General features: G+C 37.7%; 1 protein-coding gene across 9 annotated transcripts; it reads right to left on the bottom strand.

The window, feature by feature from the left end:
- Nucleotides 1-18,025: 18,025 nt before the first annotated feature.
- On the bottom strand, nucleotides 18,026-59,969 carry FTCDNL1 (formiminotransferase cyclodeaminase N-terminal like). Of its 9 annotated transcripts, none has more exons than XM_033112572.1 (7): nucleotides 59,548-59,675; nucleotides 57,700-57,824; nucleotides 55,009-55,104; nucleotides 53,637-53,789; nucleotides 36,406-36,591; nucleotides 34,672-34,736; nucleotides 21,703-21,843 (listed from the first exon to the last, which is right to left on the bottom strand). In XM_033112572.1, the coding sequence occupies exons 2-7, from the start codon at nucleotides 57,809-57,811 to the stop codon at nucleotides 21,832-21,834; spliced, it is 624 nt and encodes a 207-aa protein (XP_032968463.1). In that variant the 5' UTR covers nucleotides 57,812-57,824; nucleotides 59,548-59,675; the 3' UTR covers nucleotides 21,703-21,831. The 9 variants fall into 9 exon arrangements, with proteins under 9 accessions (XP_032968461.1, XP_032968463.1, XP_032968459.1 ...); XM_033112571.1 differs by lacking the exon at nucleotides 21,703-21,843 and adding an exon at nucleotides 27,464-27,639; XM_033112570.1 differs by lacking the exon at nucleotides 34,672-34,736 and having other exon boundaries at nucleotides 18,026-21,843.
- Nucleotides 59,970-72,089: the final 12,120 nt, after the last annotated feature.

Here is a 72,089-nt window from a genome sequence, read left to right as displayed (position 1 = left end):
AGGTCCCTTGGACAAAAATACAGATGAGCCATTGCCATATATACTTGCCATAGTGTTGTGGGTTCTTCCTCCGAGAGACCCAGCCTCTCCTTCCAGGTCTGAGAACCGGTAAGGGATTGTGACTTTTTAGGGGGGAATCCTGCCCTCAGCTTCCTTGATTTCTTTCCATTAAGATTGAGAGATTCCCTTGCTGAGATTGTCTTGCTGTTTCTCGTAACCATCTCCATGGCTCTAAGTGGGTGACATTCCCTGACTACTATTACAGCCTTGCGACCTGGCATCCTGAAGACCTGGGGAAAGGTGGTGCTGCAGTTCAAGTCTGATGGTGGTCTGCTGGCACAATTCCCCTTCGTCAAGAGAGGTCAGTCTTTTTCTATTAAGGCCTTCGACTGATTGGATGAAGCCCACCCAGATTACGGAAGGTAATCTGCTTTACATTACATTTACTGATTTAAATTTTAATGTAATTTTAAAAATACCTTTATAAAAACATCTAGGATAATGTTCAACAAAATATCTGGATGCCATAGAATAGCCAAGTTGACACAAAAAACTAACCATTATACTCACATAAAAGTTTCTGGGGAGAGTAGGGCAGCTCCAGAGCAGATCGAAAAATGGCTTGAGAGGGTTTGGAAAAGGGACTAATGTTTTAATGGCGGTGAGGGGGTAGAGCCAGGGTGAGGGTTCCCACACACAGGCAGGCGTTTACACGGTTTGAATCTCCCTCCAGCACAAAAGGAGCAGGTCCACACTTTGTTAGCATGGACGTCTATATGTTGGGAAAGAAAGAGAGGTGAGGCTTAAAAGATGACAGCAATTACATCATAAAACAGGGTCAGATTCTGTTACAAAAGGGAATGCAGATTTTACTTAGTTTAATGGATAAGAAAATGTAATAAGAGAGGCAGTAAACCCAGAGAAAAAAATATTAACCAATGTAGGTTTGGATCCTACTGGATGAAAACTGCAGACACGTGTCACTTACTCAGGAAGTCCATGTGAAGCTACCACCATGCGCAATGGACAGGAACCCAGGATATCACAGCCAGCAACTGGAATGTGTCCAGCCAATACACTTCTAGGTCTAGAAAGGAGCAAGGCCCGATCTCCCTACACATCAGTGATTCTTGTTCTCTCCACATTGAGAGCACATTTGAAGGAGCAACCACCTAAAAGCCCGTATGTTTTTAGGTGGGGAGGAATAAAACCTAAAAACAGTAGAAATGCAGAAAAAAAAGATCCTCTCTACCCAGTGGGATTGCTCAGAAGGCTCCCAAAGAGTCTCTAACTTTGCAGAGAACCTTTTTGTACTAGAAATTACTGAAGGTAAAAAAAAAACAAAACAAAAACAAAACAAAACAAAAAAAAACCAGTGTCAAATTTCAGGGTCCTCCATTGCTCGTGCCTAAGGGCACCTGAGAGCCTTACAGGGTTCCTTTAAGCCATTACAAAGCACGGTTCTGCCTTCCAGGGAGCCAGGAGGGTGGTGAACTCAACAAGCCTATAAATTAAGTCATGAATCTCTTATTTTCCCAGCAAAGCAAGTTCAGAATGTACCATATAATTCTCCAGGCTTGACATACCTCCATTAAAGGGGATGCCCACTGAGTGTGGGATTACAAAAAGAAATTACAGATATTCTAATAAATGCTTCAAACTGCCAAGAAAATCTGGTTCTCAGGATATTTTTTTCCTTTGTGGCTGAAAATAAACATGTTCATTGCTTTATAGTTTCCTGGAATGATGACATTCTAGTGTAATTGTAAATTCTTGTGACAGGCAAACAAATTTCTACTGACTGCAATGATCTTGGAAGCACATTTATGAGTCAGGGGAGCCTCTATCAGTGGACCTGAGTATCAAGTAATCATCACGAGGCCTTTTTTGCTAAGAAGGAGCACTGAGTACTTTTTTTTATCAGATTACAGTGGAAATCTTTGTTCAGTCTTAAAAGGTAGCTCTCCAAGTTCATGAGTTACAGACACTGACAGTAAAACAAAGACTTAACACAGCACTGCTTTCATTATTTAACTACAGCGAAAGCCAACTCAAATATGCACTACGACGGGGGATGCCAAAAAATGTATACAAGTGGACACTTTGGTCAATGTTGCTCAAGCAGTAGTTTGCCGTAAGCAGAAGTGTCTGGACGCTGATGGTAACCACTTTGAGCACCTTTTGTAATTGCAGAAGTCAAACGTGACTCGTATTCATCTTTTGTTTTCAGGATATATTGAGTATTATAATTTTAATAGTTGTTTCCTTTCTTAAAATATGTATACATTATTTTGGCACCCTCTGTATATTCAAACCATAGTTACACAGCAAATAATTGTGTGGTTTTTTTTGTAAATTGGCTAAATCATCTGATGAAAAGACATGATTAATGTTCATGCAAGTAAAGACTAGAACTCTAAAGGTGACCTATTCTAGAAGAGATACTGGTGTGCCAAGGAATCTAAACTTCCCAAATTTATTGGACAATTATGTAAGTGTTCTTGCTAATTACCTAGGCCTGGATGAATCACCTGATACAGAAGATCCATCCATCATCCATAGCGGCACTTGTAATTCCAACATATATGTCTCTCTTCACCTAACAGATGCTGGAACCCTTGGGCTCCGCTACATGTTAACAGAACTGCCCAAGCATGATACTGGGGTCCTGCAGCATCTTCAGGATACGATTCCTCTCCTCCCGTAGCAAGCCTGGCACTTCCCTGGCCAGGTTATAAGTTAGTAGTTACTGGTCTGGTAGCCTGGGGCAGGCAGGGTATATTCTGAGTACGGTGCATATTGTGCAGCAAAACATACTTTGCATCATGTTCAAGCAGGAAGGGAATGCCAGCCATGGACAGGAAGGAGTGGACCACTTCTCAGGCCCAAAGAGCTCCGAGGAATCTGGGGATCCAGGTTTTTGAGTGCATCATCCCACATTTCCCCATTCCAAGTCTCAGGGGCCCAGTCTTTCTCAATTGTGGTCATAATCTCAGTGTGGCCCACCTCTCAGAGTTGAGAATGAAATCTGTGTTGATGCTCCACTGCCTTTATAATTAAGTTCAAGATCTGATCCTTAGCCTTTTCTTCTCAATTACAGTAGATGAGAGTGTCATATGCTACCAAGTAGATCCTGTTGAGTGAGAGTGTAATTACCTTCAAACTTGTCTTGCTCCAATGTATCAATGGCTCCCAGCAACAGCAATCTGATTCCAAAACCCTTGTAATCATTACTCTCAAATGCCTGTGATACTCCTCCTCCACTAGTGCATTCTGGTCTACACGTCACTTCCCTGCTCACCACCAGGTAAAGTTTATGAATTGCACCAAAACTGTATGCCAGGGTTTATCGGTACTCCTCTAACACCAATGGCGGAGGTCCTCACTGCCAACCAGCGGCACGGGATTCGGCTCCAAAATCCTTGTTGTAGATGGTGTTCCGGGGGAAACAAACTCTGAGACTCTGGGATTGCATGCTAGAGGTTTCTGGAGGAGTATTCTCAGAAGCAATACCTGTCCGGAGTAAGGGAAACAGGAACAGGCAGAGGGAGTTTAAATGCGATGCAGTTGCAAGAGAGGCCTCAGCCGGTCCACTGGGGGCTGGCAGAGCGGGGACACTCCCTCAGAATTGCCCGATTGAGACAGGGGGCCTGGGTTTTGTATCACACATCAACTAGTTGTTGTGCAGGCTCTCTCCAGGGAGGAAGTGCGACTTGGGCAAGACATCTCGCTTTCTCTGGGGGCAATGCCTGGGGAAAAACTCACCTGTGAGCTGTCAGCAACCAATTGTCCCAGCAGCTGGGAGATGAGGGTTTCTGAAAAGAGGTATCTGAGGGTTCACCACAGTGCCCATGACACCATCAGAGTGATTTGTCACCAGAGAGTAGTTAGAACACATGGAACACATGCCGGCTCACTAGAAGTGCTGGAGAAGTTTGATATTCATTTGAACAAATAATAATAATAATAATAATAATAATAATAATAATAATAATACCTAATGCTATTTATCTTAGGATTTCCAAACTACATGACGAAGTGGCAAAGTTCATTGCTCTGTTTGTTCTTTCATCTTCCCTGACTTGAGTTATGTGTTCTGCTTCATTCATTATTTGGTTAGAGCATATTCTGGAGTATTTTCACAGATCTCAAACGTGAGTGATCTGAATTATTGTATATCATCAGATACTTTTCTTTCTATAAGGGTCTCTGAAACCTTACCAATTCTTAGGTTGTAGTACTTTCACTCATAACCTGTAGGTATTATTTCAAATTACATTTTTACAAAGTTTTAGCTATTATTGGCACCAATTCACATAATTGGATTTACTGCTGCTTAGTCATCAATAGAACAATGATATTGTCCTACACAACGTTGTATTATACCCGATTGTGAGGTTGTTTAATGAACCACAGGCATGAACCCTGTCTCAATTCTTGTCTGGGACAAGACGCTGCCTCCAGCCTTGTTTACAGTATATAATGGGGGGCTCCAGAACTTTAAAAGAGGGTGTCACTTAGCCCACATCCCAGTTGCTACATCACTTTTTTGGCTCTTAAGATATTTAACACCAGCCCTAAAGACCTTTGAACTTGATGGAATCCCACTTCCTTTCATATTTTCCTTATTTGGCAGTGAGACATTACTTCAGATATTAAAATGGTATCTAACTGGATTCTGAGAATCACAAGACCATCTGAGTCTACAGACACAATTTCTAAGATGATGCTTCCTGTGACACCTATTTCATATACATTTACCACATTATATCAATTTTAAGGTACATTTTTTTTCACACTTCAATCTCTCTGAAATCAAGGTATATCTTCAAACTACTGTCAGGCAGGCATCAGTCTTGAAATATTACCATTGCTTGAACATTGTATTAGTTTTCTATTGCTGCTGAACAAATTGCCACAAACTTAATGCCTTAAAGCAATACAAATTTATTATCTTATAATGCTGGGGTTCAGAAGTCTGAAATGGGTCTCACTGGGCTAAAAGCAAGGTGTCATCAGGGCTGCATTCCTTTATGGAGGCTCTAGGGGAGAATGCTTCTTTGCCTTTTCCAGTTTCAAAAGGCTGCCCTCAATCCTTGGCTCATGGAAAAAGTCACCAGTGCATATGTTTTTAGCCAGTCTTTAAACAATCACAGTTGCAAGCTTATCGAAAGTATTCAATGAGGTTATAGCATCTTCCACTTTCAAACCCAGCAACAGAAGGTCAAGTTCTTCTCACACTGCATCCCTCTGACCTCCTCTTCTGCCCCTCTCTTCTGCATTTAAGATCCTTGTGACTAGGTTGGGCCCACATGGATAATCAAGGATAATCTCAATATTCTTAAGGCTAGCTAATTGGCAACCTTAATTCCATCGGCAACCTTAATTCCCTTTGCCATGTAATCTATTCACAGGTTGCCAGGATTACCATGCAGATATCTTTGGGGGGTTATTATTCAGTTTATCACACACATGCATATCAAAACTGGCAGAACTGGTGTCAGAGGCTCAGGAGAAAATCTCAGAGATAATAGTGAAGGCTGCTTCTGAAATATTCTGCATCTTGCTGTCACAGAGAATATTTTATGAAATAAACCAAAAACCACTGAAACAATGATGATTCGAAAATGACTCAGAAAAGTCAAACTCTGAATGTGAAGAAGTTGGGGACTATTTCATCTTATTTATTTCATTTATCCATTCAATTTCACCTATGCAAAGGAGTGATATATGATTAAAAAGCTATATATAAAGAAATCTAAAAGCAAACTTTAATTACAAAATAAAAATTCTAAGTGTTAAGAAGCACTGAGCCATTGAGCTATGTAACTGGCAGAAATTTTTCTTTCTTAACGGTAGAAAATAATAAGGCCTAAGGGTAATGTCCACAAATTTACTTCCTGTATTTTCTCCTAGGAGTTTTATGGTTTCAATTTTTACATTTAAGTCTTTAATCTATTTTGAATTTATTCTTGTATATGGTGTAAGAAGGTGGTCCAGCTTGTTTTGCATGTGTCAGTTCAGTTTTCCCAGCACCATTTATTGAACAGACTGTCTTTACCCCAATGTATATTCTTGTTTCCACTGTCATATTTTAAGTGACCATATAAGTATGGATTTAGATCTGGGCTTTCTGTTCTGTTCCATTGATCTATGTGTCTGTTTTTATGCCAACACCATGCTGCTTTGATTACAATAGCCTTGTATTATGATTTGATGTCAGGTAGCGTGATACCTCCCACTTTGTTCTTCTTTCTCAAGATTGCCATGGCTATTTGGGGTTTTATATGGTTCCACATAAATTTTAGGATTATATGTTCTAGTTCTCTGGAAAATGTCATTGGTAATTTGATAGGGATTGCATTGAATCTATATATTGCCTTAGGTAGTATGGACATTTTAACTATATACCCCCTCAGGCAAGGGAAGCAAAAGAAAAAAATAAACATATGGGATTACATCAAACTTAAAAGTTTTTTCACAGCAAAGGAAACCATCAATAAAACAAAAAGGCATCCTACTGAATGGGAGAAGATATTTGCCAATGATACATCTGAGAAGGGGTTAATATCCAAAATTTATAAAAAACTCATACAATTCAACACTAAGAAAAACAAACAACCCAATTAAAAAATAGCCAGAGGACATGAAGAGATATTTTTCTAAAGAGGACCTAGAGATGGCCAATAGACATGAAAAAATGCTCAACATCACTAATCATTAGAGAAATGCAAATAAAAACCACAATGAGATACCACCTCATTCCTGTCAGAATGGCTATCATCAATAAATCAACAAACAAGTGCTGGCAAGGATGTGGAGAAAAGGCAACCCTTGTGCACTGTTAGTGGGATTGCAGATTGGTGCAGCCACTATGGAAAACAGTATGGAGGTATCTCAAAAAATTTAAAATGGAACTACCTTATGACCCAGCAATTCCACTCTTGGGTATCTATCCAGAGAAATCCCAAACTCTAATTCTAAAAGATATATACACCCCTATGTTTATTGCTGTGCTATTCACAATAGCCAAAATATGGAAACAGCTGAAATGTCCATCAGTAGATGACTGGATTAAGAAGCTGTGGTACAATAGAGTATTACTTGGCCATAAAGAAGAATGAAATCTTACCATTTGCAATGGTATGGATGGAGCTAGAGAATATTATGCTAAGTGAATAAGTTCAGACGGGGAAAGACGAATACCATATGATCTCACTTATATGTGGAATCTAAAGAACAGAACAAATGAGCAAACAAAACAGAAATAGAGATATAGAGAAAAAACTGATGGTTGCTAGATGGGAGTGGGGTGGGGACAGGGGAGAAGGTAAAGGGATTAGAAAGTACAAATTAGTAGCCACAATACTGCCATGGGGATATGAAAGAAAGTTTGGGGAATATAATCAATAATGTTGTAAAGATTTTGTAGGGTGTCAGATGGGCACTTGTCTTATTAGGGAGACTTCATGGATGGTGTAGATGCCTGACCACTGCAGTGTACACCTGAATCTAAAGCTGAATAACATTGTATATCAACTATAATTTAATATATATATAGTCATGGGATGTGGAGTACAGCATAAGGAATAGAGTCCATGGAGCTGTAACAGCTACATAAGATGTCAGAGGGGCAATAGATTGGGGGAGGAGGGTTATCACTTTGTGAGGGGTGTAAATGTCTAACTATTACATTGTTTTGTACACCTGAAACTAATAAAACTAATAAGGCCTAGAGTCAATGGCAGTTTAGAGTGACTAAAACAAAATACACAGTCACAAACAAATTTAATATTTAAATAAAAATATAAATTATACAAATATATATGAACGCATTTATATTTTTCCCAAAGACATAATTTTATTTTGTATCACTATGGTTATAGTGCCATTACCACTAAATACAATATTGCAATTGTAAGCTTTGCATATTTTTATTCCATGCAAGGAATTTTATTTCTGCATTAAAGAATATATAAATATATTTATATTTATAAATATAAAGGCTTATAAATATAAAGGCTAAGATGCTATAACAAGGAGAATGAAAACAATGCCTTGAAGAAGACAGAAGCTTATTTTTCTCTCACATGATTGTGAGAGGTCCTGGAAAAGGAAATGGTTTTTCCAAATATTTATTTAGGGACCAGGTTATTTCCAGTTTGTTGCTCTGCTCTCCCCAATATATCTTTGTGTTGGCATGAGGTAGAGGCTGGTATGACTGTATTCTAGCTGAAGGGAATGGAAAAAGAGGAATTCTAGGGGAAGAGATTTTTTTTTTTTTTAAAGTAGAGTCTTTGACAGGGCATAATCTATGATCACAATATAATAAAATTAAAAGTAAATAATAAAAGTATGACCAAAATCATTTTAAGAACTTGGAAATCTAAAAATACTCTTAAATAAACCCCGAAGATTATGTAAGAAGAGAAATTAGGAACTGTTTAGATAATAAAACATATGAGGTAGAACAAGATCTTTGCAAAGGAAAATTTATGGCCTTAAATTATTTGTTTTTACAGAAAAAAAAGCCTAAAAATTAAAAGAATTAAGCGACCTCTCCCAAGAATCGGGAAAATAAGCACAAAATAAATCTAAAGAAACTAGGAAGCAACAATGAATAATTACAAGAGATAAAATCAATAAAATAAAACACGGAAATGGTAAGAATATATACATCATAAAAGGTTCTTTCTTCGAAAGACCTAAAAAGTGGTTTTTAAAAAAGACTCAAAGGATAAATGAGAGATAACCAAAGTAAAACAGGATGCATTTTAACCACAGACACAAGAGATTAAAAATTGTGAGAATACTCATGTAACTTCATAGAAAATAAATTTGAAAATCCAGAGGAAATGGATGATTTCCTAACTGAATATAAATCACCAAAATCAACCTAAGAAGTGAAACTTGAATATAGTAATTACTATAGAAGAGAGCTATCATTTTGAAAAACTCACCAGGGCAATATGGGTTTATCCAATCTTTAAATAATTATAGTTGCAAACTTATTGAATTATTCCAGACTATAGCAAAGGATGGAAAGCTTTTATTTCATAAAAAGGCAAAACCTTAATATCAAAACCTATTAAAGATGGTAATACAAAGATTTTTTAAAAACTATAGATCAATTTCACTATGAATATAGGTGAAATTAAAAACATACAATATTAACAAAAATAGAATCAACATGTCAAAGGAGTAGTTAATATGACCAAGGGTGTTTATTCAAGGAATGCAAGGTGGTTTGATAGTAAGAAACCTATCAACATAATCCCTTACATTCACACATTAAAGAAGAAAAATCATTGAAAATATTAATAAATGCCAAATGCAATTTGATATGATTCAACAGTCATCTCCAATTATAAAAACTCTAAGAATAGCAATAAAAGAAACTTACAACACAGAGTATTTATTAAAAAATCAAGAGCATGTATTGTCCCAAATAGTAAAACATTGCAAGCATCTTAATTAAAATTAGGAACTTGGCAAATATGCTTAGTACCTTCATTATTATTTAATAATGTTTTGGGGATTTTTGAAGAAAATGAAACAGCTGGCATAAAATCGGAAAAGACGATACTGTATAAACCTACGTATTTCCTGTTGGCAATGTGAATGAATGACCAGGAAGCTTAGGAGAAATGCAAGTAAAAAAAAAAAAAACTTTAAAATGAACAATATTAGCAAGATGGCTGGATGTAAGATAAATATATAAATATCAACCTATTTTCTCCATTTAGGTACCTAGAAATGAAAAAAATGTTATATTTACAGTAGCAATGATAAAATACTTAAGAATCTTAGAACAAATTTTCAAAAAAAGATACAGGACGTGTCTGAAGAGGACCATAACACTATAGAAAGATACCAAATAAGGTCTGGATAGTAGAAGGACATACCAGGTTCTTGCTTAAGAACGTAACTTCATTAAAATGTCAGTTATATAATGTCATTCTGATTAGAATTTCAACAGGGTTTTATTTGGGGGAGGTAAGAAAGGGATGGGTACTTTCATCTTAAAATATTTTTGAAGGGCTTTGTAAAAAATATTTAAAACTTGTGTATAGCATAAAATACTTGAAAGGAAAGAGAGAAACAATGGGCATAGAAAAAACATATCTGCATCAGAAAAGAAGAATATTCTACAAAGAAGAGTATTTGTAATATACAAAGAGATCACACAATTTGATTTTTAAAAAGGGCAAATCTAATAAATAGGCAAGTATATGAACTGGCAATTCTTAAACAGATAAAATTTTTCAATTTTAATATCCTTTAAACTCATCCAAACTGTCAACCAACAAATTCACTAACAGTCAGGAAAATGCAAATTAAAGTAACAATGAAATTTTACTTTTTAGCAAAAACTAAAGAGAATTATAACACTTACTGATGGTAGAGACATGCATAAAAGATACTTACAAATACTACTAAGTATAAATGTAATATGTTACAATCCTTTTGGAAAGGACCATGGCAACATCTATGAAAATTTAAAATATATATTTTTTGACCCTTCTTGGAACCTATCCCATAGAAATAAAACCACCACCAGTAAGTGAAGACATACGCGTATGTATAATGATGTTTATTAAAGCAGTATTCATAATAGAAAAAATAAAAACAATGTGGTTAAATAAATTACGGCCTATTCACAACTTGGGATATTAAGTAGCCATTAAAAATACATAGGAACTGTGTTATTAATTAATTCAGAAGGATTTCCATGAAATCCTGCTTTATTCTTGTACATGCATATATAGGTCTGTACATAACTGCATGAAATGGAAGGAAAAAATGAACGTCTACATGGCATTTGTTATCATAGTTTCCTGGGACAGTGATAGAATAAGAGGAGAACAGGGATGTGGGAACCCAGCAAAAAGAGAAAAAGAAGATTTTACTTTAAGAATGTGTAACATTATTAAAATATACATTTATATAAAGTTATAAACCTATATGTGGGTATACATATTTAAACAAAATAGGAAAATTTAAACATCACCTATTGGACTGTGATTGAAAAAACATGCAACTGAATTAAGACCCAGGGGAAAGACAAAATCATAAAGCACCACAATTTTGTCACTATGGTAACTTGCAAAGTATTTTTGCAGAGCTCTTCTTACAGCTCCCACACGTACAATCAAAACAAATATGCTAAACACTAAAATTTAAAGAGAATTGGTCATTTTATGTGTTGTATTAACACATTTAATAGTGTCATTGTACATAATGTGAAATTTATGTTAAGTCTATATAATATTATATAGTCAAGGCCATCTATTTTTGTTTACTTTAATGACTATGGTTTCCAAAGGACTAATAGTATAAAGAAAAATTTTTGATGCTACAGGTGGTGAGAGAGACCACAAATATAACGTGTTCCTTTCAAACATATATGTACCTACATGAATGTATATATCCTTATTTGTATATACTATATGCTATATTATATTTGTATACACTATCAGCTTTAAAAATCGCATTACTTATGTGAGTTAATTTCTATAGTGGTACTAAAAGAATTAACTGTGTTACTCCCTTTGGAAAATAATAATATGTAGATAAATAATATGGAGTGTCTCCCATTATGAATCCTGCCTTTTTTCTCCATATAATTTTATATGTAAAAAAATACGTTGCTATGAATTTTGTTGAAAAGAAAAAAACCATACACATATTCTAAAAATGGTGGAAGATGGAATTCGGGGAAAATTATAATTTTTCTATTATACTTGATGAATTGTTACCAGTTTTCACAAATAACTTGAAACGTTAAGTCCCAAAGTAATTGTGCAACAAGGTCTTACAAAGTAGTAGGTCTTTTGGTAAATTTAGAAATAATTGATATTAGATTGTAAAGTACATTGAATATTATTTCTCAACTAGATTTCACTTCTATCCAACCAAATCTGGTGTTCCCCTTGTCTGAAAGTCCATGTTATTCTTCAACTTTTACCTCCTTCTTCGAGAAGCCTTCACCAACTCCCTCCAGCAGAGGACTTTTGGCTCTTATCATCTATGGCCACTTACCACTGGTGCTATAATAGAGATTTGCATATCCTCTCTACTTGGCAGTGAGCTCCTTAAGGGCCAAAACCAAGGGCGGTCCTTTCTGTACCTCCGATGTGGACTGCATACATGCCTACCAACAGCCCATCTAAGGATTGCTTATTTCCCATCTCTGTGCTCTGCTCGTGTTATTTCATTCTGTAATATTCTCACCCTACTCAGTCATCTGTGTTTCCTGCAAAACTGATTGCATTTGCCTCTGATAATTTCTTATCTCTACAGTCCATTTATGCGCAGCATAGAGATTTATCTCCTTCTTGGGCCCACACACTGCCTCAAATTGCTCTCTAATTACTCCATATGTGCATGCTTCGTATTCAAAGCAAGATCCTCAACAGAAACCATGGGGACTATTTTCCAACTTTTCAAATATTCTAGTACCAAGCATAAGTAATTTAATCATCAGTTCTGGTTATATTAAGGAACATGTCTTGTTTCTCTCTGGATTCTCATTATACTCTCAAATATGTTACTAATTTTAGAACTTTCTGATTTGTATTTAATGGATGAATTAGGGAGCACACCCATAAAGACAGACTTCAAAATGTTTCTGGAATAACACACTGGCTAGAGCAGACCCTGGGAAAGTGATGAGAGGAGTCTTTCTTTACCTGCCTACAAGAGGATCCAAGCTCCTTCCTCCTACTGGAGACAGCCCTGGAACCTAATTGCCACACTTGCACATATGGAATTAACACCTCCAACTGCCTGCAAATATCTCTATGTTCAAAGTTCCCTTAGAAAAATAATGAGACTGTTGGAAAGGATATACTATATGACGTTGGAAAAAAAAATAAATTAGGTGAAATATGAATAAAGGACAAATAATTCAAGGTGTAATTCTTGTCTAGTCTTCCACAGAACCCCTCTGAGAGTTAGTGTCAGTTGCCTGAGAATAGAAGGGAGAGGGGGTTATGTACTTGAGAAGCAACTGATAGAAACATAAAACATGTATGAATATTCATCATCAATACAAAAAAATAAGAAAATTACCAAAAACAAACTAGAGAACAGAGGGAATAAAAGCATTTGGAAGTTTGGTTCAGTGCATTTATTCAGACACTTTGCCCTAAATCTTTACCACAAAATTTTATCCATTCTTCCAAAATAATCAAGATTTGATTACAAAGACAATTAAAACTCAAAGCCATTTTTTGATACATTTTCACTTTAAAAGAGTAGAGGCCAGTGTTGAAATAAATGTGCAGCACCCATGAATGAAAAGAGGGTCTAAATGGCTATTGGATTGATATTCCCTCCTAAACAGATGGCATTGACATCAGGAACTCACACCAACTCGGCCTAAGACCTAAAACCAGCTGTAATATGAATCTGCTAAAGAAGCAGAGAAAATTCCTGGGTTGCATTAAACTTCAATTTTTTTCCCAGAGCTATTGTTTTAACAGATAGTCATTATATGTGCACTTCACTTCGTTATCATTTTTTTCTCTGCAAGGTTAGCCCAAAGGGTAGGACCAAAACCTTACAGAAAGGAGCAACATAAAGAGTAAGATCTGCATCTCTAGTTATCCCAGTGGAAGATGACTTTTCCATACATTGATGTTCAAATGAATCAGTACCCCGCTGATGTGCCTTAGATGGACAGAAATCTCTAAATCTCATCACTGAAAATACAGATGCCCTAAAAAATGTGTAATTCCAGATGAATAGTAATGGATATTAATCTTGTTAATATTATCTATTTGAGTACGAACTGGTAGAAAAATTGGAAACTGGCAACTTTTTAATATATTTCCAAGGCTGCCTAAAGGAACTGGGTGGTTTTTACTCGTAATGGTGGGCTGGTTATATTTGCATAGAGGAACCAACATTCCTAATAAAGTCCATGAAAGTTTAAACAAGCATTGTGGTTAAAGCAAATATTTCTCATTTGAGAGGAGAAAGGAGTCATAGATGATGTGGATCAGTGGCCCAAAGAGTCCAGCCTTACGTGATAAAAGCTATTGTTCTACTTCTCTGCGGTGGAAAATCTTGCTGCCTTTAATGAAGCCAACCAGAGCTTGGTAGCCATTTGCAATTCTGACTGTCGCAGTAGATAAGAATGTTAACATTTGTCACAATTTTGAAGCTATTTTAGTGATCCATTCATGTTGCCATTTTCCCAGGCATTTTATCCTCTTGGAAAGACAACAGCAATCAAGGAGGGACTTTGGGGTCAGACTGACCTGAGGTCACATACTGGCTTCACCATATGTGGGCCTGAGAAAATCATTTAACTTGTCAGGCATAAGTTTGCTTATTAGAGAAAAGAACATCATAAACATTTCAACTTGAACTGATGCAATATGCCCACCCAATGCCGGCCATACAAGGCACTCCATTAAGGGAAGATGATAAAATTATTTTTCCAGGATGATGGAAAATAAGGGACCCTTTGACCTGAACTCTGTTGTCTCTTCCTCACTTGTATGCTATGTGAAACATAATCGCTGAATTGGAGGTAGGTAGACAGGAGGGTGTGCCTGGTTTATTCCAGCTGTCCTACTGCCTTGCCTTTCTTCCCATACAAGCACATTCTGTTCTTTCCACCCTATCTCTGCTCAAACGTCATCTTATCAATGAGGCCTTCTTGGAACCCCTTACACAAATCCAAACATGCCCTACCACCCCTTACTCTGCTTTATGTTGCTCTGTGGAATCTGGCATCATCTGACAACAATTTTTCCACTTGTTTATTTGCAGATGACCACTAGAAAGCAAGCCCTGTGGGGGCAGGGACCTTGTCTCATTCACAGCTCCATCACTTAGAACACCACCTGACATACAGTAGGTCCTCAAGAAATCGTAATTGAATAAATACTTTTCTGAGGAGAATAGCTGCTTCCTGCCAGGTAATGATCTGGAAACCACAGAGACTATCACCTCTTCCCAATCCCGTGTTGGATCTCCTTCAAGGAGACCTCTGTGCTCACCCTCAGGCTGAAAATGACAACATGAAGTTTGAGAAATGTTTGTCCCTTTGATCTCTCAGTGGACCGTCTATATCGCATTGTCATTCATCCTTCTCTCACTTGTTTGGGTAAGTGCCATTTCTCTTAATTTCAAGTTTTTAGGAAAAAGTATCACGTCTATATAGTTTCCTATCACCATTAACTTTCAGGCGATGATTTTTGCTTTGTGGAAAACATGTAGCTTTTTAATTTTGGTCTTGAAGACAATCTTTACATTCTAGAAATGGTACACAAACAACATGTTGGGAGATATTTATTTCTTCTAGAGATTTATGTTATGAAACAGATACAACAGAATATGGGGAGGTGACTGTAATTTTAAATTTTTAAACAGGATCAAATATAATTTTTTACTTTTTTATTACTGTCATTTAAAAATATTGTGCAAGTTTGTCACGGTGACACTAAAAGAATGAACATACCAGGATAATTCAGGAAAAGCAGAATTTTACCTGAATTACTTAGAACAGTTGCTCCAAGTTGCTACCTTCCTATGTATCATATTAAGTAAGGAACTTAAAAATGTCAATAGTAATCAAAACATACTGATTCAATGGATTTATCCTCAACTGAAGCATATTTATCTAGTAAATAGGACCATCATTGGATTTAAAATATGTGAACTGTACTCATAACACTCGCAAATTGCATACTACTTAAAACTGACTTCATTGAATTACAATTAAGAGGCTATTGACCTTCTGGATGCTGAGTGTACTTGGTTTTAACTTTAAACAATCAACTCTAGGTCAGTCATTTCTTCAGGTCGATGTCTAGATTTTAATGGATAATTGAAGACTGCAGATCACATACTCCTAAGCTGATTAATTATGATCGACACAATCCCTGCTGCGAAAGTCTGAATCAATGGCAAATTTACTCATACTACAAAATTTGTTCATGCAACGGTTTCCTTTTGTTAAGTATTGTCCTTAAAAAAAAAAACAAAAAAAAAACGCACACACAAAAAACCTCAGCTTACACCAAAATGCTTTTTCTGGCTCAGAAAACAAGCAGTAAATATTTAAGAGTCTTTTAAATGTCTAATACTTTACAAAGTAAACTGTATTAAATGGCAGGACTATATGCTTTACGGCCTCATTTACCAACTCTACACTGGGAGATCTAAACGTTGGCAGTAACACTTTCTCCGTTGTACCTTCTCAAAACACTGACCATTAAATGGTCCAGTAAAAAAAGGAAAACATAAGCAGATCCTCTATTTTATTTCATTAAATATTAGAATCACAACCACAACTACAGCAATAGAGCATTGTTGATATGTCGGATGTATACTCATAAACTACAGCAATCATTTCTAATGAGAAATACAATATTGAACAGTTATAAAACATATACTTTTAATTTCCTTTTCAATCTATGTTCATTAGCAAGAGCAGAGGCTAAATCTTGTTTAAGTAGAAATGAATTTCAATATGCAGAATGAATGAATCAATACTACAGGTGAAATACCACAAGATAAACATATTTACTCTAACTAAATATAAAGCTCCATATTTCACCGTCTCAGTAGGAATACCTAAAATTTCATGCTTTTGAGTGCCTTAATTCTTTTTTTATTTACAAAAAGTCCCACACCCAAAATGCTATTTTAAAATCAAAGAAATCTGTTCTGAATCTCATTTTACTATTTAATAGAGCAGCTGAAAAATGACTTAAAGATGTGGCCATATGGTGTGAAAATCCAGAATCAAGGAAAGAATGAGGTACTGTAAACATGCAAAAAGCAATAAAAGGAGGCAACTCTGAGCTTAGTTAATGAAAAGCTGATGATGGAGACTGTCTTTTATTGATGACATTTGAGGACACTGACTCACTGGTGTTTTCCAAAATAGAAATTCTGCATTTCAAGTGTTTGAGAGATTCAGCTAAGTCTCTCTCCCTCAGCCTGGGATTGTTTGTACAGAAAGACTCCATAGAATAAATTACTGAACCTTCCAGTACAGCTCAATTAACTGAGTGAAGCAGGGGGAGAAAAGCTCTAAGGTGGTAGCTACAGAACGGCACCTGGCATCATTTTTGCTTAAAGAGTTTACAAGTGGCTCATGGGACATTTAAAAGGCATCCTGAATTTAAGAATAAAGACAATAGGAAGAGGTGTTAGGCACTCAAACTAACACTTTGCCCTCTGTTGACATTTCCATGGGAAGTTAGAATCCAGTATTTGTATTCTGGAGTCATTTTACTGACTGCCTTTATGAAGAATTTTGGTGTCTCCACTCCATTTCCCTAGCTTCACACATAAGCGGAGCCAAACTTCCTGTTCCCTACAAGTTCCAAAGAGTTCCTCCCTTTCAATGTACCTTCTCAATGTAACTCAACTTCATGCAATTAAACCTCAAGTAAGTTGATAAATGATTACCAAACTATATCTACCTAGAGAGTTGTCTTGTCCTGACCCGACACCAGGGCTCTGAATACACTTATTTGTACATTAATTTATTCAACAAAGATTTTCTGGCTCCAGGCACTGGAATTACCAAGGTTGAGTAAAACAGTCTTTGTTCTCAAAGAGCTCACAGTCTAGAGGGGAGAACGCCACTGCAAACAAAATTTATAATAAATGAGTTAAATACTCCAGTCAAGGTATGTAAAGTTTTCAGAGGGGACTTCCAGATTGGAAAAATGCTACAGGTTCTGCTGAGTTACAGTTTCCCCATGTCCACAGAGAAGTTTTAGATTTAACCTCTTAGGAAACCTGTGGATGCATTAAAGGCATCTGAGATATTTCCTTCACTTCCTTGAAAGTGAAGTGTGACCTTTTCCACACACCCCTTCCTCTTAATTTCAGTATAAGGCTGGGAGAGAGGGAGAGAGGGGAGGGAGGGAGGGGGAGAGAGAGAGAGAGAGAGAGAGAGAGAGAGAGACACACGGAGAGGAGTAGAAGGATAGAGGAGTAGAGGGGGAGAGGAGGAGAAAGGGGGAGGGGGGAGAGGGGGAAAGAGAGGGAGGGAGGGGGAGAGGGAGAAAGGGACAGAGGGACAGAAGGAGAGGGGGAGAGAGCTCGAGAGCAGAAGGGGACTACTCTGAGGTTCACTTACAGAACAAAGAACTTGGACTCTGCCCCTTGGCTCTCCCAAACCACTTGGTGACAAGACAACAATAAAGGAGGAAGAATGCTAACAATCCCAGGGTTTGCTTACACATTAACAACTCACTGTTGCCCTCAACCATACATGATCCCACAGTCAAATAAAGTCAGTAGCTGTGGAAGTTGGGAAAACCACAACTTAAAGGCCTGAAAGCCCCACCCGGTACCAATGGCATTTTCTTACAAATAGATGACATCCTCATAAGTAGCAAGTGCTGAAAACACAACGAATGACTGAAAGATAGGAGGGATGGGCAGGCGAGAAAGGAGAGATGTTTGCGACTGAGAGGAAATCCTGACACACCAACCTGACACCCTCCCCACAAAATCCCCAGGCCTCTTCTCAGCCCAGTGCTCCCTCCTGCCTGGGGAATTTGGCCTCATTCCAGTGGCACTGCCCTCATGTGCTACATTGAAAATAAAACAAAGGATACCATTCATCATATTTTCAACAACTGTTTTTTTTTTCCTTAGTTTGGAAGAAAAACTTGGCAATCATAAAGCTAAGTTTTTTATTTTTATATATTTTCTTCTTAGTGTCAAAATAAACTGAAAAAGAAAAAAAAATGCCCAATGGTAAGAAAAGAAAAATACACAAAACCCTTCAGAGCTCAGTTGGCCACACACTGCCATTCGACTGACACCAAATTGGGGAATGCAACACTCTCAAGTCCTCCCAACCCAAAGAGCCGACTGCCTTCTGCTTCTGTAAGATGTGGCTACTTAAGGAAATTCAAATAGGCTCCCAGTGTTAACTATGCTGCATATTTACTTTAATCAAAGTGACATTTCCCAGATGGTGTCATCCAGAAAACCTCATCTGAAATGAGGAGTTTAAGAGAACTCAGTTGTACATTCCAGGGAAAATTGGATACAGGTGTTTCCCCATTTTAAGATGACTCAGTTTACGAAAATACAAAGCTAGGAAACAGATACATTTATGCCATGAATGGCCATCCCGCCACACTCCTTGGATATGGATTCTCGGGACCTAGACTAGGTACCAAGCTTCCACGTGAGGATGTGAATGAATAAACAAGCACATCTCTCCGTTATCAACTGCAGAACCCCAACACTCTCAGGTGTTAATTCTGAGCCTAATGTTTCATGGCTCCCGGACCCTTCCTCCGTCTGGGGCAGGAAAGGTGAGAAAGAGTTTGAAAGCCCAAAGTTGCTCGAAGATGTCTCTGAAAATTAGTAGACCTAGAGAAACGAATTCACTGACTGTACACACTAACCTCTATGCTGTATGTAGTTAAAAAGACACACAGCTTCCTTCGTGGAGGTGGAAGCATAATGACAACATTTGCTTTAGTAATTGAATAGCGATATGAGTTATGAAAAAAAGGACAGGCCTTACGGAGCATAGAAGCTAAATGGTGATCTTAAAAGACTTTTCTGAGGAAATGATGCGTTGCTCTAGAAACAAGAGAGCAATAGGTAAAAGCATGAACTTCAGAAAGGACAGACCTAAACAGAAACCTGGACCTGCAGGTTATCAGCTGAATGACCTCAAGGAAGTTACTTAACCTCTCTGAGCCCCAGTATCTGCACCTGTAAAGTGGGAATATATCAATCTCGGATGGATGTTGTAAGGATTAAATAAGATAATGTCTGAGTCAAGTGATTACATGTATTCAGTACACAGGTTTTGTGAGCTTATACAATTTTGAGTACCATCTTTAAGAAAAATAATCATATGGTAATGGATGTTAACGACTTACTGTGGTGACCATTTTGCGATACGTACAAATATCAAATCATTATGTTGTATATCTGAAACTAATATACTGTTATGGCAATCACACCTCAATTAAAAATAAATAGAAAAATAATCAAAAAATAATCGCATAAGTAAATTTAGAATGAGAAAATAAATCACAACAAATTATACATTTTTTTTTAAGTGGAGATATACTCTCGCTATTGTAAATTGCTAAAAAATAATGACATTTTTATTATCTCTATAATACTTTTCTAGATGTTTTCCACATTTTTATGGCTTCATGCTCTTTGATTACCTATTCAAATGACAAGACAATATAAAGCTAATGCATTCTTCTTTCTAGAATGGTTCATAAAAATCTGTTTTTAATTATTAATGTTTGGTATGCTACTTCCCAATATACAACTTCCCACACAGACATACATGCCCTTTATAGCTCTACCAGAGATTTATTCTCCAATAGGACTTTTGATCAATTCTGTTTCATATGATTATCACGGGGGGAAAAAAAGAAATACGCTGGTGTGTTTGTAATTGTACACACTATGTCAACACATACATTCCTGCAGGACAAGAGTTTTTGTTCTGCATGAACACTATTAAGAGCCACATCTCTTGCTTACAGTTTTATGCGACTAATAATTGGAAAGATTTTCCAAAGACTAGTTTCTGGCTCCATACCTCATGACCCTTGTTTGACCTCCACACTTACATATTTCTGGTGCTGGACACCAGAGGACACATGCGTCGTGATAATCGGCTGACCGGGCTTCGTGTGTCACAATACAGAGGGTGAGAGGAATATACCTGGAAGCCATTCTTGCACTTAACGACACATGGAAGCGACTATGAACCACATAAATATAGCCCACTAAATCCTAATTATCCCCAATTTTCCCTTAAACTGCATCCAAAAATGCCCATGGCCGTTCTCAGAACCAGCTACATAATTTACGGGGCCCAGTGGAAATGAAAATGAGAATCCTCTTCTTGAAAAGTATTCAGAATTTCAGTGACAGCAGGGCACTGAACCATTTAAATACAAGATCCTGTGCTACCGCACAGGTTGTGAGCCCGTGAGGCAAAATCTGGACACCCCAATATCACTGGTCATGAAGGGAAGTATAATGAAGAAGTCTAAGTGGGAAGAGACAGCAGTTTTGATAAATTGTGGCTGAAATGTCTTATATTTGCAAGTCTTACAAATCATACAACCATATGAGCTTATTTCAAGGGTCTGTCCCAGGCCTTACAAGGGTTTCATGCAAGTGAGGGCACCTGCAGCTTAAGTTTCATTAACATCATGGTAAATCTGTCCCACTGAAATACAGTAGGTGCTCAATAAATACTTGTGAATGAAGCTTTATCCTCAGGGACTTTACAGTCAAGCCAGCAAGTAAGAAATCAATAAAACCTTGTCACAACTCAATGTGTCACGTCCAAACAACATACTTGCATAAAATGTAGGGATGTGAATTCAAAAGGAAAGAAATAACCCAAATGACTCCACAGTCAGCCAGCCAGAAGTTCTGGGGTATTGATTGCACCATCCAAATCCATCCTGGTGCTGGCTGCAGTTTTGGCACCATCTGGTGGCAATTTTCCTTCCTGACTCAAATACTGATGGGGACCCTTCTAGGTCCTATGGCTGACTTGGCTCTTTCAGGACAGTGGGAGTGATTCCAGGAACCTCCCAATTAGTTGCAGCAAGTTTTGTGGCTCAATTCAGGAAACTTCATCTGGCAGAAATCTGGGGACGGGGGATTCATCCTCCACTTCCTCACTTGATGAAGCAGGATTGTGTCTAGCTGCACAGAATGTACCATCGTACAGAGGAGGTGCTGATAGTCGAACGGATGATGCTATGAAACCAGAAGCTGATGGGTCTTCCAGGTACAGGAGAGAATAAATGGGCAAGAACTCAGCAGATGATAATTGCATCAGAGACAGATCTGGAAGACATTTTAAGTGAGAAAAGATTACACAAGTATTGTAGAGGCTGAAGGTCTGGAAGAAGTTGCAGGATTCTGCGGTGGGCCATCCTCACTAGGAAGGGAGGGTCAACCAACTGGCTGTACAATTTCTTACCAGATCACAAGAAACTAGAGACAAAAGCTTACCAGGCCTAGGAGGAGAGGCCTGGAATCCTGAGGATGTGGGCCCAAAGGCACTGTTAGGGTTAAGGCAGTGGCAGAAATCCACAGTATATGCTCCATGGTAGTAGGAAGAGCTCTTGGTTGACCCAGTGGGTGGAAAGAACCTGGGGAATTTTATTACTTTACAGTCGCCTACTCCAGAGGATTGTTGTGAAAATCATATAATAGTACCTGATGCTTAGTTGGAATTCAAAGGTAGCTACAATTAATGATGCTAAAAGGATTCGCAGAAGACTTTTCTTGTATTTTGCTATTTTACCTTCCTTTTCTCTTTGTGAAATATTGGAGTATCACAAAGGAATACGAATCACTAAACATAATTTTGGGGTAGACAGAGAGCAATGCTTATCAATTGCCAAAAATTCTTTACACTCATTAGAAACGATATAGTTTTATAACAATGGGTGATTGCTAGACTCCCATCAATAACAATGATTACTTTTTCCACAGCAGTTGGTCGTCATGAAGATACAAGTACCTAAGAAGTTAGGAAACCATGACTAGCTTCAGATGGGGTTTCCTAAGAAAACGTTAACAGGATGACACACAGAAGGTTTGGGAAAGGTTTGGTAGGCACCAGCTAAAAAGCATCATCTACCTGGCAAGTGAAGATGGAAAGACAAATAACTATTATAAGACTGAAAAGACTGTAATTCTTTTGCTTACACAACTATATCAGTCTGCATTTTAAATGGTGAAAGAAACTATCACATGAAAGACAATCATTGGAAAAACTCTACCCAATGGTTTACCATACTTCCCAACCTTACCCTAAGTCAACACCCAGACTCCCTGTTAGCTGAAAGAACAGCAAGACCATCATAGAGAACATAGAATAGAACTTGACAATAAGAAAACACTGAAATTAACAGGACAAAATGCTAATGAGAAGAAAAGGTGAGTAAATCATCAATGGGTTGTTTCCATTAGGAACTATGTCCTCACCAAGAATTTTCTGCCTTATTCTCAATTCCTTCAGTTTGTTCTGCTGATAGGTTTGTTACCTATCCAGTAAGGAAAATAGAAACCACAAACTATTTCAACAGAATAACATAAAAAAATTGGTCAACAGTTGTTGGAAAATCAAAAAAGCAAGGAGAGAAGATGGACCCCAAAAATATAACTGCAGGAAGCACCGTGCCCTAAGGCTGAAGGAACAAAGGGAGGGGCCTGGGGTCTGAACCTAGACGCTTAGAGAGCTCTTGCAGAGCTGGGGCTCAAACGGCCGAGGAAGTGGCACTGCCAGGGCTGGTGCTTCTCAGGGGTACAATGAGGCTAGTTCTCCAAGTGTCAAAAAAAAAAAAGGTGGAGCCTGAAACCAAGAGACACCATCAGGTCAAGTGCCACTGCTGAGGTGAGGCTGCCAGAAACAGGAAGCGAACAGGAAGAAACAAGCCCCTCTCCTCTCTCCAGCCCTGCAGCCTCCCCATCCAGCACCCTATACTGGCAGAACCTGAAGGGGAACCAGCTGGCACAGAAGAAATGTAGTTTACAGAGTCCCAAAGGCATACAGCAGCGTATAGAAGGGTGGATGTACGGCTGAGAGACAATAGCTGGATAATACACACACTACACATTTACAAAGACAAACTCATCCCATGTTTAGAGCTCTGACTCACATCTTAATTCACAACAAACTAAATTGCCTCAAAATACTTCAAATAGGGACAAAAGTGGCAGAGTGATCCAACATCAGGCTGAGCTGACCAGAGCCCCGCTCAGCAGGATCCTTTCTGGCAGCTTGGAAGAGCATTCTAACAGACTGTTGTTGGTGTCCGAATTGTTCTTCCATATGAAAAATGGGCTCCTTCAAAGCCATGTGCAGGCCTGCTAAAAACAATAAGCTTTTCTAACCCCCGAGCACGACATACTCCGGGAGCATGGTCTGGATGCTTATCAAACAAGTTCCTGGGCCGTCCTCTGAAGTTTCTGGGTAAGTACAAACAGCAGAGTCAAATAAATGCCTTTTAAAAGCAAGGCAGTGGAGCACGTACCCTGTCACTGAGATCCTCATATCCCCACAGAGTAAACAGTAACATGAGAATATTTATACTAAACAAAACTGTATATCAAGCCTGCGTTGGCTCAGCCAGAGGGAATGATAAATTCCTTGCAGATCTCTCATAGAGTGGTCCTTTGTGGACCACGGACGCCACTTCCAAGACAGTACAAACCAATTACAGAGCAAGGCTTTTCATTATGTTGGAGAATGAAAATATTATCCCCCATTTTGTTTTATTTTGCAGTTATATTTTACTTAGCCTATCCCTCCCCCTTAGGTTGTTTTAATTTATGGTTGAGTCAAGACCAAATTCAGGTTGCAAACAAATGACAACCACCCTCCCCAAAACAAAAAACGGTAACAAAAGCCCTTATCACCCTCATAGCCTGGCTTTTTGCTTTCCTTGTCCCTCTTCTAAGAAACTAAAAGTTGAAAGTTTAAAGTTGGGTAGAGCAGAAACATTAAAGAGCTGATAAAATGTAAACTCTATTTGTCCACATCAATTTTGCCCTATTCACAACTGGCACAAATCATAGGCAAAGTCATCTGGCAGGAGATGGAGGTTAAACGAGCTATGAAGCCACACTCCATACAATGTCCACTTTGTGGTTTGATGGGGGAAAAAAATACTGCAGCAATATTTGCACAAACTGTCGGTTTGTTTCTAAGAGGCCAACATGAGAACAGGTTAATATGAGTTAGGGTATTTCTTAGTTCATTTTGTCAGGTTTTCTCAACCCAATTTGATAAACCTTAGTTGTCATAGATGCATCCCACCTTCTTCTGCCAGCTCTGGCATAGGCAGAGCTGATGATATGGTATCTGTCCACAGGCTAACCCTTTAGCAACTTACAGCTGTTGCAGATTTTCGGAAGAACCATGGTAGAGCAAGAGAGAAGGGGAAGAAAGAGACAAGAGAAAGAACAGGGGAATTAGAATGTGAACAAGAGGTAAGAAGTGTGATTGTGCTGGTTTTAAAAATTATTTATAACAAAAATAGTAAATCACTGTTTTTATATAGTTGGATGAAAGGCCAAACTTAATCACCTCTATTTTAAACCATTAACTAAACCTCATATGTAGTTATGTAGTGTCAAGAGTCCATTATAATAGATTAAAAAGGGAAAAATAAGTCTTGTATATTGCTATGCTTTAATGGATATTAGAAATTTGCCAAAATTTTATTTACAAAGTATGGGCTTAGTGAAATTATCTGAATCTGATGTTTTTTTCTTTTCTCTTTTTTTGCTTTTCAAACTTTCATGGACTTAATATATACGTTTAAATTAGTTGTGGTAAAATACACAAACACGAAATTTACCATTTTAAGTATACCATTTAAGTATATAGTCAGGGGCATTAAGTATACCCACTGTTGTACAACCGTCATCACCACCGTCTATCTCCACAATATTTTTCATCTTCCAAAACTGAAACTCTATACCCATTAAAAAGATGTTTGATTTTAAAGAGGCCTTGCTCAAACCAGCAGTCTGGAACGCCGTGATAGGAACCTGGAGAGGTTAATTTAGGTAATTGGCAACTGAATCAACTCCTCTTAAAACCCCAAATGACTCAGTGGCACCATGTGCTTTTACCCGCTCTCATCTGTTGAATACTGATGCCCACAACTGAAGCAAAGCTCTAGACTAGATCGGGAAAGACTATTAATGATACGTTCTGTTTTTATGCTGCAGCTTACGAAGTCCTTCCATTTAGTTCCCCAGAATACAGCCCTTGTTCACGGTAAGAACGCGTTCCCCTGTTTTCTAGGTAATGGAACTATGGCTACGTGGAACTATGGCTACAGGGAACTACGGCTATGTGGAAGTCAGAGCAAAAGCAGGAGCCCGAGCCCTCCAATGTACTGTCCAGTGCTAGTCTCCCAGGCTACAGGGCCTCTGCCAGAGGGACACGAGAACGAGGCACCACCCCCGCTCGGCAATCACAGACTACAACACTGACCCAGCATTTGCTCTCTTCGCCACAGCAACTGAACTTCCTTATGCCTGAAAACCAAACCGAGTCTACTGTTTCTCCATCTTTTTGTGTATTTATATTGACAGTGAAAAGAAAACACCCAAAGAAGCATAATTCTGGAATCAAAGTAAAAAAAAAAAAAATCAGGACAGATTACTGAAGCCTATGAAAAGATTGAATTCAACCTCTTTTTTTATTTTTAATTCCTTAAAACAAATTCACATTATGTGCTCTTTTTCTACAAGGCCATAGTCTTTTTTTGCTCAACAAAATCTGTGGAAAAATACATTTCTTTGTGCTGTATGGATAGAAAGTACCTTGTACTAAAGCAACATAAATACTAAAGATTTACATAAAATTGCCAGTCAACAAGTGTTTCTTTTAGTTCACAAAGAAGCTACATATTTTGATTTCTTTCAATTAAAATTCTTCCACTGATATTCTTCTCTTTGCTCAAAAGCAATATATTCCCTAAACCTTCAGACTTTCCATTTAAATTCCAGGAAGGATAAACACAATTCCTTGAAGTCATGCCCAACACCACCATTCCATCTTCCTATATAAACATAAAAAAAATTAGACAAATCAAGTTTTTGGAGTTTTCTCTAGAATGAACAACAGATCATCGTAAAAGTGAGAAGACAAGAAAGAACAATAATGCTTTGAAAAAGTAACTTTATTTTATAATTCTCTCCACTTTTCAGTCACTTAGTACTTGATTTTTTAAAGTGTACATTTAAAAAAATGATTACTCAAAAAATGAAAGTTTTTTTAAGTGTACATTAAAAGAATGATTACTCAAAAAATGAAAATTGAATACAGAACTTGGAGATAAAGAATTTGGGAAATCCAAGTAAATTGAGTCCATTTTTAGTTTTGTTCACAATAATTAAAAGTGGTTCAGCAAGACGGCCATTTTACCCAGTTGATTCAAGATTTCTAATGCACAGACGTGCATAAACTTGATAAAGAGTAGGCTCTCATGAAGATTTAATGATGAGTAGAATATCATAGGGCAATTATGGTCAATCTATGAAGACAGAATGTCCCCAATTTCCCAATACACAGCTGCAACCAATCTATTTGTATCTTCCCCTCATCTTCAATGACCAAAAGAAAACTTTGCAATGATTGATATTTTTCCTTAAAATTTCAATAAAGCCTTAAACTGGATCACATGAAAATACCTCCCCGTATCTTCCAGAATTCCCCAATACTGTTCTTTATAGCATATTCGGCACAGTTCTTGCACTCTTGAGGTGTAAATCCAATTAATGCTCTTCCTATAGTACCAATTCCCTGATCACTTGCCAACTTTTTAATTCGAGCTTCTATGTAATGAGGAGATACATAAGAAAAATGGTCCCCAAGGACACTGTAAGCCACGTATTGAGAGTCGTCTGAGGTTTCTGTAGCTTCTTGGTCTTGAAAACTCTCTACGTTGCAAGCTATCTCAATTTTCCCCTCATGGGGAAAAGCCATTGCTTGGACACCCTTCAGCCCATTGACATTTGAGCCCCGAATGGCACTTGCAATCTCCTTTCCCAAAGTCAAATCTTGAGAGTCTATGGTAACATTGCAGTTCATCACATACGGGCTGGCACCGATGCCTAAATCGTTAGAAAAGGATGTTACTAAAACAAAAATCAAAAGCCTCGCTTTAAAGATTCTATTCTTTAGCCAATTTTAACCCAAGGAGCTTCCTTTACTTGGTTTTATTTAAAAGTAATACAAATATTTCTCATTCTCAACTCCAGAGTTTTCTAAAGGTCAGGGGTTGCCAGAAAAATGTATACCGGTGGACACTGGTCAACGTTGCTCAAGCAGTAGTTTGCCGTAATCAGAAGTGTCTGGACTCTGATGGTAACCACTTTGAGCACCTCTTGTAATTGCAGAAGTCAAACGTGACTTGTATTCATCTTTTGCTATTGGTATATATTGAGTGTTACAATTAATACAGTTTTTTTCTTCTTTTCTTAAAATGTGTATACAGTTTTTGGCACCGTGTGTGTGTGTGTGTGTGTGTGTGTGTGTGTGTCAGCAATATGAGCTACAAGCAGATACTTTCATTTACTCTAAATGTATCTGAAGGGTCTTTTTTCCTAGAATAACTAAGGAGAGTCTAGACCTTCCAAAATATCAGCAGAAAAAGGAAAGCACACTTTAGAATTAAATATCAACAGCAGCAAAGAGCCTTGGCCTTTCAGTCATTTCCAAGGCCATCTCCACAGGGGTTGGAATTCAGTTGCAGGCCTATGGGCCTGGGAGACAGGAGTAAATCATACTCTGTACCCATCCTTTCCTCTCCAAACATACACCTGTCATCGTTGAATTAGGTTAACATCCAATTCAAGTGAAGCTCAACAACAGTCTTCATTATAGCAGGAGGTCACTAAAAAGTGACAGCTTTGGAATTGGGAAGGGCAAAGATACTTGTGTGTCATGACAATGTGGGTTTGGCAGGGTTTAGAGCAGTGTGTACACCTTCTTTCATATAACCTGTTGGAGGCACCTCTTTCTTCCACCCCCAGCTTCCCAAGGGACTGGGACTGCCCTTGCCACTCCGGAGTTCTGTTACTTCAGAGACCAGGGGCAAACGTCCTGCTTTGCCCTGCCTCAGGGATAGTGCAGCTCATGTTACATAAATAGCCCTGCTCTAATTATAGTTTACATTATAAGATGGACAACTTGGTTAAATTAGCATTGGTATAAAAAGCTTCGGTTTGCAGTTTCTTCATTTTGGGGAAACCTTACATTTCTAAAAGCAAAGCTGATTAGGGATTGATGGGGGAATAAAAGGCTGACCTCATCTGCAGTATATGACGATTCCTTAGCTACTATTTCAACATTATTTTATTGTCACTGCTTTTTTTTTGCTACTTTCAAACTTATTACTCATAATGTCAGTAGCCATCAGAAATATCCTTCTGGGTTTATTTTCCTCTAGACAGCCGTGGTTTGGGGACTTTGCTGCCCAGCCTGGGCACTCTCATGCTAATAGATGCTTTACAGAAAATCGGCACACGGAAACCACATTTCATCCTTTTCCCACACATGTACATAATGAAACATTTCAACTGCCGAGGTTAGGCCTCTTCCTCCTGGGAATTCTGCAGGAATGAATCAGATTACAGTATTTCTCCATAATGCTGATTTCATAAAAATTAAATTTCCTAACAGTCAATACATCTCTCTCTCTCATAATCTCATACACCAACCACTTACTCTAAATATCTTTGAGAAGTATATCAGTTTTAACATTTCACAGAGTATACTGGCATTTTTTTTCCGTCAGTACTAATGTCGTTCATTAATGAAAAACACCCAAGCTTTCCTCCACCCCTCAACAGGTAGTGTGACAAATAGTCCCATTTCCTCAAATCTGATATGCACACCCTATTCTGACTCAACAAGTCGCCTTATCTTTCGCTCCAACAATCTCACTCAGATTTTGCTGAAGAGCATATATACACTGGGTTACAGTAAGTACAACTATTCAAAATTTATATTAGGCCTACTGTGCTTTGCTATTCCAGAACTTTGATAGGCCCGATCAACAGTCAGATATTCATATGTAATTGATCAGCTTGGGGGAGCAAGTCACTTTCAACGGAAGTTCCTTCATATGGACCCAGGGTTCTTCATCCTTACACTGGGATGACAGGGGCCATTCCATCCCTACAGTCACAGGACTTTTCCTGAATTCCCCACCCAGCAAATTGTAAGGCACTTTTTATCACCAGCTACCCAATGACTGTCAAGAATTTCCAAAGTTGATCATTCTTGCTAATAAATTAATTCATTGCCTAAGATAAATTATTAAAGATAGAAAATGTTTAGACCTTGAGCCCAGAGCACAAGTTTGATAAACAATACACTTGTCCCAACATTGATTTACTTAATTAAATACAAATACCTCATTTTTTAAATGCTTTCGAAACCATACTTAAAAGTTAATTGTTTCTTAGAAAAAATAAAAGTAAACATCAGAAGTAACTTTTACATTCTCTTTTAAATAAAATAAAAGGTAACTACTTAACATAGGATGATCACTTTTCATGTATACCATTGATGGGTGTATTTTAAATTCTTCTATTAAACTTTAGTTACAATAATTTACTTTGTTTTATTGCTAGAGACAGTCAATGAATCTGAGAAGTTTCTGACCTAATCAGGTAGTAGTTTTCTTCCTCAGGGGTATGAGACCATGACCATTTCCACGAAGAATGAAAAAAAAAGGGAGGGAGGGAAAGAAGGAGGGAGAGAGAGAGAGAGAACCGTTTTCTGCCCAAATGCATGCTTTTCCAATTTCCTCCCTTTAATCCTTCCCAAATCCAACACCAATATGGTGATCTAATTCTAATGAATCAAATTCTGCTTTTAAATCCAGCAGTTCCATTGACATTATTCAAATGCTGAATTTGACTTTTTATGCTAATTTAAACTTAGTAAGAATTTTTAAATAAGGGAGATAATTAATCCCAGCAAATCGTATTTCTAGTTAAATGTCATATAATTAAAGTAACTCCACTTTTTACTCTAAAATTAGAAACCTGATGTGAAAGTTTGTTTCTCAGTTTGCGGTTTCGCTCCGCTCCTGTTTCCCGCAGATTGGCACTCGCTGCTCTGGTGGCAGCAGAATCTCCTTACTGCAAAGCTCAAATACCAATTTTATTCCAACGCAACTGTCACAACGCCCTGAAGCAAGCTAAAAACAAGGAAGAACGCTTTGGTATGATTTCACTTTCCATGTGTTCTTTAATGAAAAAGTTATCATTCTAAATATTGGTGTTTACTCCCAGTTAAATACGTTTTATTTTTTTATAAAAAAGAAAAAGAAACTGAGATTCAGTTGCTATTATTTCACGGGGAAATATAACAGGCCTGATGTTTTCCTGACAATTCTGTTATTTTCTGGTGTGGAAACACTGTATTTATCATATACTGTACGGCTGGTGATTCAGATATTGTAGAGACCTTATGGTGAACTGATATAGATGTAAACTCTTTATGCCAGATTGTTTAAGCAGAAAAAAACCAAATGCACTTAATTAACATCTGATGTGTAGCTTTTGCAAACACAAATGCAATATTTGTGTTTGAGCACTGGCAGTAATGACTGTGAACTATGCTATTAATGTCTGGTTTAAAGATGCTTGTGGTAGGACCACGTCTGGAATAACACAAATAAAAAACTGCGATTCAGACAAAACAATAGTGAAGAGCCCATTAGAACAATGAAAAAGCACGCAGAAGAAACACATGTCCTTTCTTCCCCTATTCTTCAAAACAGTTCCAGGCACCATCATCTGCAACGAATTCAAGGTGAAAAGAGTCTATATGTTTTCCTCCATTGAAAGAATTTCATCTTAGAAGTTCAGAAGTTGCTTTGGGATGTCGTTAGAAGTTCTGTTTATTATTTATAGTAAGCTCCTCTTTGGTGAAGAGTATTGAAGCATGTGTGAGGAGAGAGCTAAGGTGATGTTTTGGGATATTTGGCATTTTTATATCTGAAGAGAGAACTTCAAATTTGTGGATTACATTATAGATAAGATTCTCGTGGACCAATGTGCAACTCCCTCAGTAAATATGTTTTCATTGAAAACCTGCTGAGTGCCAGGAACAAGGCAGGTTGCTGGGCATGAAAACATGATGAAGGTTAAAATAAGATAAAACTTAACCTAAAAGAGGTCTTCGCTTCAGAGAAACAAACTGAGAAAGGCAGCAGACTTGTAACTCAGGTTCAAATATATAAACAGTTATACACCAAAAGCAATTAGTCATCATTAAATATTGGTATTTTACATTTTTTAGAACATGTACTAAAGAGAAACCACAGCTGAAACAGGACATTTGATGACTAAAGCTGTAAAACTCAAGCCTAATTGCTAAGTCCGATGCTCCCATGGCAGGAAGAAGACAGGAGTCTTATGCATGTGGCCCAATCCAAAAAAAAAAAGGCTAAAGGAGAACCACGTGGCACAGGCTGGCAATGGCTCCCCAGGGATCTGAATTCAAGTTCTACCTCTTCAGGACATGGCCTTTTGTTCAGTTGCTTTTCTGCAAAACGGCTATGTTTTCCCTCTCTGCAAGGTACTGTGTCTCAATTTCTCTACTTTAAGTCTTTCAGGGTAGCAATAATTCAAAGAGGAAATTACAGAGGCAGGTACACATTAACATCGTCCTGGAATGAAGCCAACCCAGGTGAGGGGGACCTCAGATGACCGACCTGCTCCCAAATTTTCCATAGTAGCACAGTGCCCTCCACCAGTTACACAGAGACGACACCTAAGTCCTTCACGTTTCCACCACAGGTTACATATTTAATTATACATTGAAACTTTCATCTTCCATCATCCCAACTAGATTTACAAGCAAACACAGAAAATTACGAAAATAATTTCTTTTAAGTTCCCTAAAACTTAAAAGACTCATTCTAAAACAGGAAATTAGCTTTCAAAGACTAAGTAAAATTTTTGGTGTGGAGTAGATTGCGTTATTCATTGTCAAGAAAAATGCCTGATGCTGCACTTCTTATTTACAGAGAGTGAAGTAGCAGGGGCAGCTCTCTCAGTAACCCATTTAAATAACTAAACAGAAGTCCCTGATTCCAAGATGTACCAATTACCTCCATCTATGATTCCTAAAGCATCATATGAAACTATAGTTCAAAGAATTGTCCTGTATTTTTAAACAATGATGCACACAGTATATGCAGGCCATTCATATAACATATCAGCCAGCAGTGTTTAAATTATCCCATAAATGTTTAGAGTTTTTTAAATATATATGTATAAAAGATCTAAAAGTATCAACTATTACTGCTTTGCCCTTATTTACGTTCCCCACGAGCTGGCCAACTACAAACTTTTAAAAGGAATTTGGTTTAAAAGATTTTGTGTGTTTGGCACTGACCGAGAGTGTTAATCATTTCTGAGATCACTTTTTTTCTCTTCTGTTTATAATATTCTTAGGGAACTTCAAAACAGAAACCTGTTCCCTTATAGATTCTGCTTCCTTTCGGGTACTGCGTAGATTAATTTGTCACTGAAAAGTTAACTGTAAGTGTTCAGTTGATAGCACCAATCATTTCTATTTAATTTTTTTAGGAAAAGAAATAAACAGCAACAATGTGTTGAGGCTTTTCTGTTTTGATGGGACAAGTGGAAAAATATGTTGAGAAACTGATATAACTAAAAAAAAATGTTAGAAAAATATATAAAGCCATTAAATTTAAAAATAAGAAGGGAAACCACCATCGTTGGGAACTAAATTCATTGAAAAATTAGATGAATAACATTTACACCCTAATGACAGAGGTGTTATAAATTCTACTTCAATAGATATTACTTTAAAAAAACGAAAGGATTTTACTCCGTATTACATAAATGTTTTTTCAAGGAAGAATTTTTGCAAATAAGGTAACCTAAGATTTGGGCTAATCATGTGTCTTAAATTTGAATTCCAATGTGGTTTGTGAAATATTAGAAACTAATTGTTTATCCACATCCCTTATTCACTGTTGCTCCTTGAAACATTTTATTTTTCTGTTATCGGCACCTGCTTTGAGACTATTAAATGAGGGGCCTCTGGATGAACAATGGTTGTCTAACCTTGACAACTCGTTTTCATGTTTTTGCACAAACTAAGGCTTTTACCGCTTATCAGGAGATATTAGCAAAAAAGACATGTGGGGAAAATGTGCTATTTTTCCCTTCTTCTCTTGACTCGTCCACTGAATCCAATCTGAATGAATACATTGAAACCCAGCTTTTATAAAACTGACCACTGATAAATCTTAATAATTGTCGTTCATGAAAGATGATGGAAAATAATCGCAAGATTGATTTAGAGAAATTATGAAAGTAAGTTAGAAGTATTACAAACTTAAAAAGGTTTTTCTTATAAATATGTGACATAAATAAATTGATGCAGATATATTTTACAATATTGAAATCATACTGTTTATACTGCTTTATATGCTTTGGCCTTGACACTAGTTATTCCCTCTATTTGAGACGTGTCCGTATTTCCACTGGCTAACGGCCTCACTCCTTCCAGTCTTTGTTCCAATGCTGCCTTCAAAATGACGCCTACTTCGGATTATTTAAAATCGCAATTCACCCCAATCCCCGAACTCATGATATTTTTTGGGGGAGGTGGAGGGGCTGTCGCACTTGTCCTTTCCTAAAATGCTATATAACTCATTATTGATTAAGCTTCTTACTTGTCTGTCCCCGCACCCCCTGCCCACTAGAATTATAAGCTCTGTAGGGGCATATGAATTCTATTTTGCCCACTGATGGCAGTGCCTGGCATATACTAGGTACTTAATACTTGTATTAATTAACTAATTACAAATTCTCTCTCCAGTGTATTGTATATTCCATGTCTCTAAACATTCTTCCAAAACATCATGCTTCATTGCTTCCATAACAATCTTTCACTTAGGTACACTACAGTTTATTTAATCAATCTCAAATATTGAAGATCTACAGTATTTCCAGTATTTGCTATTATAAATAGTGCTCTGATAAACATACTTGTACATAAGTACACTTATGATTTCCTTAGGATTTATCACCAGAACTAGAATTCCTGCAAGGCAGCGACATACATTTTTCAGACTCCTTGATACTTACCACCAACTCATTTCCAAAAAGTTTAAACCCATTGGTAGCACCACTCGCAGTCTGAGTGCCTGTAACTACAGATTTACCCGTGTCAAATGTTGCCTTGAAAATACCATCTTTAAACACTTTAGTGCTAGTTTTGAACATTTGGTCTTTAACTCAGATATGCTTTTTATATCAGGTTAAAGTTCTTCCCAAATCCTGACCTGTTCATTCTCACAGCACTGCAAAAATGCGAATTAGATTTGTCAAGGGTTTGCCTAAGCAACGCTAAAGCCGGCTCTTCCGTATGCTAACACTAGGATCCCTGCTTCTATTTCCCACCCACTGAGTAATCCTGGCACTGCACTGCTTAGGTCTGTGGTATAATCCCTTCAGTCTTTAGTGAGGCTCAAATTAGAAACCAGGAAATGGATTTCTGAGAATTTAGTCACAAAACTTACACTTCTACATTTGTGAGACAAATCGTGGGAAAATATGTGAGGTTCAAATGATCAGGGAGCCATCAGCTTCTTCCTTTTCTTCATAACTAAATACTGAAACACATTTATAATCACTCTTTTATACACCTCCTGTCTACAGGGAAGAGAGGAGGTACTGTGTTTGGCACTTAGACATTATTTCAACTTCACAGTCTTATGAGGGAGACACAATTATTATGCCCATTTCATAGATACGGGAACTGAGGCCTGATGAGTTCAAGAACTCTCTGAGGTCCCACAGCCCATAAACAGCAAGGCCAGGATTGGAGGACAGCCCCAACGCTTGTGCTTTTTTTACTACACTATTCTGCTTGATTATAGACACCATCTGTTTGAGAGTAGAATTCTACACTAGGGGACGAGTAACCGAAGGCCTTTGTGTGACTGCGGCAGAGCTGTGCCATGAGGAAATATGTTTCTTATGCCTGCCCACCTCTCGCTCCTTGGGGATCCAGTATTTTCATAACTGCTGAGGTATTAATTGTTACATAACATGGTTTAATTTGTGACCCCTACAAAATGTTACCTAACATGGTTTAATTTGTGATCCCTACAGAAGATATCTGAGAATGAAAGAATTAAGACTCAAATAAATGGCACCAGGATGGTGAAGTGCAAGAAATGGGGATGGAGTTTTGGAGAGGGACCGTACTACCTTTTTCTAAGGTAAACCCTATGTTCAAAGGGGTGAGGGAAAGGCTAGAATAGCAGAGAGAGGCAAAAGTTGGTGAGATCAAGGGGAAGGGAGAATACCATTTCCAGTATCTATTCTCCCTGTTCCAGAAGCATGTTGTCTAGAGAGCTTTTGCCCAGGTGCCTCTAGAACTGATTTCCAGCTGTATGCATCAACTTGGTCACACTGGATGATCAAGCTCTGAAAGACCAGCTGAAAGTAACCTCTACCCAAGTCCTTACCCCCCAAGTGTCTCCATCACACCCCAGGATACAGCCTCACACCTGGCACAGGAGCAGGCCTCCACGATCCTAGCCCCACATCAGGAGTAACAAACATTCTCATCCTCAGTGGCCAGGCTGCAGGGATCATTATATCTCTTGAATATCACTGGAGGGGACTTTCATCGAATATCTGACGAGGACTTCTAGCCTCTCTGCTCAGCTTACGAAGACATGGATGAGAGTAAGAGCCAAGAAGGGACCCTCACCCAATTCAATGAGCCCCAATTGTAACTTATAATGCAGGAGGGACGAAACTAAGGGTATCTCAGGATTCTATTATCAAGTTTAAAAACAGAAACAGAACCTGTTAAACCACATCTTCGGGTAGGTGCAGCTCCCAGGTCAGGTTCAAGAGCACTGAAATCCCTCCTAGTGAACCAGCCCAGTTGCTTCCTTCTCTGGACAAGAGGGCGCTTCTCAGGCAGGTCGGCCTCACCAAAGAGAAAAACGCTGCAGCCAGGAATGTGCAGGACCAGATTCTCAGCAAGGCCTATGGGTAGTGGGAGATGTTAACAACATTAAATTAAAATCAGGCCCAATGAAAGAAAATAAAGCATACAATTTTTTATTGTGGTAAAATATATTTAACACAAAATTTGCCATTTTAACCATTTCTAAGTGTATAATTCAGTGGCATTAAGTACATTCCTATCATGTAACCATCGCCACTAAAGCATATAATTCGTACTCGTTTTAAAAATCAAAGTTTGAGCATAATTTATTTTCCCATGAAGTTAGTCACATAATACAAGTTTGTCTTTGCACAAAGAGGCTTGAATTTCTAAGCCATTACAAATCTAATTTCACAAGGGACATTCATCACAAAGGTTAATGAATTGGTGTCTTCCATTTTTGAACAATTTTGTAACAGCTCCAAATTGTGTATATTGTTAGCAGAAGTTCAAAAAAAAAAGTATAAGGGCCAGATCTGCACTGTCCAGTACACGTACACGTGCGATTAAATTTTAATTTTAATTAACTAAAATGAAATATAACTAAAAATTCAGTTTTCCAGTTGCACTAGCCACATTTCAAGGGCTCAGTAACCACACATGGCTGGTGGTCTCCCTATTGGGCAGCAAAGGTATAGAACATTTCCTTCATCACTAAAAGGTCTATTGGACAACACTGGAGCAGATGTCCTATAAAGAAGCCTAATATTTAAACATAATTTTATGAAGACTACGCTGAAGGGCAACATTTTTTTATCCTCTTCTTTCATTCTTTCTACCTATCTCCTGTCTCTGACCTTATCTTCTCAAGGCAGATTACAGAATTGCTATCTCGTTTTTTTCTAGAGGTTCAGAGAACCTCTCCAGCTGATAGCATGTTTTCATGGGGGCAAATCACAATCCCCTGTAAGCAAGGATAAAGACAGCATACATTTTTATCTGATGTATAAAATGTAGGTATTTAGGGAATTTTGGTACTGGCCTGGGGCAGCAGAAACATGGGCCTTCTTTATTGGAGGTATATCATGGAACGTGAGAGCCTGAGAGAGGGCCTCTAGCCACAAAACGCACAGGAAACCTCTCCAACTGCAATTTTAGGATCTGTTACTTCGCCATGTTGATGGGAGGGGCAAAACGTGGAGGATACTAAAGAAAATTTTATACTTCTGGGTTGTATGAAGTCTTGGAAAATGTTCTTTTTCTGAGTCAGGTAGGGGCTCCGGCACCAGAAGCCAGGAAGCCAAGTGATCGCTGTCTCCTCACACGACTCTAAGACACTCACGGGCCACTGCTCCTAAGGGCTGAGCGGGGCCAGATGTCAGGACACATCCAGGCAACTGTTTCAGAATTGTAAAGGAATGTTTAGGCAGTTAGCTACATTTTCCCCTCACATCTAGAATGGCAGAGGGTGAGGGTGGCAGAAGAAAGGGGAGAACATTTAGGAGAGTTAGGATGTTAAGACATCTGATAACTCTCCCAATTGTTCGTGTCACTGATATCTGCTCCAGCCGTAATTTAGTGACTCATACTCTGGCTGCTGCAGCAGCCTAAAACACAAACTGCAATGCCTAAAACCTCTCCTACTAGACAGTGTAACATGTTTCCTGGCTCTGCGCAGTTCTTTGCCTGCCCAGGCCAGCGCTTCCAATTGGAGCTGTAGTTCTGGAGGATTGCGTAAGTTTATAAAGCCCAGAATGCTGTAAAGGAGGATTCTTGGGGCCTTGTTCCGAAAGGGCAAAGCAGTGGAAAACATCTGCAGTAGCAATCTCCAGCTGTCAGCAATTGGGGGTGGAGGACACGGGTGCATTCTGGTTTAGTAGAAATAGCATATGTTTTTGAGGCCAGAAGATACGGGTTTGAATACCATTTCTGCACCTTAATAACTAATTGGGATCTTAAACAATTTGCTTAACATCTCTGAATATCAACCTCTCTATCTGTAAAATGAAAAAGAAAAAACATCTTCCACTAAAGCTCTAATCCCTTATCTAGAAATTTGACAATTAAAAAGAAAAAAAAAAAGCATTTATGTGGGCTTTCCTGTATAAACTGTATTTCAGGGTAGTCAGATAGCCTGAACTGATGAAGGAAAGAATTTTTTAATAGGAAAGAACCCAACTAATAAATGTAGAATTGTATAATTAGAAAATCACAATTTTGCAGCCCTTAAGAAAATAACTGTTTCAGACAAAGATTATCAGTGCGTGACACCGTCATGAAAAGGCAATTAGGAACAAAGGCAATTCATATTTGCATCACCAGAAGTTAGATAACCAGACATTGTGGCCTCCTGTTATGACGAAATATGAAGCACACAGTCCACCTTGGAAGAATTTTTGCTAAAAAAAATTGGGCTTCAAACCAATCAAGTCTCTAGTGCTAACTTAAAATTTGTAGAAAAGGTGAGCTATAAAGATACAAATTAAATGACACCACAAGGGGGCAAACAGACCTACCAAGACATGGGAATTCTAGGGGACAACTGACCCAGTTTCCACAACCAACGAGTGAATGGGAAGGATAGGGTGGGGGATGCAGGAGAACCGGTCTAGGTCAACAATCAATGTGATATGTGAACCATGTATAGATGCAGCTTTGAATATTCAAGTAAGTCCATCAAAAAGGACATCTGCCTGGATTACACACTGGGAGTTAGATGGTACCAAAGAATTATCATCTTGTGTGTGATGATGGCACTGTGGTTAGTAGAAAAATGTCCCTATTGCTCAAACATATTAACTATGTGTGGGTAAAATAATATGCTCTTTGGAACTTGATTTAAAGTACTTTAGTAAAACCAAAGGAAAAAAGAGGGAGATGAGAGGAATGGAGAAAAAAATAAAGTAAGCAAAGAAAAAAAATAAAAAGAAAGACAAGCACCTTATAGAATAGATGGTGAGATTAAGATTAAATAAACTAAGAAAGTATTTAGCACAATGTCTGGTACACAGTAACAGCTAGCTTTCTTTCTCCTTCGCAAGCCTACACCACTATTCTGAACTCTGAAAATTCTGAATACCTTCCTGGATTGGTACATCCCCGCTTACTAGAAATTCCTGTATATTTTAACAACACTCCTTTTCCATTATGTCTTTTACACAAATTTGTTGTGGAAGGAATCAAACTTAATTTTTGTTCTCTAATGAAGCAAGAAAATAAAATATTTCATTATTCTCATACAGTGAAAAGGCAACCAAAACCAAAATGATGTTTAGTAATAGAGACAGTACAGTACACTCTTCATACTGAAGGATATATCATTTATGCTTCTAATGACTGCAACCCAAAGGCCCATGGCAGGTAGGTATTTATAACTCTGCTGAAAAGTAAATGTGGATTGCCTGCATGTCAAAGAAATGTCCCTCAAATTTAGTCAGAAAAATACTTACTAGCAAGTATTTTATTTGCTATATAAATTTCATATTCAAAAGAGCTAGTTTTAATTTTATCATTTTATTTTCATAATTAATCTATATAACAATCACTCTATATAATTTCAAATTATACAAACAAATAGGTCTCTTAAAGAAGATAAAAATTCTGAATACTTGAAGCTCAAGCATGTGGGAAACTAAGTTTCATCAGTTTTCAGGTAAGTGGCATTATTATTATTTAAAGCAAGAGTTCTGTGTACAGTTTTTGTAAAACCATTTTCCTCTCTCCAGTGGAGTCAAGCATTTCCAGAGCAGGGACTTTTAGCATTTTCAATGATTACCAAGAAATCAGAACTACTGAACTAATTCCTGCATTATAATTGTGCTCTCCCTCCACTGAAATTCATTTCTCTCTCTCTTGTGTTCATGTAGTGTTTTATAGCTTTTATTGGCTGGAACGTCAAATCTAATCGAGATAATCTACTTGTATTTCTACTTGTATTTCATAGTCAACCGTGAACTTTTGTTTCTCTCCATTTAAGTTTCAAACTCCCGGAACAATTAAGGTTTGCTTTTTGTTTATTTGTTTGTTTTCCCCCTCCCCCCTTTTTCTCCCTCCTCCCCTTTTTCTCCCTCTCCCCCTTTTTGCCCTCCCCCCCCCCCCCCCCCCCCCCCCCCCCCCCCGGCTCTCCCCAACTCTGATTCAAGCCATTGTTCAGTCTAGTTGTGGAGGACGCCCCCTGGCCCATAGTTGGTATTACGAGCCTTGCTCTCTACCTGGCAGCCCATGGCAGCCCAGCTCCACGTCCAGCCATTGTTCACAATCTTAGCTGTGGAGGGCACAGCTCACTGACCCATGAGGGAATTGAACCGGCGACCTTGGTGTTAGGAGCACAGCACTCCAACCACCTGAGCCACCCGGCTGCCCCAGGGTTTGTTAAGTTGAATAAATTGAATTGGTTTCCTATGCACTTTGAAAATGTCACTGTAAACTAGGAAGAGCAGTGTCTATCCCAAACCTACTCGTACGCCACCATCACTGTGCTAACAAAATACAAGCTGGGTTTAACACAAGCAGGAGTACAATAAATCTGTAGTGAGAAACCATGAGATCAATCTTCCATCGTTGTCATCGTATTTTATGAGCTGTCCTCAGAAGTTCCATCCACAACCGTCAAAGCCACCTGTACCAGTGACAAGACCTGATAAACATCTGAATCACCTTGCTGAAACAGTATGATGCCAACATGCCGTCTTGAAACAGGCAAAGCAAAACTCTGCAGCTTCCTAAATTGCTCTTTATTAAAAGAACAATATTTTTTGTTTTCTTCCGTTTTTGACAGGTTTTTCCCAAAACTATTATTGACAGTTCTTTCCGTTTTCATTAGTTATATTCTATAAAGGCTGATTTGATGACAATATTTTTAAAAATATATTTAAACCTTCATGAATAGCTGATCTTATTTACTCAAAAATGATTTTTAGCCATTTCTATACAGGTATATTTATCATTTCCTCTCTTAACTTTAGAGACTTCTATGAATTTGGTTATTTTTCTTTGCAAAAGAAGGGTCAATACAATGAGATGTTTCTCTGTGCAATGAGAACTTAAGCTTCATATTCTTACCAAAATGTTTTTCTCTGAGCCTGTAACAGATATAAGTGTGACCGAAAGATGGTGTTTATTAAGAATATACAATAGTTAAAGTAGGACAGGAGGACAGTATTTAAGAATCTGCTTAATTAAATGTATATGCCTACGTGATAGTAACACACTTCACGTCTTTGGTTCTCTTTTTAATAAGTTCTCTTCCCTTCGCTTTTGTTTCTTTCAGGAGTAATTTAGGACTACTCATATAAACGGAGTTGTAATTTAACTGTTAAACAGAACTGCACCTCAGCAGCTCAAGGAACATAACTGATAAGCTCACTTTTGTTACATTTTCCATAGCAGCCAAAATGAATGTACAACCAGAGAAAAAAACTTAAAGTCTGTCATTTCTTTTCCTCTGGGATTAGATAAATTCTCTTTCCTCTAGCCCATGTATAGTATAACTGCATGGCTTATTTTAAACCAGAACGCTAATGATACTCAAAAGAGTATCAAATCTTGGCAATCAAAAAAGAGTATTTTCAACCCCATAACCTCATACACAATAACAAGTAGAGGTAAAAAAGCACAGAATCTAAAAATTAATATGGGTGCTAGACTTGAAATCTTATAAGCATCCTCTAGTTTTAGTATAGCTCTCTTAATATAGCCAAGTTTTTTGTTTAGTTGAGTTTTTTATTTGGTATTTTTTAATGAGAAGGAAAAAAAAAAAGATTCTCTACCAGAAGCCATAAAAATCTCTCAGATGGTAAAACAGATAGCCCTAAAAGTTTGTGCCTAAATTCATACACATACCTAAAATAAAACTGGCCGATTAATCTTGCTACAGTACTTTGAAAATGAAGACACTTGAAAATACATGTACTAGTGTGATGCTGCACTGCCGCTAATTAAGTGCAGACTAGGAAAAATTATTCTTAGTTTAGTCTATGGAAGCGGGTGGTGGAAATTTCTCTCTTTGCAATTCAAAATTATTTTAAAGATAGAGCATTTCTTTTCCAATGTCTTCATTAAACAGAGCTGTTAAGAATTGTCTCCCAACCATCCCCAAAGAGCACAAAGCTACCCAGTATTCACCCCATATGCTCGGCTTTGAAGTGTGAAGCTGTGACCATCCCACTAGACTCTTACGCCACCATCAAAGCCATCTCATTATGCCCAGTGCTGAGAGTTAAAGCACGAGGCCCTAACCGCTCCAACACAAACACTGCATTAACAAAGCAACCGCAATATTCCTCCCCCACATGGCTAGAACTTGAAGAAATTTTTACCATATGTACACATGCACGAGATACGAAAATTTATTGTGCTAGAACATCGAGAAGTACATTAAACATGATGACTAGAACTGGATGTTATTCTAAGGGACTGGAAAAAAATAAAATGCAGCTGATCTTTATGATGAAAGAACAGAAACATTAGGCTGAAAAACGAGATGAAGTGCAATTCCTAAATTGCATTTCTACTGACACATGCTGCTGCCTGTTCTTTCTTGAGATAGCAGAAAACGATTTAAGGGGGAAAACAAAACTCTACAGCGATAGCTGGATGCTACTGTTTGTCATGCTTCATTTCTAAAGGACAAATAAGCTTACAAATAATGATATGCTGATAACAGTATCTATGATTCAAAATACACAGGACTTGCTAAAAAAAAATAATTTTCACTTTTGTCACTGAGATGCCAATTTATCGTTGGCATGGTGATGAAAAATAAAATGCAATGAAAAAACTTGTTACATATTATGAAAATGAGGTCATGAGGAAATGAGGATCAGCGCTTGATTAATTGTCATGCAATAATTAGTTTTAAATACTTGTACTTAATAATTCTATTCCTTTCTTTTGGCTCTAGAGAAATTCTTGCATTTGTGCACAAGAAAGACATTCTATTATAGAATGTTCACTGCTACATTATTCGTAGTAGGAAAAAGGAGAAATAATCTGAATGTCCACAAATAGGGAACTAGATAAAATGTGATATATACATACTGTGGTAACTATACAGCAGTTTAAAAGTAATGAAATAGAACTATACATAATACCAAGGATAGATTTCCAAGATATCTTGCTGAATAAAAAAGCTACAGTATGATAGCATTTATGTTACAAACACATACAAGCAATACTATTGGATTTCTGAATATATATATATGAAATATATATATATGAAATATATATATATGAAATATATGAAATATATATATATGAAATATATATATGAAATATATATATGAAATATATATATATGAAATATATATATATATCATATATATATATATATGAAAAATTCTATATTCAGTGAGTATACTCTACTGATACCATAACTTGGCAGGGGATCAGGGACCAGGGAATCAGGAATGGGGGTGATGGTCGGAGGTGAACTTTAACCTTACCTATAATGCTTGAAATTTTATAAAAGAGAAAAGAATGTTCCAGGCAAGGTCTAATAAATAAGCAGTTGTCAGGCTTTGTTCTGCTGCTGTCTTGATGAAAAACTATGAGTAAGTTTCTTAATGTTTCTAGGTCTATTTTCCAGCTACGGAATGAAAAAATTCATGTATCCTCTACACTCATCGTAAGTATAAGAATTATGTGTCCCCAAATTCCTAATATACAATATACTTTCATGGCCAATGTATCAGCAATGTATAGACAGTCTTCAATATAAAGCCCACTCCCCACAGTAACAAAGATTTCACTTAGTCTCCACCCAACCCGTGCTCCCCAAATGGCAAATAGATAGTTTGCATGAGTTAATTTGGTTTCCATGTATGTATTTGCAACCACATATCTTCCTGTCCACTGGCCACTGACAACACTGAGCCTCTCAGTAGTCTCAAGCCCACCCCAAACTCTTGCCATCTCCCCTCACCAACAAGTCAAGTCCTCCCATCTCCCTTCCCACAGTCCCTCTCCTCTTTGCTACCTCTCAGGGGATGTCCATTTCCACATATCCCATGCCCACTTCTTTAAATCTCCGTTTGGAGAAAATCGCTTCTTGCCCAGTATTGATATTCCTTCCACATGGAGAGAGTTCTGCTGGTCTTGCTAGCTCTTATGGGTTAAATTGTCCCCTCCCCAAATGCGTATGTTGAAGTCGTAGCCCCCAGGACCTCATAATGTGGCTTTATTTGGGAATAGGGTCATTGCAGACATAATTAGGTAAGATGAGGTCATATACTGGAGTAGGGTGGGACTCTAATCCAATATGACTGGTGTCCTCATAAAAAGGGGAACTTTGGACACAGATAATATACAAGGGGAATGTCCTGTGAACATGAACGCCACCTACAAGCCAAAATGGAACAGATCTTCCCTCACAGCCCTCAGAGGGAACCATGCTGACTTCCAGCCTCCAGAACTGTGTTTATCTATAAATTTCTCTTGTTTAAACTGCCCAGGCTGTGGCACTCTGTTACTGCAGCCCGCAGGAAATTAAAACACTGCCTTTGCTCCCTCCCAACATTTATTCCCTGATGGGGAGTTGGGGAGAGAAGCTGGGTTTGTGTAGGCCTACGCTTTCCACCCTTTTCCTTCCTGAGAGCTAGCTGCCAGCAGGACACACGCTCTGCTCCGTTCCGTGCTTGCCACAAGCGTTCCAAGGGCAGCCCTATGCTGTCCAGGGCCACCCGACTGGCTGCGTGAACCTGTCTAATTCTCCAGTTGGATAAACTCAGCTGTCAAGGTTAGTTTCACCAGGAATGAAGTTAGTATTTCCACTTCTCATCTGCCTTTCTCTATTGTCGAATCGGTTAAAAATTTCGGAAAGGAAGAAGTGTACTATTTATAATGCCCTCCTCTCGAAACTTGCTCCAGTTCTCATCTTCCTCAGAGCAGGAAGTGAGGTGGCCACCTTCTTTCTCTATTCTATTGCTACAGAATAAATTTAGTGCCCTGCTTTTCCAAGGCCTCTCCTTGTGGGTGTCAAAAATTCAAAAATGAACACTGACTGTTACACCCTCATTCACACTATAACAATTCTATACCCCTCAAGGTAGCAGATAAGTCAGACTCTCAATGAAACAGTCACACATAGGCTATAGGGGAAAGAAACACACTATAATTACTATCTCAAGAAATTATCTTACTATATATTTTTGGTTCAATAAAATTGAAGAACGAGTTATTTAACATACACAAATTTAATAGTCAAGCAATACATGATAATTAACCTAATTAATAATGATGTTATAACCACAGCTGTCACTATTATCATATATTCTGGGTCTCATGAAGAAGCACTCCCCCACTTGACCAATGGTGACCAGATAGGTAACTAGTGGGTACCTGAGGGTGCGGAGAGATGTGGGCTGACGCACTTAATCTTACCAGCCCACGAATGCCACTAGCATCACTAGGCCATTTCTTCAGAATTGTCTAATCCTAGTGGCCTTGACACAGGAAGTCACAACAAAAGCAAGGAATCAGAGATAAAAAGGAAAAGGAATTCAGGAAAAGCATCTCCAAGGTCAAGGGGCCTGGGCTCAAAAAGTTAGCATGGTATCAATCACCTGTTATAAATCCCCTATTAAGTCCATCTCCTCTAAAACACCATCAGTAATCATTAAAAAATCAGTCTCTGGGGATGTAGATAACTAACTACTCAAAACCAGAAAATCTAGAGCCCCTAGATTTTGAGTGCCCCTGGGGCTGCTTTGGCTAGTATGGGGTATTATTAATGGCTCCAACAACAACCCCTGGCTTAATCCTGAGTATCCTAAGAGACCCTTTCCCTGGCTGAAGTGGCAGTGGGGAGGTGGGTCTCCCAGTTTTTAACTCTAAACCTTACAAGTGACTTCTAGACTAGCAAAGAATTACAAGAAGTGTACAGCCAGGCAGCAAGATTTCATCCACTTCACCTATTCAATCCAATTAGAAGATTTTTATAGTACATTTATTCAATATTTTCACTAAACCCTATTCAATAAACATCAAGAGTGAAATAGGGAAGGAGGGAAAGCCAATACCAGGGTATGTTATCAAGCTAGTCATTGCTGTGAGCAGCTGGGGCTTGATCATGCTGGAATGGGCCTCAGAATTGTCTATCTCAGGGACAAAAGACAAGACCATTTCTCTACCAGCTGGGGTCATGGGTTGCTCCGCGGGGTTTTTAACTTGCTTGAACTTCAGGTTATCGCAGAGCCAAAGTAAGAGAAAGGACTGGAGCATTTTCAAGTATGGTTGGGTTCACCTATAATTGTCAGTCATGGAAGAATAAGTTAGTTTATCTCAGTTATCCCATTTGGCCATTTCCTTCCTCATTAGTACCTCTGTGCTACAGTGGGAGATATAATCCCGTTGCATTTATTAAGCCTGCAGCAATAAGCATTTATGAACACACTGGTAACTCTCCTTCGTAGTTAAAATGTACTAAAGTCACCGGAAATCAATCTTAATATTTTAAGTCTTCTCCCAATGCACCACTCTTTTTTCCCCCAGCTTTTTTATATGGTGGCAGTATTGTATAATTCTCAAACTAAATTCTATGTCCTGAAACTATGTATGTATGTACGCTTGTAAAATCAACTACTGTTTTTACACTATGGCAATGAGGGCAGTGTTGATGGTGGAGAGAACTATATCAGAACCCAGCCTCTAAATCGACAAATCTCAACCAAATACAAAGCTGTTTTATGAGACAATCTCCATAGCAACTGGAGAATCAGAGTAGAAAATTCTTGAAGTGAAAAGTTGTTCCTGATTTGCCAGATCAGCCCATGTTTTGACAATCTGTAATAAAGTAATCAAAGGGTCTCAAGACTATCACACAAGTGTTGACATCGTGTGAATTTGCCATGGCACATGTCCTCCAAGTCATATAAATACTCGAAAAAACATCAAACGAGGCTGATAAGTCTAATCAAATTCATTAATGTTTTCTATATTTTAAGATAAATAAAAAAAAGAAATCAATCATGTAAGAGCTATTTCTTTCTATATATAGCTTACTTAGCTAACACTTTATCTTTCCAGGCGTCTCAATAACGTCAATTTATATGGCATTGTACAAGCATGATTTCATTTGATTAATGACATGAAACAAAAAGCAAGTTTCCAAATCCTTAAAATTCCTAGCTATGGTCCAGAATTTGAAAGCTGAGTGTTATGAACTTAAATGTTATGTAAGCCCAATTTCACTGGTAAATCATGAGGATAATTTCTGGGCACCTTCTGCCCTGACCCCTTCACTCCATTTTCACGCAATCCTTCTCATGAAGGTTTGTATGTGAAGGCAAAACAGGGTCATGTTTCAGGGACACTGGCTCCTGCACGTGAAAACACTGACTAAGGAAGAAGTGGAAAACACACAGGAAGCACTATGACCCACAGGAGTCCTTCACAGACATTGTCTACAAAAAATTTAAATAAGTCCAAAAAATAACAACAAAAATCTTCAGAAGAATAATGTTCCTGGAAATTTACCATTGATTCCAAATTAGGTGAATTCATTGTTCTTTTAGGATCTGAGATAATTAAAAACCATCAAGGAGAATTAGAGAAGTAGGGTCTTCCAAGTAAAAGCAGGAGTGTGGATCCCTATCTTTACTTTCATGTCTTCCAAAAACCCCAGGAAAAAGATGGTAACGATATATTTTTTAAAAGCACTGACTCACTCAAACAAACAGAAGAGGAGGCAACAGTATTGGAACTTGAAGACTAGATATGAGAGTAGTAGGTGATTTAACAGACCCAAGGCAGCAAGAGGGACAGCAGCCACCTGACTTACCACAGGTACCTGAAAATGGTCAGAACCAGCAGCCTCACTTTAGGAGGGAAGATAAAGGCAAAGATCAAAGCAGGGAGACTGGTGGGAAGTCTGTTTAAGCAGTAGTTGGATCCCACCATCCTCCACACTGCCCTGCCCCCATCGTGGCAGAAAACACAAGAGGTAAAACCCAAAGGGTCTGGGCTGGGGGATACCAGGCACAGGTGAGGGCATGAGTGATTAATGAAAAGAGGGGAATTAAGAGAATATTTACAAACTAAATGCTGAGACTTTTCCAGCCGTCTTCCACAACTCAGCTCCTAAAACACAGACAGCTATGTATAGACTTCAGGCTGAAGACTGGAAGATCCTTCGCTCGGGAACTTGAACTGACAAAGAGGAAAGACCAAAAAAATACTGAAATGAGGGGTTCCCAAAGAAACGACCCAGCCAGATAAGCCTACAGCTGAAAAACGCCACTTATGCTCAGAGTATCCATTAAATCTTTTAGTGTCTACTCTTAGAGCAAGCAGCCAACCATGGACCATCAGACATCTGAGGAAAGCCTTTAAAACCAATAAGGAAAAACAACCTGGGGGTGAGGGTGGGGGTGGGGGTTTTGACAATCTGTAATAAAGTAGTCAGAGGGTGTCAAGTCTATCACACTAGTGTTGACGTCGTATGAATTCGCCATGGCACATGTCCTCCAAGTCATATAAATACTCGAAAAAACATCTAACGAGGCTGATAAGTCTAATCAAATTCATTAATGTTTTATATATTTTAAGATAAATTAAAAAAACCAATCATGTACAGAACATACACTATGCAGGAAGAAGAAAATGTCAATTATCCATTGATACTGCATTCATGGACAACATCAGGATGTTATTTTAAATAATAAAATAAAAGGAATATTTAGAGAGTAAACTGAAAGCACTTGGAAACAAATATAGAAGAAATGAAAAACTTATGTAAGGCTTGGGATATAAAGTAGAGGAAATTTGCCAGAAAGTATTACCACGTTTCCCCGAAAATAAGGCCTAGCCGGACCATCAGCTCTAATGCATCTTTTGGAGCAAAAATTAATATAAGACCAGGACTTATTTTACTACAATATAAGACTGGGCCTAATATAATATAATATAATATAATATAATATAATATAATATAATATAATATAATAAATACCAGATCTTATTTTACTATAAGATTGGATCTAACATAATATAATATAATACAATATAATATAAGACGGAATCTTATATTAATTTTTGCTCCAAAAGACACATTAGAGCTGATGGTCTGGCTAGGTCTTATTTTTGGGGAAACATGGTATAAAAATACAGTGATGGAAAAAAAGAGAGAAAATAAATATAGAAGACCAGTACAAGAGTTCTAATATTCAAGTAATGGGACTTCCAGAAAAAAAAAAAAATCTGAGAAAATGAAAGAAATCATCAATGGAGTAATTCAAGAGAATTGTCCAGCACTGAAGGACAAGAATTTCAAGGATTCAAAGGGCTTACTAAGTCTCCAGCACAATGAATGAAAACGGACCCAGACAAAGAAACATCACAGAAATTTCAGAACTGGGAACAAAGTGAAGATCTTACAAGCTTCCAGGGAGAAATGACAGATCACATACAGAGATCAGGAATTATAAAGGCTTCAGAAGTTTCAATAACAACATGAAAATAATAATTTAATGACACAGTGTCTTCAAATATTCCAACCTGGAATTCTATACCTAGCCAAGCTAACAATTATTTCCAACCTGGAATTCTATACCTAGCCAAGCTAACAAATGTGAAGCCAGAATAGTGGCATTTTTAGACATGCAAGATCTGAAAAATGTATTTCTTGCATGCCCTTCCCCCACCTATTTTAAAGCTACTAGAAGATGTGTTCCACCAAAACAAGGACACAAATTTGAGAGAGAGAACACATGGGATGCAGGAACCAGGGAATCCAACACAGAGAAAAAATAAACGGAACACCCAGGAGATCCCAGAATGAGTTATTCTCAACAAACTGAGAGCAAACAGTTCTAATTAGAACGGGTCAGAGTTCTAGAACATATTTCTTTAAGAAGATGAAATTGATAGAACATGCAACACTGTTTTATCTGAATGCATGGAGAAATGTTATTGACAGAGAATAAGGGATTAAAACAGTGATAAGTATATAAAAAACTAAGTAAACAATAAAAAGATAATGATCAACTCCAGCAAAATGAAAAAGCTGTGCAGAAAAACTAAAATAATAATAACATTTTAAAGGATTCATTGTGAATAATGTTTATATAGTCATGATAATGTAATCACTAAGTATTGATCCAAATTTTGTATAACTATATTGAGCAGAGGAAGGATTAGGAAGTAACAGTGTGTGCATGTGCGCATGTGTGTGTGTGTGTGTGTGTGTGTGTGTTGGGTGAGGTGAGAGAAAGTTAAATTTTCATCTTCTGCAGTAAAAAGTCAATAAGCAATGCATAAAACTGAAAAACCAAGAAGTACCAATATAAGTGTGATATTTAGTTATCCAGAGTTGAATCCTAAATGATAAAAGAGTTGAAGAGAAGGAAATTGAAGTTTCTGCACGGTGAGGAGGAAAGGTGGGTTATGTAGGTACTTACAGTTTTTAAAACAAACCTGGTACAACATTGGATGTTTACCCACATGCATGTATCATTTTGATAACAAAAAGAAGGAAAGGAAGGATGAAAGAAGGAATAGAGGGAAGGACAGAAGGAAGAAGGGAAAAAGGGAGGGGAGAAAAATTTTTAGAGACATAATAGAGATAAAAATGAGATGTAGTCTAACAGATCAAATGTGGTTTTTATAGAAAATAAAAATCAAGTTCAAAATATTAAAAAACTAAACTGTAAGCCTTATATAAATATAGACTAGATTTAAATATAAATAAATACAGATTTATGTGCCTCCTAGCTCTCAACTGTATATCCAACTGCCAAATGACAGCATGTAAAAAATATATTCATGCTCTTTCCCCCTCAAATCTCCTTTCTTCCATCATTTGTAAGTGATGACACTTTCATACCACTGTTTTGTTTCCCACCCCCCAACATCCTATGGAGTCTCTCCATTCTCTATTTCTTAGGCCACCATCAACTTTCCAAACTGCTCTGCCTGCTTCCTGTCCATCCTTTACCATGCAGCCAGAGTGATCTTTCTAAAATTCAAATCCAATCATACCACTTTCTAGCTTAAAACTCTTCACCAGTTCCCACTGCTTTTAGGATAAAGTTTGAACTCCTTCACCTGGCATATAAGGCTTCATGATCAGACCTCTAATTACCTCTTGAGCTTCATTACTTAACATTCCCAGGAATGTCTTCCTCATCTGGTCAGCCACACTGAAGGCCTTTGCAGGTCCTGAAGCCCAGGCTGCTCTCATCTCTGAGCCTCTGCATTGCTGGGCTCTTTATTCTAGAAGTTCTTAGACTAAAATTATACGCAAAATTATGTGTGAGTGTGTTTCTATGTATGTATACAAGAAAGCACACGCATAAAAACTTGCAAATGATTTTGACAGTATTTATAAGTCCCCTGAAGACCAATTTTGAACCCCATTTTAAGAACCCCTTCCTTAAGGTATGAGAAAGCTTATAGCTGATATCAAAAATTTCTGAAATACATTATTCAGAGTTTTTACATACAAAGTATATATAAATTATATATATATATATATATATATATATATATATATATATATCAACTATGCTTTTTTTCACTAGAAGGTTCTCCATTGCCCTTCTTCCCAAAGATAAATTATTATTTTAAACTTGGTTTCCCCTAACAAGGGGTTACTCTAGTGAAAAACATCCCTTCACTATTCTGAGAATAGTGAGATCCTAAAATTTGAATACTTTTGTCTTATAAGAATGCCTGAGCATGCTGTTATTAAAAATAAATAAATAAATAAAATAAAAACCCTTAAAAAAAATTGGATGGTATTAGATGAACAGCTGTGTAGAAAGGGGAGTGCAAAAATAAAAACTGCATGTTGGAGCATCAAAATAGTAACCATGTACAGTATATGACTGTTTTTAATCAGATGAAGATTGAAGCTATTACATTTCAAATCAAATGTTATAAATTAGTTCAAGAATGCAGCTGAGCTCTCATTTAATTAGAAATGTCCATGTTTAAATCATGAGGTACAGTAGCTGCCAATGAAGCAAAAGGGCAAGGGAAGGGAGAAATACTGTGTCCAGAGCCTCTGATTGTCAACTGTCTCCTACGCAGGATGAACATCTGGGGTGGACTGGTCGTGATGTAATGAAGAACTTCATGTACTAGCTAATTTGAGATTTAATGTAATTGAACATAATTGTTTTGAAGACAATTAAAATCATTACTCTGGTCTGGACAATTCTGAACTCTTCATTTTTGTGTGAAGCGTATTTTCCCCCATGTTGAATTTTAACTCTTTCTTGGATAAAAAGGAAAGCAAATTTTGGGCCAAGGTTTCCCTGGGAAGTAATCCTTAGATTGTCAGATCATATTAAAATGCAGCACAAGCAGTGAGGTTCTCCTTCGGAAACAAGTCTCATTTCCTATTTCTAGTGCTTGATGTAGCTCAGAGTCCAAGTCTACATCCAAAATGTTAGACAATTCACTATTAAATAAAAAGGAGGCAACATCATAGAGGGATTTCTGAGGTCATACAGAGAAAAATGCAATTATCCTAAAGCAGACTTTTCCCCAAAGGTTATGAGCCTCTACATGTCGTAATTAACCATGGTGCAGCTGGACAGTCCAGGCAAAAGGTTTTTTCTTTTCTCCCAATTTGCCTAACTCAAAAACACCTCAAGTGACATAGCTCAAATTTTCCAAATTAAACTTAACCCTCGGGCTGAAATCAAGCCTGTGACAGTTCAGTTCTAAAGAAAATCTTAAAGAGAGTTGTGCATAGGGAAAAAAGAAAAGAAAAAAAAAAGTCAGAGGAAAAGGGGTAGGAATTAACATTTAAGTGGTTTTTCAACCTCATCATTACCCCTGCTCAAGAAAATAAGACACAGATGGGCAAAACACACCATCGTTCTGCCCCGAAGAGTCTAAGGAACTCATTATAAACTACTGTTGTTTCCTCGTGATCTATCATGAATTTGTAAGGGACAAAACGACTGATTTGCTGCATCTCACAGCAGTTAGTGTTCCATGGTGTCACGGCGTGGAAAGAGGAAAGATGAGTCACAAAGACACAGTGTGCCACGGAAAGCCAAGAAAGCTTACTGTTGATATAAGTCTTAAGTCAATTTTTCCAAGAGAGTTGAGGAGCGACTATATTGTCACAACCTGTTGTGATTTGTCAAAATCATTTTCATTAAGACATAACACACTACCCCAAATGTTCTCTTACTTCTGGCCACAGCTCCACACTCTTCCACTCCAACATCAGTGAGAGGATAAATGGGAATCAGGTCCACTGCTCCCAGGCAAGGATGGATTCCCTCTTGAACCTGCATATCGATAGACTGGAAGGCTTCCAAGCAGGCAGCCAGAACAGAATTGCCTTAAAAAGGTACAATTATAAATAGAAAATCACTAAACTTTCAAACAGAGGTAAGAAATAGCTATATTTTATTGCCCCATTAGTTGTTTTTCTTCTGTAATCTGTATAGAAGATTTTTTTTTTCATCCAAAGTAAAGAAAAAGATCCAACATTTTCTCCTGCCCCACCTCCCAACTGTCATAGTTTCACATTTCTTCCAGCTTTTTATTCCCCACAGTGGAGGAATTATGCAATGTTTATCAGTCTTTAACAACTTTGTGTTTTTTTACAATTGATTCCTTTAGCTTTTTCAATTTTATCAAATTAATCTGATAAAATTGCTTGCTATTTTCAGAATGTTTTATGAACTTACATTAAAAGATACACACAAACATAAATTTTTAAAAGCATAAGTATTCATTTTAGTTTTGCTTTTTCCAATAATTAGATTTTTTCATTAAACTGTTATAGCTACCTACATAGTATAGACACCTAAGAGTTTATTGTTATTATTCTGAGTTTTCATTAGCAGTACAGTATGACCATTTTAGCAAGACAGATAAACAACAAAGAAGCAGTTTTTACATCTTAATGATAAACATTCAAGATAATTTGTCCTGTGTTTACTGGGAGTTATCAGCTCTTTGCTCTCCAAACAAACATACTTTTGAAAATAGAATATCTGCTAAGTTGAAATAAAGTTTATTTCAAAATACTTAAGCAATATTAAAGGTTCTAAGCAATATTAAAATAATACAGGTTTTCGTTTAAACAATTATGATTCTTCAAATTCAAGTTGTCCCACCAAACCTTACAGGAGACATGGAGCCCCTTTCATTTCAACCCATGAACCAACTCAAGATTTCAGACTCCCAACCCAAAATACAACTGCTTAGCATGTTTCAGTCTATGCCAACTTATCAGTGAAATCAAGGCTGACTTCAAAATTATACTTCACAGGTTAAAACTTGAAGATGTTCTTCTTAATCACCAAGCATATGTGATCATCTTCAGGGAAAGACTGTTATTAAATCCTGGACCTCAAGGTTCATTTTAATGAAGAGGAAATGGGATATGTTTGAGATGTGCATGTTCAGAAAAATGATGAAGTTTTGAGGGAGACTGTGTAATGGAATACTCAGATTTACCAGGAAATCAATGATTAAAGAGCATGCAGGTCTACCTGAAGCCCACCCTTCATCAAAAGACATATATGTAAAGAAAGAAACTTAAATCTTACCTAACTCATCAACAGAAGCTACTATTGTAATGACTGATCTGTTGTAGTCTTGATCAGAAAATATATTGAGCACTGATACTTCTGGATGTTTCTGCCCTGTAAAGAAAGCAAACATAAATGCAAGCACTGTTTTTCTGTGATGAAATCTTAATACTTTATTTCTTCTGATACAATTAAATTTAGTTTAACAGAAAAATTTTGGGGTGTGATCTTTGAAGCGACATCAGCTAATCATAAAATGTGTGCAGAGTAATGTCCACTTCTTACAGCATCTTCCTATGTAACCAGATGGCTCAGCTCAGACGCTAGGCTTTTGGAGTCTTAGGCTACCAACTCAGCCTAAGTTGGTAGCTTCTTCTTTCAATTGCCAAATCGTATCACTCTAAATTCTGTTCCTTATCAATCTCATCTTCTAGGCTTTATCAATTTTTCCTTCCCAAGCCCAGAAATCAAACTCTCTGGATCAAAATCTGACATCTGGAAAAACTAGGATAGGCCAATTAGTGCCTGAAGCAGAGGTTTCTGGGATGCATGCACCTGTCCACTAGAAACCGTTCTGATTCCACCATCTCTGTTTCAGAGGCCACCAACAGCCTTCAGATGTTAACGACTTCCAGCTTTTGGTGGCCTGTGACTCACTTGAATGTGTAACCTAAAGGAGAAATCTACCATACCCTGTATGGCAGCCACACATAACCCCTAAGTTATTTTTGAAGTTTACAAGCCTGGTTCAGGCCCCTTAAAAGTCCCCCTAAAGCCTACAAAAGGAAATTCAAAGTGAAGGACAAAAGTTTTCAGGCGGTAATTAAAGCTTTCGCTATGCCATTATACCTTTGTCGCTCTGTCCCCTGGCAGCTTAACAATTAATCTTTTCAGAAGAGAAGAAAAATAAGTTCCATGCAGGAACTACAGAGCTTACAGCAGCCCTATGTTATTAATTTTAACAATGTGAAAAGATAAACTTATATCACTCACTCACAACCAAATGAGCACCTATACAGCCCTGCCCTGGTGTAGGTCTAAAATTTATAACTCAGAGTTTCTTACAGAAGACATTTTAAGCCACTTAAATGTTTTTATATTACATAATTAGAAAAAAATATAGGTGGTACAGTTTTACTTCACTGACTTAAAAATAAATGCCTTTAAAGTATCTGTAAAACAATAGGTCATTTTCTTAACTAGTGCTACCTTCCCTGCATTTTCATAACTATAAAAGATGAAGCAAGAACAAGATCATACAATCTCCTTTTTGATGTATTTCTTCTAGCTCCTCAAAGAAAAGAGATGATTTTATTTTTTCATCCTAAATCTTCTTCTAAAAAGCTTTTATTCTCAATTTCATGATTCAATTAAATCAAATGCTGAAAGAATGAAACACTTTCTCCTGCAATTTCTTAGGCATGCATATAGAAAAAAAAATTACTGCTGGCAGGAGGAGCTGTCAGTCTGAATCTCAGCAGAAGTAAATTGGTATTTGTAATGGAGTATAATAGCTATAATTCCATTTGAGCTGCTGCCACTAATAAGCTGATAAAAACTGTGAGTTGAGACCCAGGCATCCATCAGTGTGGCTTCCACAAATGTCTCTGCACATTCACTTAATCACAGAGACAGGTAACCCAATCCCATTAGATGTACTGTGTCTGACAACGAGAGGCCCAAGCGCACTCTTCCCACCAAGACTGCAAAAGCACAGCTGTATACTGATTCCAGAGGAGTTTCCTTATCAGCAATTATCAAGAATTTCCATAGACATTTCCAGCGCCTGCAAAGGTGCAAGATGGTAACTTAAATGTGCTCATTGTTAGAAATGGGCTAGGGAAAACACTTCTTTCTCACGAAAAGCAGTAACCAAACCAAAAATGACAATCAGAAATTAAAATATACTGTCTGAAATGCTTTAAGGCTACGGTCCTAATGCTCGCCTGTTGCCAAAAAACTTGATTTAATAACAAAGCTTTTCTATTTAAACCACTGTAAGTCTGTAAATACTTTGTGTGTGTGTAAACACAAATGATACGTAGAACTGTGTGTCATCACATGAACATTTTAACTAGGGTTAAAAAAAAAAACAAAGAGTAGTTATCTCTCATAATAAATACTGGCCCAAAGAGTAAGAAGGCTTGAGTACCAGTCTTCTGAATTGTTAAGTGATCTTAAGCACATCACTTAACTGCAATTGCCTGAGTCTTTACATGGAGAAAGTGGAGTAGAAATAATAATACTCTAATAATAGCATGGGCTTTGCTGGCAGGAGTGCTTTGAAAAGTAGTGGGTATTTGGCAAGTTTATTTTTTATGTAACCTGCCTAATAAAAAGCATAATGTACAATTATGTTCATCCTATTAATGATCAAATGAACAGCCCATAAGGGGAACGTTAAACCTTTATGTAACTATATCCTCCTCAGGAGCCTGTAAATATCCTGAACAGTGGGCATTCCAGACACTCCCTCTCCAATGTGAAAAACTGTGTTGCTAAGCGTACGCCTGCGTTTGGAGAAGAACATATGTGCACATCTGAGTAACTGATCTATCTCAGGATCTGGAATCCTGCAGGAGCTGTAACAGCCCAAGAACTAGGGGGGAAATCTAGGAAGAAGAGTGTCCTGTAGATACCGTCTGCAGAGTACAGATCACTACATTATCAAAACACTACATATCCACTTCAATTATCTGTAGTTCCTACCATTTCTTCCAAGAGCTGCGTTTGCTATGTTCTCAACAATGTGTTTTGTTCTGGCTTCTGAAATGTTTAGTAAACAGGCAGCCAAACGGAGCCCCAGTCTGGAGGAAGACATGCTGATTTTTTTCCTAGAATAGGAGAAAAACAAGTCTTCATTTCGGTCTCTACCGTTCATTCATATTTTTGTGCTCATTAACCACACACACACAAAAAAAATCATAGATCTTTGGAAACCAGGCACTCAAAATATTAACACTTCACTATTTTCTTCCTAGAGAACATCTAAATGACAAATCCTCAGACTGACTCAACCAGATAACCATGTATATGTGGTCATGCACAAATGAACATGGTAACAATACTAGAAAATATCCCTCAAGTTATTCAGCCTGAATTCTGTCATGTAAGTAAAACTTTTTTATGAAAGTGTGTTATTCCCTTTTAAACATCTCTTCCTTAGCTTATCAGTTTTCCAGGACTGCACTATTTAACAAATAAGCATGATCCTTTTGTTAAATAAGACTTACTGGGGAAATACAGAAAAGAATGAGGGAGATTCTTTAATATGCTCGTTCTTTTAAAAAGTATTCCTCTGGCAAAAAAAAAAAAAAAAAAAAAAAAAAAGGTATCTCTGGACCACACCATGGGAGCATATGAACAAATAGAAGGGCTCATTTCAGGGCTTTAAGTGACAACTATTTGACTAAGCTCCTCTTGTACTTTGATCTCCAAAGTTTCTAAAGCAGCTTGAAATCTTTTCACAGGACTCTGTACCTTGAAGTGAAAGTTGACATGTACTCTGGTATGTTACTCAATAATGCCAAAAATGTGACTGAGTCGTTGAAAACGGATTAATTGCACACGTTTTGGAGGTTGCTTTGATTCTCTTCATGGCATTTTTGAACTCATCAGCCTCCCGTATCTCAAGTGACATTATGAACTGAAGAAATTTAAATATCTCAAAATAATAAGAATTCCACTTTTCAAGATCAGGCCATTATATTTTGGCCTCTTTTACATATATCTAAACATAAATGTGGTTCTCATGAATTCACTCAACAAATATTTGATGAGGGTCATTTTGTATCAGGTAATGTTCTCCGTGTGGGGAACACAGCAGTAAATGACGTTCAACATTAAGCTTATGAGTTTAAGCTAAACGTGCTGTGGTGCAAATAATAGCGTTCCATGAAGGAGTAAATCCAGGGCTTCTGGTCACTCGGATTGTTCGTTGGCCTAATCATCTTAACCTAAAAGGCATACAGAGGGGGCTTCATGGTTAGTTCAGGTTTTCATATTGTGACCATCATCTCATCAAAAATTCATAAAAATACGGTCATTAAGTTTTTCTAGCATTAATAACGTTGTAATAAGCAGCTCAGAACTCTGGTTTTCATGTAAACAAAAAATTGCTTTACACAGGGGTGTGGGCGTCTTCTGGCTTTCATTTGTTTTCCGTGTTTATGTAGCTTAATTGTCTCATCAGGCACTTTCCCAACATAATTATGCTTTTTAACAAATGGTGTTTATGGCAACCCCTAACAGTGCAAAAGAAAGGATTAGTTTCATCTTCTCGTTTCGCATTTTGATTCCCTGTGGACAGCTAAATCACACAAAGATGGTGTTAGGAAAATCTACCTTCACAGCAAAAGCTGAAGTCAGCGGCAGTACCAGGCTTTTGGAAAGCAGTCGGGCTAGTTAGCAAAAAGGGTAAGAATTTCTCTCCCTCCTTCTGTAAGAAAGTGACCCAGAGCAAGCCCTCCAAACACTTTTGGGAGAGCGGAACCTAGTGCGCCCGCCCGTTCCTTCAACCCCCGTTCGGTTACTTCCGGAGAGAGACCAAAAACCTGCCTCGCCCCAGGAGGAACCAGCAGGGCCGCCGCGGAGTGCAGTTCGCGACGGTTCTGCCAGATCACCTGCCTCCTGCGCACGCACCACCGTCAGCACTTTTCAGGTCGCAAAGAGACTCTCCGACGAGACCGAAGCGTGTGCTCCGGGCTGGAACCCGGGGCTGGGACCCCTTCGCGGCCCCGCCCTGGTGTGGGGGTAGAGTGTTTCAGGGCCGCGTGGGCCAAGAGTAACCCCAGGGCCTCCCCACGAGGCCCGCAGGAAGTAGAATCTGCGGGCAGCGGGGCCCAGGAGTAAGGGGTGGCCGGCGGTGGCACTGCCCCGGGCTCGCTTCGAACCTGCGGCTGCTCTGCGGTTTGCACAGGAACAGCCCTGCGTGCGCGGAGGGGCGGCGGGCTAGGACGGCAACCAGGAAGGGCCGCGCGTGACGGGCACGCAGCTCCCGTCGCCGGCCCCGCCTCCCGGCGCCCTGGGCGCGCTCCAGCCGGGCGGAGCGCCTCCAGAGCCGGCTCTGCCATTCTCCCCCTGCCCCTGGCCCGCGCGTCGCCCCGTGCCTGCGTCTGGGAAAGCTGAACGTTCCTGTTAGAATTGCCTCCTCGCCTGCTCTGCTTCGTCGTCGGACTCCCCACAATTCTCTCGTAAATGAATGACTTTCTAAAAGGGCATTAGAATCTAATGATGAGGTCATTACCCATTGATTATACTCCAGCAGGGGGCTCTTTTCTTTGGTTTACACACACAGGCTCACGCTCACGCACACGCACACGCACCCCTGTGGTAAATTCTCCTGAGAAATACTGCCCGCGAGTGCTTGTAAATGTGAATTGGACCCACCCCGGGACAAAGCAGTACTTGCACATGCCCACTTAGTCAAAGTACAACCAATATGAACCAGGCATGAAACATTCCCCTTTTTTCTAGGCCAGTGAACTTTGAGAACACATGTCTCTTCCAAAAAATCAGGACCTACTTTTTTATGTAGCAATGATTAAATGTCACCATTTTGATCCAATTTCGTTCCTAAACTGAAATAATCACTAAATAACTACTTTGACGGAATAAATTAATTTTTAAATCTATTTTTTATTTTCTAATTATACTTTTTAAACACAGATTTGACAAAATTAACATTTATGTGGACATTTGGTTTCTAGCCTAATGTGGCATAAAAATAAGTAACATAATGAGTGTTAAAAAAAAATCAGGTTCATGATGCTTCTCACATCATCATCATTGTACTTAGATGTCACAACAGTATTATGTGCGATTGTGTCAGATCCAGCCTTCCCCATCTCGGAGTGTTGGCAGGTAGGAGGGTTGTTGGCAAGAGGAGGGGTGTTAACCTCAGGATCCTGGATCCAATCCAAGGCTGGTAATTACATTCTGCCAGCCAAAATTCATCCCATAATTTTAATTGGATAAATCCTTTCTGGCCTAAGCTACTGCTATGCCTGTCAAACTGTTGCCACATTTCACCCCAGAGGTGTCTGTGTTTTAGTTACAAGAATCAGTCCCTTTGAGGTTGGCTTATCAGTTTAAATCCTCAAAGTGCTTTGGGATCCTATGAAGTTAAATATATATTTAGGTATTTTTTTCTACTGAATCTGCATAAAAATGAATAAAATAGATATACATCCATGGTAATGCCTAAAAATCAATACCCATGTAAATGCAGCAGATAATTCTGAGAGCTTTTTAATCAGAATAATGTCCCTAACTTTCTCTTCTTTTCAGAGCTTTTATTGCATGTAGCTTAGTTTCCAATTTCCAAAAGTACTGCAGAGCCCAAAGTTGACTTTCATAGAGACAATGGAACTGAAGCCCCTGTATTTCACCTTTCCAAACAATTCTGTGATGAAACTACTTGCTAAAACAAAAGACAGAGTAGTAACATTACTTATCATATCCCGCCAAAGAAAAGTTTGGCAACGAGGGGCTTCATGGTTCTAGCTGCAGCAACTGCCAGAACTAAAGCTTCCGCCCCACATCTCCTAATCCTCTCTGTGAGAATCTCTCTCCCTTACAGGGCTGCCCAGGCGTCAGGTAAGATAACGTTTCAGAAAGCATCAACGCCCAAGAGTTACTCAGTAAACCTTAATCCCTTTCTCCACTCTACTCATGTGAAACACAAATAGAGAGAAAGCAGGGCTTCAGCGTCCTTTATGGAGGCGGGCAGCGTCTGACGCTGCCTATGGACTGTAAGCTTGTGTTTTGGGAAAAGACAAGGATACAGATATCAGCAAGTCTGATGAGAAGTTTAGCAATAAGATTGAAAGCATTATTCAAGAATGGAAATGTACCCTTTGTGTTAGTTTAGCTTTACCACATGTAATCCTGCCCATTTCATGATTTAAAAGAGCTTTCTGTCACATTTACAATGTATGTACATCCAACCTCCCATTTTTATTTAACTTAGCATGCTTTGGAGGGATTTTTCATACTTTTGGGTGAATGTGTTACTCTGGCTCCTTGTTTCTCCTGCTGAATTCATGTTCAGAAGATTAGTTTCTTTGCTCATTACAGTTCCTGTCCCAATGCAAAGAAGTATTGAAAGACAGATAAACATCCCAGGGTGAGTTCTATCATTGACAACTGTTTCCTGGCACTCCCACTGGTTCTCTGTGAGACAAAGAGGACACTTTTCTGAACCTTTCATTTCATTTTTGCAAGCAGAGAGAACGCAGTTCTTGTAGGAGTCTTCCCTGGTCCATCAGAGCTGAGGCAGTAAAAGGGGAAGTTTGCGCTCCAGTGTGGCTCCACAGAGCTCCTGGAATCCAGAGCCCGGTGCTGCTTAAGCGGGGCCAGGCCTCGAGTGAGTGCCTCCCAAAGGGAGGCACTCCCCTTGGGAGCAACATTTAAGTGGATGCCAAAAAACTAGGTAATGCAATATCTTAAAAAATCAAAATTAATGCAAAATTAGAAATCCGTGGTGAACAAAATACAAGATTTTAAGAAAAGACAGGATCCTACCCTGCACTTGCTGGACTCAGCCTCACTTGCCTCACCCTGATCCCTGCCCTGTGGTTGTGGTCCCTTTTGTGCCAGCCTGTTTCTGATTGTAGGGTGGAGAGGAAACTGCACCACTCAGCCCTGCCTGCATCCTCTCTTCGGGCCCCCCAAATGGGCAACAAAACCAGAAATGTCAAGGATAGAAATTCCAGGATAGTGGATACATATAAATTATAGTCTGTGCAAGAGTTTCCTAACTTCCATATATAGGATATTTGGCCATCTTATCTTACAAGAAGGCTAACCCTTATTAAAATAAGCAAAAGAGTCAACTTTACTAATCTAATACATTCTATTACCTATTTACCTATACATTTCAGAATACAGTAATTAGAAAGTTTCCTATTTTGCTATGAAATTTTGAAATAATGTTTTAAAGAGCATTTTAATTAATGCTATGGCTGTTTTCTAGTTTCATATTGTAGCATTTACCTGTGGACTGGGAAATATGAGTAGAGAATTTCCCTTAGAAAGACAGAAGTCTAATTCTTAATGCAATTTTTTTCTTTGAAGATTTTACTTTCACCATATTGTGACACTATGTCAGATTTAATTCTACCTTCTTCCCTCCTTGTGGAACTTGAAAAGATTTTATTTCTTTCATGTAAATGTGGTCTGATAAATGAAAGATTTTAAAGGTGACTTTAATTGTCATTTTAGGACAAGTTAAGTACAGAAGTGGTTTTAATTACTTGTATTAAGTTATTTGAATCACGTGATATTATGAAATATGTGTTCTATTAGTCATTTTCTAAAATAGCAAATGGGTTTCTTGCTCCCATTTTTAGTTTGGAGTGAAGGAAGCTATGCTATTCATTTATTTTAAATGAAGAAAAGGAGTTTGATGTCCAGAAAGAAGTTACAGCAACTAACAGAAATACCTCTGTTGCCCATACATTTCTGCCTTAACTGTGGGAAATGATCTCTAGCCATTTTTGTCTTAAGAAGGAAAAAAAAAAAAACCCATAAAATTTCTAGAATTCACCTTTATCCACCTTAATATATAGGAAATGTCTTTCCCTTTATACAACATGGATTGGGTTCTTTCCCCTGTAGTCGGCTCACATCTTTATCCATGAAAGACCAGTAGACTAGAATGTAAGCATAGTTATTAGCTTAAACTGGAATCGCTTGTTATGCATTCTATTCATTCTCACTCAAAATATCTCATGTAACTAGCCAAAAGCTGAAAGCCTATGATCTAGTCACCCCTTAATTCATTCCCTGCCTTTTTAGACCTTCCATGTGGTCATTCAGTGTGCATTCCTTTATTATGGGACCTAGGCACCTAATAAAATAAAGTGTCTCCTAGTGCCTTGCTCCGAAGTTGTAATTTTATAGCTATTAGTTACATTACAGATGAAGAGTAATTCCTAAAATAGACTTGGAATTTTTGCTGAAAATTTGTTTCAACTTATGGGACTATATTAAGATTATTTCTGAAACTATTTTAATTCATCAAATGTATCTTATTATATCCGCAAAAATGCTGGGCATGTTTAGAAATATTTTTCCCTAAGTAACATGAGTTTTTGTTGTTATGAGGTTTTAATCAATAAATATTTACTTGAAAACTTCAACCAGTGGGTGATAACTGCCAACTTTAATTAAGAAAAATGACACATCTTGTGACAGTCCAATAAGTGTCCAGTCATGCTGTGTGCACTTAGAGGCACATCTGTATTGTTGTTGTTATTTAATGATTTATGTATATGCCAGTGAATGTCAACTCTTACTGACACCAAGAGGATAACCCCCTGGATGCACAGGAATCAGCGACCCTGACCACAGGTATTCATGTGATGTCAGCATGTCCTAATTCACTTGTGTGTTCAGAGCTGGCTCTTGTTTTGAAAAGGAGCCCTTCTGAGGAGAACCACTTCTGCCCTTGAGCAGATCTCCAAGCTCTGTCTCTGTAGAACTTTTAAATTGAAGGTCTGAGTGAATGTTTTTCTGCTTATTTGTTTGTCTTTTACTGTATATCTCAGTGTTTGAAGGGATTTAGCTTTTTAAATGTATTTTTTATATACATTTAAATAGAAAATGTCTAATTTCTAAGAAGGGGTGGGAAAGATTAACTTTTTTGTGCTGTTGTTTTTAATGTTTCCTTTACCCTACCTTGAGCCTCTCATCAGTTATTATGCAATCCTTTTAGCTTGAAGTTCTATGCTTTTGGAAAGACTTTGAAAATAAAAATGTATAGAAGCTCAGGTCCGGAGGGACTTCAGATAATCTGGCACCTCCTTGGAACCTTTACTCAAATAATGTTTGATCTGGAATGAACAGGCAATAGAGGTAGAAGGAGAGTTTGTGATGAAGTGGGGTCGGGGTGGATGGTGGTGCCCTGCATCCCGCACTTTGCCCCCACTACTGTTTCTCCATGGCGCCTCTGTGAACCCTAAGATGCCCCTGCAAACCACTCACGAGTTCAACCACTCTTCTAGGGCTTGAAAGCCTTTTTATAACATCACACAAGGTTATTATCTTTTGAAGATTAACCCTCTATCTTGAAACTAGTCCATGGTACTGTCTCAAAATGCAAGCCCTGTGGAAAATCCACACTACTATTTAAATTATTAGATGGGTTTTAATAATAATTTTTGTGGAGGAAAATAAATATGAATAGATATTCATATCTGAAACGATCCATCAAAGGCTTTAATTAATACTTGAGGAAATGTGGTACAGAAACCAGAAGGATAAAGATTTTGGGGAAGGAGAAAAAAATGATTCAAAAAGATGCAATGCTACCATCAGAAAGCACAGAGCACAAAGGGGAGTGCATAAATGGGTCATAAAGAAAGACGAAGTGATTCAGGGAGAGGGGTAGCTTCGATGGGCTTGTCTTGAGTAGGCTCCTATCATAGATAGCCTCCCATTTAATTGGACGGGTGGTGTATCCCCATAACAAATAAAGTCCTTGTTGCCTGGCTTTTGTTTTTAGCACACTGGAGAGTCCAGTCTTTGCATTTTCTTTTAATTTTTTGTCCTGACTACAAGCAGTTGTTTTCTTAATTGACTACTCTTAGGTCATGTGCACTGATTCAGACAACAATATCCAATGAGCACCTATAATATAGCGGACACTGTCTTAGATTCTGGGAATATGCCAATAAGCAAAATAATGTCCTCCTCTTATTTTCAGGTGGTTGGGACAGAAAATACATACTATGTATATAACACAATGTCACGTAGTGATATGTGCTTTGAAGAAAGCTAAAGCAGGATTGGGACACAGAGTAGCAAAGATGGGCTAAATTAGGGAAGGCCTCCCTCTGAGTCTCTGATTTTTACCAGAAATCTGAATGAAGTAAATTAAGGCACGTGAATATTAGTGAGGGGAGAGAGGGACATTATGGGCCTTGATACAGGCCACACTTGACGTATTGGCTGGCTGGAGTGGGGTTAGTGGAAGGGAGAGTGGTAGGAAATGAGGAAGACCTTATTGGCCTTATAGGCTGTGGTAAGGTATTTGGGATTGATCTGTGTGTGTTTAAAAGACTGAGAGCAAATATTTGACATGATCAGATTTCTAAAACTACCAGTCTAGTTACAATGTGGGTAATAATCTCTAAGCATATAAAAACGGAAATAGTTTTTCCAACATTCCCAATATTATGTGGAAAGAAATACCATCTGAAACTATGCGTGTGATATTATTAAAGATTACAATTGTAAACAAAACAAAAACAAAACAAAACAAAAAAAGATGCAATCCAATAGACAATCATAGACAACAGGCAAGGATGAAAATGGCTTAGTTACTATATCACTAACCAATTCAGAAGGTTGTAATACAGCCCTGCCCTACCCAATGTCTCTCTTACTTTTAACATCAATATTTTCATTTCCCTATTTGGGGCTAAAGGATAGAAGTTTTCCTCATAGGAGGTTTCTGGGGGTTTTGGGGTTGTTGTTTTTTAAATTTAGATATGAGGCCCATTTTTCTTTTATGAACCCCCCCATGCAGTATTTTTCTTTTATCTCATGCCATTTGATCTCTGGGCTTAAATTCTGAATGTCAACAGAACTGGTCTGTAGCAGTGGTTTCAACTACCCATATTTTAAAGCTAATTTTAAAACACAAGTATAAAAATACTAAATGAAAAATATACACTAAGAATATATTTTGTAAATCACAATCAAATTGTATCAAAATTCACTTGATAGCTACTAATGTTACTCAAGTAAAATCCTAAGAATTGTTCATCTTTAGGTTTTCTTCACTTGTTAAGGTAAGACCTAAAAGACTTCATTGTTTCAGTTCCCTTAAACACTAATATTTTTGAAGTAATCATTCAAATTATGAAACACATGTTAAACTACTCAGATTTAATTAGATTGTCCAAAACTTATTGATAAAATTACAAATAGTAGAGAAGGTTGAGGAAAAAAATATTTCAAAAATGTATCCTGGGTGCAACCTAAAGTATAATAGTTACTGACATAGGAATAAACCAATAAGAAGACTGTGTATTCTGCAGAATAACTTGATCTTCTTAAGTATTTCTAGCCTTAAAACACCAAATATATTAATAGGAATATATTACATTTTATTAACTATCATGAAAGTAAATATATGTGACATGTTTGTGTATAAAGAAGATATTTTTCTTTATAGATATTATGATCTTTATTGATAGTTGTAATATAAATCTAAGAATACACAGTATTTAATATATCTAATAGATTGACTTTATAATTACAAAACATACTTTTAAAAGGAAACCTGAAATGTATCTCATCAAATACTTTAAGTGTGTGAAATTCAGGCCTAAAGAGGTTCAGTGATTGCCACATGTCTAATATGATTCTTCTATCTTAAATTTTAAATGCCTGGAGGATGAAATCCAAGGCCTTTCCCATTGGGGACCCATTCTACTTTTTTAAGGTTTTCTCCTTTCCTTTTCCCAATCTTCCTCCTCACTCTCGTCTCATAGCACAACAATATACTGCTCACCAAACACTTTGGACTACTATATGTGTCTCTGGCTTTGCTTGTGCTTTGCTCAAGATTTCATCCTATGACCACCCTCTACCCACCGAATACTCAACAACCTCCACCTCTGTGAAGCCTTCCTAAATTTTGTCCTCTTCTCTCAAAATTCATCATACTCTTCTACGTTTTCTATTATACTTATCCCTGAAACACCGATCGCATATTATTACATCGTTTCATAAGTGTCTCTCTCCCCAGCTATTAGATTGGTGCAAAAGTAATTGCGGTTTTTGTAATTATCTTCGACCTTTTAGACTGCAATTACTTTTGCACCAACCGAATAGATTGACCAAGAATAGGATGCTTGTCTTTGCAATCCCTAGAGCTTAGTCCAGTCTTGAATCATAGGAGACACTTTGTAAAAATCTGCTGAAGGAATGAATTAATGGACTGACGGGTAGATATGTGCATAAGTGAATGAGTGTGTGAACTAATTAATACATGAATAGACAAACCAACAAAGGAGTGTGAACGAGTGAGTCAAGTTTCTCAGCCTCAGCACTATTGACATCTCGGGCAGGGTGACTCTGTTGTGGACTTGTCCTGTGTGTTAGCAGCATGCCTGCCCTCTGCCCACTAGATGCCAGTAGCAGTCTCCCCCACCCCACCAGTTGTGAGAATCAAAAATGTCTTCAGACATTGCCAAATGTCCCCCAGGGGCAAAATCGCCCTTGGTTGGGAACAGCTGGAATAGATGGAAGGATGGCTGGATGCAGCAATTCAGGTGGAGCTTAGAGAGTTGTACTCTGTTCTCTCGTTCAGTCCCATACTTTTTCCATTATGACAGCCCTGCTGAGATCCAAGTTCAACTCTTAGTCTCCTCACAAAGTATTCTTAAAACCTGAGACCAATAACAGAGTTAACAGAAGTATAACGTATGGGATAAAGTGTTAAAAAGCAATATGAGGAGTACAGGTAGGCCTGCCTTATATCAACCAATCTGGCTTACATTGCTGTTTTAAAATAGCATTTATCTGTTGTCCATTTTATTAAATAGCATTTATTTGGCCCTGCCTAAAAATTGCTCCTAGAAGGCATGTGATTCTGAAAAAAATGTTTAAACACCACTTCATAGCACCATCTTGTGGATTTTAAAGGAATTAATTGATTTCAGTTTAAAAAGTCTATTTCTCCAGAAAAGGAAGAAAATAATAGAATCTAAAAAATGTGGATATTCTTTGCTTATTTAAATGTCCTACCGTACTCAGAATTAGGACTTAGTAAAGTTTAACTCTGATTTTGTTATGTGGCCAAGATTTCTATTTGGCTTCAACTACAGCCTCCCCTTTAGGCTTTGGAAAGTCAAATAGCCACACACCTAGTATGTCATCGTCACATTTGCATCATTTGCAGTCAGCAAAGCAGGGGCACAATGCCAACAAGGAAGGCTGTTCTAATGTGCTGGTTGATATTTGAACCTTCCCTTTGAATGTGCAGATATAACTTGGAATTAAATTTTCCTTATGTGCTAGAAGTATTGGAAGAGTAAAGTATTGCAGAATTAGGGGAGATTGTGAAAGCTGATAATCTCATATAGAAAACAAGAATCTTTAAGTTGTTAAATTGAGAAATAGGGAAATAGATGAACAACAATCTGAATATTTGTTCCTGTACCATATCTAACTTAAAACTTTTTAACTACTGAGATTTTTTATTGTAAGAATATAATGTAATTGCATTTCATGTTTCTTACATCCAAGAAGTTCATTCTATTATGATATCTAGCTTCAGCCTCTGAAAGTTGATATAATATTAACCTGTTTAACATTCAGCTTAAATATGTATTTATACACCTCTACTCAAAATCTAAAAGAAGAGTAAAATGGAAAGGAGATAATGTAAAACAAAATAGATCTGAAGTTTTTTCCTCTTTTTCAAACATGTGAGTTTTTGTTTCTGACTTAAAAGAAAATATTCAGCACAAACTACCGGGAGCATCAAATGCCAAGGGCAGTATGGAGAGCCTACATGAAATTACAGATATGGAAAAAAATCATTCTTACTAATGGATGTAATTAAAATCTAATTTTATAGACAAAATGTTTAATTGCTTATAATTTTTATTTGTGTTTCCCACCCCAGTACACAAATCGCCTTCTCTTTTCCATGAGATAAATTTAGCATAGCCATATACTAAAAGATTTTATTCCTTGATCATCTCCTTTGTTCATCTCTTCAAATGGAAACACCGAGAAATGCCAACAGGGTTCAGCCCAGGGTAATTTGAATCCAAGCTCCACTCTTCTCTAAGATGAGGTATCATTACTTTGGGAAATGGGAGAAGGCAAGGTTGTCAAAAAGCAAACTTTTCTGCAGGAACTATCACATAATTGTTTTGACTCCAAAGTAGCTATTTTATGTTACAGGACAGTGGACTGCTTTTCCAGTCTGTGTGGCTTAAAATGGAGCCCCAGCAGATGGATCAGAGCAGTGAAATCTCACAACCAAGATGACAATACTTGCAATGGCATTTAATTCTCTTTAACTCACATCACCTCTGTAAGAAGGCAATCAATGCTATGAATAACACATTTTTGGCTTTTAGTGGATATAGAGATGTCCCTGATTACTTAATATAGTATTGTGGAAAGAACTTTGGATTAGAGATCAAGAAGCCATATTTTTATGCCAGCCTGTCAACAAGTGTATAACACTGGACAAATGACTCAGGCTCTCTGCACCTCAGTTCCCATATCTGTAATATGAGGGAGCTGGACGAGGTACTCTATAATGTCTTTTCCAGCTTAATAGGTTAAGATTCTATAAATTGTCTTCTTGGGTAGGAGCACAGCCCAACCTTCATATTCTCTTTTCATATTCTAACGGGTGATTTGACTAGTGTTGCCCTGCAGTTTAGGGATCTAACAAGCTCATCTCTAGCTTCTCTTCCTTCTGATGAAAGATATAAGTACTATCTGTTAAGTTTCTAAACTTTTCTTAGTATCATTTATTTTCCATATATACCATCGTTGCAGAAAGATTTTTTTTTACTTTTAAATATTTCCCTCACATTTCAGAGGAGAGCTCTTAATTCTGCTATTCAGAAATCTAGGTTGCAATTCTCCGAACCTTTCATATTTTACATACCATAATCATATACCCTTTAAAGAATCTTTTTCTGAAGAGGGCCTGTGGGACATTTACTCCTTGAGGTGCTAAGTTTTCCAAAATCAAAATAAGTTTGGATCTCACTACTTGGTATATTGTCTTCTTGGATATTCACAATGATCATTATAACTTTAATAGTTATGAAATCCATTTTTCTCTTTATTTTCTGATCTTTTTTTTGGTTTAGTTGATTTTGTTTGGTTAATCTGGTGGGGTTTGGGGTGGGGGAAGGGAGCTATTGCTTCAGGAAATGGCTTTATCTTTCTAAACTTATCATTTTAGCCTGATCAAGCACAGAAGCCATTCTGGGAAGATCCGATATTTCTCTGGATCTTTTCCAGTTCCTTTGTTTTTATTGTATTGAATTATTTCTTCCTAGAAACAAATAAGAACCTCTGAATGTTCTCTTTAACACGAGGATAGTCACTTAACAGATAAATGAACTACTTTAGTCCAATATTTAGGCACTCTCAGTGATTCAGGTATCTCCTGTTTTCATTACTGCGACTACCATTTCAGTTTTCTGATAAATTGAATTCAAAGGTAAACTAAAAACATTTGAGACTATTTTGGTCGGTTCTTTTGTGCTACCTTGGTCAAACATGGTTTTGGTAATGAAAGTCTATGTCTAATATTCCCTGAAATCAAAAGTATTTGAGTGTGAAAATTTATATATATACACATATACAAATACATACACACAAATATATGTACATATACATATATGTATACACACATACACATATATGCACATGCATACACATGTATGCACACATATATACACATGCATACACATGTATGCACACACACACAGAAAAGAGTTATCTATTTACTAGAACTGAGAAGATCGGTGTAAGACCTGGAACCTGCAGCAGTAAGAAGGAAGAAGGGATAACATTTCTATTTAAGGCTAACTTCTTATCCTATACTAACCACTCACCTTCTGAAATAATATACTAACTTCGTAAAACCAGAATCATGACGTGTCTTATGTTGACTACTAGCCAACAGTTGTGGCAAAGGGAATGAGTCAGTTAATCTCAAAGTTAAGCATGGTTTTAAATTTAACCTACAACACCAAACAGTGTTCAGGACAACCACCATAATTTGTTTATTGGTATTAAACAAAGTTGTATTATCAAATATTCTCCTAAAAATAAACTATTTTTGTTAGTAAATTTCAGAAAGTTCTATATCTTTATTAATGCCATAATTGGGACCCACATACCTGAGTACTTTATGACATTTACTGATGAAAATTTTGCTTCTGTTTAATATTTAAAGACTTTCATATTATTTTTTCTCTTAAAGTTATATGCATTCATGTTATTTTTATCTTAATTACGAATTAAGCACATTTAAATTACTAATATACTTTTAAATTTTAAATGAGAAATACTTTTTTAAAAAAGCAACAGAAATTAGAATC

This window comes from Rhinolophus ferrumequinum, chromosome 8, assembly GCF_004115265.2.
Source record: "Rhinolophus ferrumequinum isolate MPI-CBG mRhiFer1 chromosome 8, mRhiFer1_v1.p, whole genome shotgun sequence".
Taxonomy (NCBI): Eukaryota; Metazoa; Chordata; class Mammalia; order Chiroptera; family Rhinolophidae; genus Rhinolophus; species Rhinolophus ferrumequinum.
Note: the sequence above shows the minus strand (reverse complement) of the source record. Positions and strands in the feature narration are given on the sequence as shown.

Bases quoted from the DNA above. Each gene is read 5' to 3' on its own strand.
- FTCDNL1 (XM_033112568.1), bottom strand. From the start codon at position 57,811: ATGTCTTCCTCCAGACTGGGGCTCCGTTTGGCTGCCTGTTTACTAAAC. The intron at 53,790-55,008 runs GTAAGATTTAAG...TACCTTTTTAAG, and splicing joins AGCTTCTGTTGATGAGTTAG to GCAATTCTGTTCTGGCTGCC. The intron at 27,640-36,405 runs GTTCTGTTTCTG...CTAACGATTTAG, and splicing joins CCGAAGATGTGGTTTAACAG to GCATCGGTGCCAGCCCGTAT.